Source organism: Anguilla anguilla, chromosome 13 (genome assembly GCF_013347855.1).
Source record: "Anguilla anguilla isolate fAngAng1 chromosome 13, fAngAng1.pri, whole genome shotgun sequence".
Classification (NCBI taxonomy): domain Eukaryota; kingdom Metazoa; phylum Chordata; class Actinopteri; order Anguilliformes; family Anguillidae; genus Anguilla; species Anguilla anguilla.
The window spans coordinates 23,596,676-23,668,764 of record NC_049213.1 but is presented as its reverse complement, the minus strand read 5'-3'; the positions used below and the strand labels follow the sequence as shown (position 1 = coordinate 23,668,764).

The following is a 72,089-nucleotide window of genomic DNA, read 5'->3' as shown; positions in this document are numbered from 1 at the left end:
AGTCATTTTCTTATGTCCGGCTTTTAATTTTGCCTTCGTAACCAGTACATTTCTACACTGGACGAGGCCTTTCATTCCCCTAATGCTTACTAGTAACTGACTTAGCCACAAGAGAATCAGTTCTAGCAGTACTCACAGAGTATTTTCAACAAACAAATCAAATATTCTTATATTTACATGCATTTATGCATTTGCCACAATATACTTCACAGTATAGCCCTAAACTCACACAAAGTAAGCTTTGGGCGACAGAGGCATGGGAAAACTAGGATCTCCCAGGTAGCTTACAGGAAGGTACCTTGTTAGAAACCAGACTCTATAGGCGGGGCCCACCCTCCTCTGGTTGGCTCATGGTGTGGCTGATGGTGACTAACATGATCCAGAAGCTTTTTCATGTTGATCTAAACCAGTTGACGATCGGTTCTGTGCAGTTGGCCAGCCAGGGTTGGGTTGACTTCTTGGGATGGGTGGGGGCAGACAGCAGGCTCAGGAGGTGGCTTGAGACTCATGTCAGACAACCCACTGGTGGGACAGGGAGACAGTCGATAGAATGGTGCCTCATTGACAAAGACATTGACATTTTACAGCTGCTAATGCATACTGGATTTTCAGAAGTGTGGAACTGACCCTTAATCCCGGTCATATATTCATACATTGTCTCTCAAATCTTCTAATTTTATAAATGTATGTTGTTTGTCAAATTTGAAAGATTTCAGCCCTGTGTTAATGCACAGGATTAGCAATAAAATAGCTGCCAATATGACAGAAAAAAACAGTTTTTTAAGGAAAATTCCAGGTTAAAACATTATTAGCAAATGTGTAGCAGTGATGTGTAATTCATTCCAGGGCTTATTATCTGATATTTGTACAGTAATATATTTTAATTTATTGCTATTTCCAATTTTTCACTTGCTGTCCTGTCTGGCTTCCTCCGGATTTACTTTGGTGTGTTATTTTCCTGTATTACCCAGAACTACTTTCACCACCCTCTTTGTGAACTAAAAGGCTTAAAAGCAGAGACACTTTTCTAAAACTGTCTCTGTTAAAAGCAGCGGGCCAGGAAATGACATTCCCTATGAAGCTCACAAGCTCCAGGGGTTACCGGAGGTATTGCCATCTATGGTGCCATAAAGCAAAATTTCCCCATTGAAAAGATTCAAAATTATGAATCTACCCTGGCCAAATTATTTTGGACAGTTCTTTTAAATCGTACCATTTCTACACGCCAAACTACTTACTCTCCAGGTACTTCTTTTTTTCAGAGCCCCCAGAAGAAGATATAAGATTTTATTAATTTCAGTTTGAATAAAGTTGTCTATCTCCTTAAAAATAGTGGATAGTTATCCATGATGACATGCATGACACTTCTCGACTGTAACATACATTAGCTTGTGGCTTATGGCACAGTTAGCTGATAAGCTTGCTAGCAAAACTTTAAATTTCAAAGAGTCTAAACTAAATAGGAAAACAGGAGCTGAGTTGCATTTTGAATCACCAGTTTTAACAAATTATAACAACGTGTAAGTGTTTTAGGCAGGAGTTTCCCTTTAATCGATAAACTATGAACTTCATCATCAGTTAGCCTACATCAAACAGTATTAACTTCATTTCATTTCACAAGGCTCTACTCAATGTAGAACATATTACAGAGTGCATTTCACGGAAACAGTGAATAAAACTTGAAAGGAAGAGTCATGTTGCTTTGTCAAGAACAAATCCGTCACCTGGAGTGATTATGTTTAGAACCAGAGAGAGTCATTTCATTATGCTTAATTTAAGACAGCAATGCCAAAGTGGAACACTTCACAGTTGTACAGAATCAGATTTCATAAAAGTGATTTGCCCTTCAGAAGATAAAAAACCATGAAAAACTGAACATTAAAAATGAAAAATTTCCCTGCAGCATCCTATATGGTAATTAAAGCTAAACCTTTGGAGTAAATCCAATTTGCCTATTTTTGGTGGGCCGTACAGTTGAGACAACTGGAAGAGAACAGCAACAACAGATGCCATTATTCACAAGGTTATCATAACAGATGAAGCAGAGGAAAGCATGTTCCAGAATAGAACACAGTAGTTCCCTCCGCGTTCTTTTGGGTAGGGTAAAGAGGATGCTGAAGAACTTAAGAGTGTGTGATGAGAAGAACGGACCAGTTCAGACTGAAACAGAATTTGTGGGTTTTCAGTGCTGCGTCACTCCTGGATTTGAACACACCCGAGGGTCTCTACTTCCATCACATAATCTGCGGCTGATTCATACATACATGTTTTACTTCTAAATGTATTTTTCAGTAATTGTGCGAAAATAACAGAATAATTTATTGAAAGGGTATTGCAGGGCTAAACATAATTTTGCCCATACTGAAGTTACATGGAGCAGTGATTGCAGAAAAAGGGCAAATAGATGGGGCATGGAAGGGACAAATTTTTCAACTGTCATTTAGTGGGTTACCAGTAAAGGGTTACCAGTAAAGGGGGACCAGGAAATGTGCAATGTAGTTTATGTTTGTTTTTTTGTTTTTTGCCTAAGGTTAAAATCTTTGCAGCAGTTTGTAGTTGTCTAGCTGTTGTAGTGGTTTGTTCAGTCACGTCATGCCCCACAGTCTGGTCTAAATTACAATGAACAACTCAGTCATTTGGCTGATGAGAGATCGTGAGGGCGTGGATGTGAAGCTGCACAGCCTCTTGTTGGTTGAGGAAGAGCAGATTCTCCTGATCTTGGGATGTAAGAACCTGCAGGACCACGTAGTTGCCTTGCCGAAAACACAAGTATGAAATTGAAAACTTTCGCAAGAGAGCACTGTCTGCTAATTTTCTCTAAAGGTACCATGAGTATCAGTTGGAAATTGCCCTGCCATTCTCAGGGTTGTTTGTATCTATTCTGGCTTTTAGGCAAAGGCTTAATTACAGTACTTGAGAAGGAAATGGGCACACATCGCTTGGCCATGGCCTACTGTTGTTCGCTCAAAATAGGTTAGGCTCTGTTTGCGCTTGTCTGTTTATGCAACGCGCACACTGAGTGCAAAACTAGGAGAAGTGCAATCTCAGTGCACAATCAGATATGCAGCATCATAAAAATCAAGTGTAAAAAAACATGACCACATACTGTATATCAGCTATACAGAAATCAGATTTGCTATTTATATCAGGCGTTAGAGTAGAGCATGTATGAGGATGTTCTAGCACTGTCTAAATGGTTCCTTTTTTCAGTCATTATTGTAGCTGTACCATTATTTGTAGATGTGAGCAAAACCAGCCGTTTATCTTACTTGTGAATTCAAAGATAACTTGACATGAAGACCTGTTTTTGAGTTCAAAGATAATTGTACTCAGGCAGCTGAGATGATCAAATATAAACTAATGCAGCAACTTGAAGATGCTCGCTCAAAGTCTATCTTATGAAGACTGATATAATGGATGAAACATTATATTTTACAACTCAAAACATGACATATTTTACTTGTGAATTATGCTCACAAACTATTTTGGCATGGTTGAACAGTTCCTTGATTTGCATCAATACTTTAGTGAGTCATTCATTATTATGGAGCAGATAGCATTCGCAGCTGTTGTGACAGAAGAAGCCTGAACTGTGTTTAGTATTTTTTCTTTGTGGACCTGCACCAAATATTCCTTATGCTGTCTGATGCTCTCCTGTCATTGGTAACAGCAGGCTAAGTGTGCATCATTATGCATATAACAAGTGTGCACATACAGTTAAATGCAAAAGTATTGGGACAATGAAACTATTTTATTTTATCTTTTTTGGCTCTGTACTCCAGCACATTGGATTTGAAATAAATGTTAAAGTTTAGACTGTCAGCTTTAATGTGTGGGTATTTAGATCCATATCAGGTGAATCATGTAGGAGCAAAGGTAATTGGATAAATGAACATAATCTTAAATAAAGTCATCATATTTAGCACTTGATTGCAAATCCTTTGCATTCCATGACTGCCTCAAGCCTGTGACCCATAGGCCTCACCAGATGCTGGGTATCTTCCCTGGTAATGCTCTACCAATTTTTTTGCCTTTAGCCTTGTCTTCAGCAGGTGAAATGCATGATTCAGGGCTGTTGATTGACTGGTGAAAAACTCACTGGTTGCTTTAGCAGTATATCTGGAGTCAGAGCCAGCTGCTGGCCAAAACACTCTATGCAGTGTGTTTAGGACCACAACCATCCTTGGACCACACAATTCAAGTATTACATTTTTCAGGGAACACATTGTGATTGTGCAGTATTGTTATTAACGGTCTATCAACAGAAGTGTAACCAACTCGTGTGCTTCGCGTCTGCTACCGGTTCCGTTGCGTGATAAGTAGATTTTAAGTTTTTACTTGTATTGCGTACAGTAGGGTTTTACGCGGTTGTCGAATCAGCTGTTTGGCGTTATAGAATTGCTTGTAATTGAGGTCACGTGCGTCGGTTAGGAACTAACTTCTTTTGTGAAGCTAATTTTATTGATTTATTGTTTTTAATTGTGTCATTAGTTTCAGGTGCATTTGCACAATAATAGGGCTTTTAGAGCGACGTGGGTATTTTAACTGTGGTTCTCTGGTTAGACACCAGAAGTGTCTCCCTCCTGGCTGGCCTCCCAGCATCAGCCACCAGACCCCTTCAGCTCATCCAGAATGCAGCAGCACGTCTGGTTTACAACCTCCCTCGTGACTCCCACGTCACTCCCCTCCTCATCTCCCTCCACTGGCTACCAGTGCAAGCTCGCATCCGGTTTAAGACAATGGTGCTTGCTTTCCAAGCAGTCAAGGGGTCAGCTCCTGGTTATCTGCAGAAGATGATCAGACCCTACAAGCCGGCCAGATCGCTCCGATCGGCTACTACAGGGCGGCTGATTCCTCCCCCAACACGAGCAGCAACAAGGTCTCGACTCTTTGCAGTTCTGGCCCCACGATGGTGGAACGATCTTCCAGTGGAGGTCAGAACAGCAGAGTGTCAGAGCACCTTCAAACGGAAACTCAAGACGCACCTCTTCTCTGTGTACCTCTCTCCTCTTCCCTAAACCCCCTCCCATAACTATTAAAAAAAAAAAAAAAAAAAAAAAAAAAAATTTTGGTTCAGACTATCTTGTTTCTCCTTAATGTATGCTATCATAGTAAAGGCTTTTTATCTGCATTTTGTTCAATGGACTTAAGTGGACTTGATCCTGAGTTTGGTTACACTGTTGTAAGTCGCTCTGGATAAGAGCGTCAGCTAAATGCCTATAATGTAATGTAATGTAATGTCTATCTGCAGTGATCAGTTCCGCAGTCTTCCGTCACCCACCCATCATAAGGTTTTGCCTTTAAGCTTTCAAACAATTTGACCCTTTTGACCATTTTAACGAGTCAGTTTCTTTCTGGGCATTTTAGCTAGAGACCAAGGGTCTATAACCCTGGTCCAGGAAAGCTGTTGCGTCTGATGGGGTTTTTTTCCCACCTTAGAATCACCATCCAGTTCAGACCCAGGTAGCCAGGTGAGGTAAGTTGAGTTGACCATAAAATAAGTAAAATGCTTTCATTGATAAAGTCATTACTGACAACGAAAACCAGCAAACTCTTCAGCTATCCTGTACACTTTAGGAGTTGCAGAGGCCTACTATTATTACAATTGAACAATACATTATGATTACAAAATTACATAATATTACATCCCTGTTTTTTTTTCTTTTTTAAGCAAGGACAGTTTTTGATGTTACAACAAAACATAATTGAGAAAAGATTTACCTTGTAGAAAGAAAAGACACTTCAGTTCTCATATATGTCATTGGCAAATGAAAAAAAAAATAATTTGCTTTGCCCACAAAGACAATGTAACACGACAGTGTAACACTGAAAGTGGTCAGCAGACTGTCTATTTTTCTTCATTTCTCTGTACGCATGGGTCACACGGATACTGTATGCTCTATCATGTGATTAACCTGTGCTGTCTCCTTTCTGTATGAACTATGTGAGGAAAAAATATCCTAATTGAAGGACAATGAAGTCATCTATTTTCATTAAAAATTAATTTCAAACCACAACAATCTTTATATTCCCAGTGAGATACCTAATACTGCTCTCTGTCACCAAAATGTGCTCTATTCTGACCACACTCTAAGTCATGTGGAAAAATGCAGTGCTATCTTCCTGACAGGGCTAATATTTTCTGAGCCAGCCATTGACTCCCCATGATGAGTTGATGGAGCACCATGATGGCCCTGTCCTCTTCAGTGATTAAGGACTGTTTGGTCTCTTCCTGTGTTCTCTTGTCTCTCTGTAAGAGGACAGCATCTCGGACGCCTTAATTTGATGTGTTTTTATAGCTCACTTGAGAATTTATGGCTGGCGGTTTTCGCCGCTGGCTGATTGTTTTACAGTCCTGAAGATGTATGGCTGTCCAGGGCCCCAGGACTAGCCAGGGAATTCTTTATTTGTACTGACTGGGCAGGAACATAACAGCTGTTCACCAGAGATTACTTGCTCATAACCTTTACCACATGACCCATTACTGTACAATATAAATTACTATCCTTTACCAATCAGAGTGTATTTATGACCCAGCAGGGCCAGAGTATAAACAAAGGATCCACAATATTTTAAATGCTAATTTAGAATAGGACAACCTTTTAGGGTCATTTTGGTTTATTGAGCATACTTTGATCATTTACATGGGGTGCACCTTTTGCAGTTCATGTACTTACTATATGCATTCCAGTAGTTCTAAATGATTTATTTTCCACTGAGCTTCTATGCACCTCATTCACACTCGGACTAATATTGTACATGGTGATGATAACACTTTACATAATTATAACACATTCTCAGAGGTGCCATTTTTATAGCAATTAAGTCAACACATCAATCTATACTACAGATAGAGGCACAGAACCTCTGACAGTTGATACATACAGCCCATTATAACATCTGTTTTGTATAATTTTATACCATACACATGCACACACACACACACACATATATATAGTTAAAAATTACAGTGACACGTTGTCTTTGTTTTCTTGGCTCTGTACTCCAACACATTGGATTTGAAAATATGAGGTTAAAGTGCAGACTGTCAGCTTTAATTTGACGGTATATGCATTCATATCAGGTGAACTGTGTATTTAGTACTTGGTTGCAAATCCTTTGCATTTGATGACTGCCTGTCTGTGACCCTTAGACATCACCAGATGCTGGGTATCTTCACTGGTGATGCTCTGCCTGGCCTGTACTGCAACCATCTTCAGTTCCTGTTTGTTATTGATATGTTTGACAGTTCAAAATGGGGTTTTCTTCACAATTGAAAGTATTCTTTGGTTCTTCCATGGTCAACCACGTTGTTTGCTATTTGCTTTATGCTGTGCAAATGTCGAAGTTGGTCAGCCATGCTGATGGTAGTTGGTGTACAAGATAATTCTGCTTCTTCTGTCTGTAACCCTAGAGACTAATTGAAACACATAAAGAGTTCTGATCTCAGAGCATAGATTTCATGGAACATCTAACATGTGCCTTGTTCCCCAGAGATCTATTCTAATTTAAACTGCAATAAACAGGAGGCACTCAACTCCTGATGTGTGACCATAATGTTTCCTGCCTAGTACAAAGCTACATTCGTCAGTGCCACTGGGTGTTATTGTCCAAATAACTGCACTATTGTCTTACAATGGCTGCCAGGATATTTTCCCTGTTAAATGTCCTCTGAGATGGTAAACTAGGTTTGAGATTCTGCTGGATCTTAAAAAAAAAAAAACATTCTCTTTTTAAAGGTGTCAGGCCACAATTGTTTCATTTGTCAAAACATACAGTTATAGTTGTGTGCAAAAGGCTATATCTTGTAATGTGCTAAACATTGTAAATGGCAAATGCTTAAACAGAATGCAAGGGATCCCTGGTCCATTGCAGTTTAATTTGTCTTTGAACTTTTGACAAATGGTTAAGTTCATCTGAACATTACATTAAGTTTTTAAAACAGAAAAGGGACTGAACTGAACATCTGGCTGCAGAACACTGCAGGTGTGGTTACTGAGAGGACCAATGTCTATGGTCTTCACACTGTGGCCAGCCAAGCCTGCGTACTTTCACTTGATGTACTACAATGCCTCACCACCAGCCTAATGGATCTAATATTCCTGCCCCCTCTGCACACCCAGGAAACATATCCCGAAGGAGCTTTGCGAAATGTAGTGAACCATTGAAATTCCTGATCATTAGAACATTCAAGCCATATCAGAACCTATGCCTTCAACCATTAGGGGCTTGTGATTTCAGGTGAGAGTCTATCCAATCGTTGAATTAAATGTGTAACCTCTTTATAAAGCAATCTTTTGCTACCGGGCATTACAGAAAGTAAAAACTGTAGTTGTCTGAGATTTGATCTGATTAAAAGTCTTTAAATGGATATGGAATATTTAATTCTTTGTAACATGAATGTTTTTCTAGCATAATGTGGCATTAAGAGGGAAAATCGTCCCTCATTAGGCATTAAAAATGAATAACAAGTGGTTATACCGCAAGAATTTTAATTATGGCTGGAAGAATAACCAGCTTACACAGGGGGACTCCAGGACCACATTGGGAACCCCTGTTCTATTAGGACATACAAGCATTCAAATATATCATGGGTACACAACAAAGACCAATATGCTTCACAATTATGCACCGGCATCTGTTCTTAATTATTTAATAGGCGCAAGTATTTATTTGATCTGACATTATTGATAAAGGCTTGGGTAGGGTAAGGTAGAGGAATAGTGGAAAGGACAGGGTAGGCACATAGACCAGGGCAGGGGCAAGAGTGCTTCAGTGTTGTGGTGAAAAAGCAGTCTTCAATTAGTCTTCTCTTATAGATCCTGATGCTGTCTCTACCATTCCCCACGTATCCATATGAGGAAGCAAGAGCCCAAGAGACAGCTGTGTGAGGGGGGTAAGGGTAGTGTACACATGCACTGTTGATCTAGATTACTGCCTCCCTTTGCAAGGAGGCTGCCTGCTTAGCCTCTGTCACAGGAAATAGACAGATAACATGCCTTGGCAGACCATGACAGCATGTGCTGGGAGAATAGTCACTCTGGCAGTGCAGCTTGAGCTACTGTAGCTGACCCAGTATTTCTCAGGAAACAGATTTAGTGGAAAATTAAAAGCAGGGGTACTGTGAGCATTAACTCACAAAAGACCTGATTCGGTCTCTTTCTTTGGAAAATAGGCTGTCTCTTGAGGTCCCCCTGGGTCTTGCCAGATAGCTGTAATTACTGTACAAAAAAATCCCCTTGATACAGTACCCCCCCCCATATTATAGCATTAGGGACAGTGACACAGTTTTCGTTGTTTTGGCTCTGTGCTCCAGAGCACATTGTATTTGAAATACAAAGAATGTTTGAAGTGCAGACTGTCAGCTTTAATTTGAGCGTATCTCGGTGATCTGTCTAGGAATTACCTCCCTTTTTATATAGTATAATATTTCTATATTATATAATATAGTTCCTCACAGACTGACGTATATATATATATATTTTTTTTTTTGGTATATATTTTTGAATAAAATACTTTTCTACACGTTACTGATCTTGTCTGGTGTATTGAAATACTCTCAGAAAGTGCAAACCCCACCTTCTGGTCATATTGGCAGGCTCAATTACACCAGGCAAAATCAAAAGAGCACAGAATTTGAATCTAAGTATTTGAATCCAAAAACATGCTAGGAGGACCAGGAGTCACGATAGGTCCTTGTCCTTCTGGTCTTGCTGAACACATAATGGCAGTTGTTGAAGTGTTTTGTGAGCATTTTTTTATTGGTGGGTTGGGGTTTGTATTCCCATTAGCACTGATTTGCAACAACACACACACACACACATATATAAGTATGTTGCACCACCAGGGCCGTTACTCTTTGAATTCAGTGTGTTTGCATTCCATTTTAATCCTGTGTCCTGATAACACCCACATCTCCACACATTACACTGGGCTAAAGATGGCCAGGATTCAAGAGTTCATATTTGAAGTACTTAATTTTTTTGCTGCGCTCTGTTCAAACTGATATGGTTTTCAGCTACTGTTTTGGAGTGGCCTGACAGAAGTGGAAGCTAGTGTTTGCACATGGGATTTTGCTGTCGAACCAACAGTTTTTATCCTCTAACTGAACAATCATGGCAGATCACAGCATTTTTGCCAGATGTAAATTCTAATTAACAGGCTATATCTAGAATGTAATTTTTCTTCCTTACTTTCATGGATATTAAATGCTGATTAATGTTATTACAAATATCCAGGGGAGGCTGGTTCTGGCTTGCATGTTAACTTTGTATTTACTATTTGACAACCTAAAAATAGAAGGAACCCAATTCATTTCATGACGAGGTTAAGTAGGGTGAACATTTAAAGTAGCATTCAGAGCAGGCAAGCTTTTTAAATTCAGGCCAAACATTTTACCCAGATAGCATACTCAGTTGCATACTGGCTGCCATGGAAATGTGTTCCTTTGAACAATCTTTGACATTCAGTTACACATCCAAATCCACCAGCATTTGACTTGAACAAGTTCATGACAATAGGCAGACATTAATTAATACCCAAGGAAAAAAACTATGCTCTGCTTAATATCAAAAACTCATCAAACCACCGGTCATAGAGTTATCAGTATTGAGGTACAGAGGCCCTCTAGTTTTCCCCATTTTCAACTGCCCGTTGCCAAGACTTGAAACAACTGAATAGGTTTTCAATTTCAAAAAGAACTAAAAGCTTGTAGAGCCTTTTTTGTCCCCCTGGTCTTTTTAAAATGCCTTCCAAGCTTCCGAGTTATTCACAGGGGAAAATAAAACCAGCCAGGGTTGTTTTTAATTCATTCACTTTAATTAATAGTCTAAGCAGCTGCTCCCAAATACTCGACCATGAGTCACTGTTTTCTGTTATTTTCACTAAACAGCCTGAGTTTAACATGAGAAATGTGGCGAAGCATTAGCGCATTCAGTGTGGCACACTTGTTTAGAATAATGTGGCACTGCTCTGTTCCTGCGTGCCGCTTTTCCTGTCTCTAAATTTGCCATACAGATGCCGGACTCTTTCATGTGTAACCACACACCTGTCTCTCTGTGTCTCCGGGCCCCTTTTACCTAGTGTCCTTTCCTTACTTTCTACGAGAGTATCCAGCACCTCATCAATTGCCATCTCCCTGAGGCCTCTTTTGCTAAAATGCATGTTGTGTCAAAAGGTAACAGAAAACAATATGGCCCCTCAACAAAACCAGGGGCAATACATGAATCAATAAAGCAGGAGGGCCTCAGCTTCAAATAATTGCTTCACAGGTTAGGTACAGGGAAAAGCTTCGAATGTGTTGAAATCAACAAGATATCAGTTATGTGTCAAGATTTTTTTTTGCGATGGAAATGCTGGAAAGTAATTATCAAACTACATTTTGTAACATTATACTCATTAGCTTCAAAAAGTAACACTGGGATGTTCAAAATGGCTTTTCTGTGTTTCTAAGGTTGAATGATGTCACCTTTTCTTAACAGTTTTTGTTGCCATCACAACAGCCTCATGTACACACAGTATTTATGTATGGTGCACAGTGTAATAATTTTGCTGCCCGAAAAGACCACATTTGTCAAAACACATTGCTACATACCAAGATGAGAGCGAGTAGCTATAAACATTTATTTTCTTTTCGTTGTCCATGTTTTTGGACCACTAGGGGCACATTACATGTCATGCTGTGGGGTGTATAAAAGTTCAGATGCTCATTTTTGTATTGCTGCATCTAAGCTGGTTGCTTCTTTTCTTTATGCCATTTTTGAGAAGCTAACAGTAATGTACTTTATCACTACTTGCTTTTTCCATCAGTGTAGAAAGTTTATATCCAACTGACATGAAAAAATGTCATACCTCAAAAATGTGCTCTGACACCATCTTAAACTATCTTCACAAGTCCATTATTGGTGAAAAACTGAAGTTTCAACACCAACACTAATAGTTTGCTCTATGCTGCACTTCTGGTTATGGGGAATGCAATGGAAAAGCAATAATGCTGTACTGAACCAGACAGCTTTACAGTATATTGTTACAAGTGCAAGCTGGGTTTCAGATCTACAGTGTAACTATAACTTTGTCCCAGAATGTAAGAAATAAAAATAAATTGATAATAAACCATCAATTAATATTATACTAGTAGAATCATCAAACTAATTAATACATAGAATAAATAATTTATCCAAAGACCTTTATACTGGACATAAAATGTTTGGTAGATCAATTTTTTTAATCCTGGTTTCTATGAGTAAGACAAAATGTTTAATTCCTTCCAGAAATGTGTCCATATCTGTTGTATATTAATTCTGTTAACATATGTATTTAACTTTAAGTATGTTTCGTAATATATTAAATATGCTGTTTTGAGTGTTTTTTATTCTCTTCCATGTGGCTGAAAATAGATTCCTCTCCATTAAAAAGCTGCTTCTTCTCATTTGGCCAATTATTCAGGCCGAGCATGTTCAATCATTATACTGTTTTACACTCATCAGCACACAAATTGGTTGTGAAGACACACTTCATGCTTCTGGAAGCTTCAAGTCCCCTCACTGTAGCCATGCAAATGGTTGTATGCACCCTGACATCTGAGAGAGCAATTTGTCAGGAAGATTTATGCTCTATGTATCAATGAATTCCGGCAATAGTTTTACAGTTATATATTTTACATTTATTAACTATTCAAATATAGTTGGCATAAAGCTATTGATTTGTTTATTTATTCTTATTCCTATTCCTATTCCTAATACTATTACTATTCTTATTATTATTGAATGTTACAGCCTTTGTGGTAGACATTTTTCTTGTCAGTTATTTTATCGCTGCTTCCAGATTCTCCTTTCTCCCCACGGGAGGAAATGCCTTTTTCATCCAGATCTTTATCACCACATTGCATCGAAAGAGACATGATGCCTATTAGGGACATACCGGATAGCACCTGGGACAGGTAATGGGATACATAGCTGAAGGAAAAATATCAGAAGCTAATTTTCTCGCACCACACACTGCATGACCTGAAAGCATTTCACAGGCTCTGCCGAAGACACACTTTGCATCGTGTTTGCATATAACACCGTGAAAAATATGAAACTGGCTCGCATGCCAGCAGTCTAATTACATCCTATTCATTTGAACATTCCCCACAGCTATGCTAGCACGTGGTTATGAAAGAAATGCCATGTTCTGCTCTGCTAGTTCAGGTTTTGGATGCGATTCAGGATGTAGAATTTCTTATGCAGCAAATTTCAGCAGTAAAGTTCAATTCATATTTTTTCAAAAAATGAAAACATTGAGCAATGCAATGCCTTCACAGAGTTCTTTGCTTTTGAGCTGCTGTTTTTGTGCAGACTTGCTGTGAAGCCTAGGTAAGCAGCAAATCACATAGACTCAAAGAAAAGGTCACTGCCTTATGAAACACAACCAAGGTTCATAAGCCCTTGTTTTTGGCAATGTGCTTTTGCTGCAGGCCATATTTGTAAGCCTGAGTAACCAATTGGGCCTGATAATTTAATATCCCCTAGCAGCCAGCATATAAGCAATAAATAGTTTTCTATTTAATGAGGATACATTTAATAACAGCCTTGGTCAATTTCATATAAAGAGAAAAAAAATGGGTTTGTGAAATAATGATTTAGAACAAACTCATTTGAATCCATCCCTTTGTACGCAGTACATCAAAGTGTCTTGGGCAGTTGTTGTTGTACACATCATGCTTCTTCATTCTGTAGCATGCCTTGCAGCACCATGGAAAGAAGAATAGCTGTAGGATTATGGAGGGGACATTGCACTTATAGTCTGATGCTTTCACATTACACACACACACACACACACATGCAGACATGCACACAGAGAGGCGCAGGAGACGTCCTAATGATATGTATTCCCACAAATACAATTATTCAAAGTATACATAGTTTAAAATTCATTTTTCTTAGATTTCCTGCATAAAAACATACAACATTCCATATATTACTACTGCCCACAAATTGGTCTCTCTCATTTTATGTGCTAATGAAGTAACTACAGGACGAAAAAGTGTTTTTATATTTATTTAATTTTATTTGAAACACAACACTGGATAAAAAGTTCCTAATTAGAGGAACGTTGTTCAAACGTTGATTTTATAATATTATTTTGGTTTTTTGTGTATGTTTTAGATTGGCTGAAATACATAATGAAGGATTTTTTTAGATACTTGTAGAAGTTTCAGATGACCCACCAGCATTACAATGGTGGGTATTGGGGCATTCCGGGGTTTGTAGTTTAAATTAAGGAAATACAATTTGAATAACTTCAAAGCAGCTTGTACATGGACATTATCCCTCCAGAGGCTTTACATGTGTATATCACCTGTTTATTCAAAAAATATGTTCAATCTTCAGGAACCATTTCCAATTGTGCATGTAACCTGAAGCTGCTGCATTTACGTTAAGAACCACTGGGACAATATAAAAAACTAATATTTTAGCTTATATTTGTGAGTAAATAAAATAAATACTATAAAATGAATATGTTCATATGCACAGCCTCTGGTAATAAAATAGTCTTATATAAGCAACTTTGGAGTTGACTGAAATACATTGCCTTACGCTGAACCATGAACACCTGAATGTTCCGATACCAACCATTATAATCCGGCATCTTAGAAACTTCTGTAAGAATTTATTGCCAAAAAAAGTCTTAATTTTTTATGATAGAAATATGACATATGAAACATATTCATGACACGAGCCACTAAGAAGAAGTCAAGAAGTCATATTGGCCAACCATCTAATGACTGTTTTCAGTCTTAAATACCTATTTGATATGGGTTGATAAAAAAATGATAATATAATTTAAATTGTTATATTATACAATAAAAAACAAAAACAAATTACATGATGCTGAGCCTAGTACATTCAATAGAATTTTTACATTTAAATTTTTTACATTTTTATCCTGACACCGACTAAATTTCTATACTGCCCACTACAGGATGAATTGGTAAAACACATGTCAAGGTTTTAAATGTAATAAATAAATAAATACATTGGTGTCAGCATTCAATTACTGGATAACATTTGTCTTGCATATGTGTAGTGTATGCTGAGAAACATTCATTACACAGAATATGAATTTTAAAGACTAGGGCCACCAGTTCGTTTCAACTTGTTTTCTTGCATGTACTTCAGTCCTTCTCCAACAAGAGGTCGATAGCCTTTTTTAAAGCCACGTCAAAACAATTATCCTGACTGCTCCACCCCAATCATCTATGTTGATAAAGTAATTTCCACTAATTTAGCACAGACGATGATTGGCAGCAATGTTTACAAGCGACATTTGTGTGTCACATTCGGTCCACATATTTATAACCGTGGACATGTGGCAGTACTTGAGGATACAGGTGATGTTAGTTTTTATTTTTAAGCATTTTAACATTAAAATATTATAGCTATACACAGTATAACATTTCAATTGCACTAACAGTTAAATAAATTAATAAAAATTAATAAAACAGTTTGCACACAAGGTATATTAAAATAGTAATGAAGAAAACTGGATAATGTCATTTACACAGTTCAAATGAAAATTCCAGGTTCTAAAGTCTATTGTTAAATTTGAGCATGGTCAGTTGTTATCCTTTTTTTTCTATCATTGATTGATGATGCTCAATGAAAACATCTATAGGAAAAGATGCATTTTTCTGCAAAGGCAGAGTTGCTTACAATGGAATGTTATTGTGCCTTTTGAATTCACCCTGTGACATTGCAGTGCTCTTTTTTTATGCAAGAATTTGTAATTGCCCAGCTTGGATATATACTTCTTGCCAAAACCTGGAATTATCACTTGTGGGAAGGTTGTGATGCTATCTTGCTCAGGATCAAAAATCCTGACAGCTTTAAGAAATTTGTGAGCTGGTTGACAAAAATGTGACTTATTTTTGTGATGACCAGGGTTAGAATACATTGTAGGCTAAATTAACTGTTAGACCAAAAAAATTTACTGTTAGAGCAAAAAACAAAAATAAAAATTAATTATATTGAAACACTATTAAGGCTGCACATACCAACACATTACTGATTGATTTACTAAGATTGGTTCTAACACCCTCATTCAGTAGGAGACACCCATAAATAAGGGTCAGAAACAAATTGCCATGCTTACATGGCACTAGAAATAGACACTGAGCAACAAAAACCTAGGCAACTTTGAGAAAAAGAAATCATACATTTTCAGATCAGGAAATTGAGGTTATGATCAATGATCAACAGCTTCACAATGCTGTACTGTAGCACTGGAATATACACCAAAACATAAAAAAAGAAAATGAATTGATTTTGCACAACAAAATGTAATGATGACATATTAAGCAGCATACGAAAGAAAAACTTTCTGCACATCTGAAGGTTAAACGGTATTCATAATTCATTATATACACTACAGAATGAAATGCAAAGCAAGATCATTGTTTAAATTCAGAATGGTGTTTTATACAACTGTTTGCTGATGACTGATTAGTCCACAGTGACCTTCATGCAGGGGTGTCATCAGGGACTTTGGACCCCATGAAAAGATCTCATTGTGCTCCACCACCCTAGAAAATCCAGTTCTATTTTTTGAGGGCGCCTGACTATCCGGGCCCTTGGGATCATCCTAACTCCCCCCTCGCAGCATCCTTCCTTCATGTAACTGAAAGGTTGAGAGTTTTAATCCCAGCTGGGGTGCTGACATTGTACCCTTGAGCAAAGTACATAACCTGAATTACTTCAGTAATAATATCCAGCTATATTAATGGATTGTATGTAAAAATTTCGGTCTGGATAAGAATGTCAAAATGCCAAATGCCAAAATGTAAATGTAAGTTCTTCACGTGCATACATATAGGTCATGTGATTATTTGGAACATGCAAAAAGGAGTACATATAGGTCATATAATGATTTGAATGTATAAAATGGAGTACAAATAAGTTATAAGTTATATGATTATTTGGAACTTGTACAATGGAGTACATATAGACCGTATTATTATTTAGAACACATAAAATGGAGCCTTTTCTGTTTCTCTGTTGGATTTTTGTTCACTCCTGGTCTATTTAGCGACACTGCAGCCCTGAGTAGTCGGATGATGCTGTGTAGTGGGTGCTGTCAGGGCAGTAATTAGGATGAATATTGCGAACGCTTCTCTGGCTGGTGGAGAGACAGCTCCTGACAGCCTGAGGCCAACAAGCATGACGACGCCTCCCCCACTCCTTCACCATCTCCAACCCCCCCCCCCATTGCCAGAGGAGTGGCCCAGAGCTGACACTTCTCACCCTCCGACACAGCCCTGCGGATCCATTACATCAGCCTATCACCTGAGATCTCCTGATGTAATGCCAATGCGGTCATTATCGTAGTTTAAAAAAAGGGCGAAAGTGCCTTGTGTGCACACACAGTTCAGTTTACCCAGATGACCTTGCTGCTGGTCAGGGAGTAGTGTGGAGAAGCTTGTTGTGTGGTCACACCTTGTCTGATAGTTTAGTCAGAGGGTTTAATTTAGCATTGGTGTGTCAGAGGCAAACAATACAAAAAAGTCTTAATTAATAAATAAAAATAAATTATGTACAGTATGATTCGGTGTTCAAGACATTAAATGTAATAGCTATATAAATATTTATTTTTAATTACTTTGCAAAACAAATAACTTCTCACATTTCCGCCAAAATTTTTATATCTTAATGTGGAATATGTGGTTGCATTCTGTATGCTCACTGTAATCCTGTAACATGCTTTGTTGATTCCAGAGAGAGCAGAACCTGTGGACCAGCCTTCTTCTAGCCCTGGAGTCCTCCAGCTGAGCCACACAGTCATTGTATCAGAGCACTGCACTTCATATGCAGCTGGTGCAGGCGAACTGCAGGTGCCCAATTGAGTTGCTCTTGTGCAATGAGGTGGGAGGAACCTGACAGCCAACATCCCTGGGAAATGCTATGGGCAATTGTGTATCTCCCCACGGGGCTCCTGGCTGCAGTCAGCACCAGCACAATCAGGATTCAATTCCTGACCATGGGGTACTTCAATGCACCAAGGACTGGTGCTTTTAGATGCACCATTTAAAAAAAATAAAATAAAATATCCCCCCCCCCCATAATTGAAGAATTCTGCTGTATAGTACACAGTGCCCACCTTTTAAATTGATTAACAGTCATATTCTGGGAAATTACCCATACCATCAAAAACACATTTTTTAAATTCCATTTTAGGCATCAAAGTGCCGTGAGCATATCTTGAAGCAAACCCAACATTATTTCTTATCATGTCACTGAATAAAAAATAAATATATAAACTACACACTAAATGTGAACGCGAAACGGGAGTCACGTGCAAAAGGACAGGAAACGCACGTGGTGCACAGTGCTCCGCACAGACAATCAAATACTTGACGGGGTCAATCCAACGCCATATTGAATGGTAAGCACACTAAAGAGAAAATAATGTTATTCTGTTTCAAGTAAACCCAACTAAATTACTGGTGATTGCATGCTACCAATGCAAATGAACATTCCCTTAAGATTGAAACAATATCTGTAAAACTGATTGCATTTCTATGCGACCAACAAACGCCTCCGTTTGAGTATTCTGATAATCTTTCAGCAATCTCAAGGTTAGTTGGCTTGGCACAGATAATTCCCGATCCACTCTTCAAGGGAACGGCACTTCACTCGTACCAGTCTAATGACGATACAGCTATTTTAGCGGAGCTGCAATACTCCAGTAAAAAATAATCAAGGAAATAACGAACCGTGCGCAAATAGTCGTGGCTTTAACTGGAATCAGGTTTGCTGGATATGGCGACCAGCGATCTCGCATTTGCTTCCTACACATGCAGCCTACCTAAAGTCGCATTTGAGCAATCAAGATTCTAAATCTTGTTCTAGTTTTAATTCACCGTCGTATCTGCACTTTATGTCTAAAATGGTGCGGTAGTCAACCTACATCCATTGCGTCAGGCTATCAGCAGAACCTCAGTAAAATACTAGCTCTGGCAGTTTAAAATTGACTTCAACCGCAACAAAAATAAAAAAAACGTAGCCTACGTACGTGCGTGTAATTTGTTCTGTAAAGTATGTGAAATGCAAGTCTGAAAACAAGTTCAGATTTCACTTCAGAGAAGCTCTTCAGATTCTTTCTCTTCATTCAATGTTTGTTGCCATTACATGCCTTACCTTCTAGATGAGTATGAGTAAAATTCTTATTGGAAGTATTAATTCATTGCTTGGTTTGGCAACTTTTCTTTCCCTCAATTATTTGTTACAGCCTTTAAAATGATATGCCCTCGCCACATTGTGTGAAGTAAAGGTCATCAGCTGCATATGAAACTAAATGTGTAAATATGCTCTGAACTTACAACACCAATGTTATGATTTGTTAAATAATCATCAAGTTAAATGTTATTTTGTAGTTTTGTAGTGTGCAGTATTAACAAATGCACACATCTCTCTTGTGCCCTCCTAAGCTGGCATCACTGCCAAAACAATAAGCCAAAAACGAAGATCATTGCCTTTAAGCTTTCTATACTTTCAGTCAAGCAGTTGTGCTCTTCAGAGATTTTCAGTCCAGGAAATAACATTCTGCAGCAAAGTAGCCAATGTGTATTAGTGGGCTTGTACCCCTTTTGATAGGGTTAATAAATCATAATAAATGCCACATCAATCAAAGCATTGGTCCTATTCCAATAACATTTATTTTTTCTTACAAAGGTGTTTGATGCGACTGTGCTGGTATGTCACCATAAACCCCGGGAGAAGGTTTGGCATGCCTGTATTTTTTTTTAAAGCTCCTCTGTGATTCCATATTACATTAAAAGAAGAATGAAAAAACAGCAATTAACAAGAAATAAATAAATAAATCATGCTGACATGATGAAGACATCGCTGTGATTTTTAAATGCTTTTTTTCTAGGACTGAGTGGAGGGGGAGTGGGTTGTGACATTAAGGAAATGCATTTTTAACAGAGCCAGTCTACAGATTGATAGTGTGGTATGTGGAGTGTTTGTCGCTGTGAAATGAGGACACTGCGTTATTCTGTCGCCAGGGGCAACGCTTTAACCTTTTGCGTCAGCTAAAACATGCTAACCATTCAAGTTGTGTTCAATTCATTCCTGATCTCTGCTATTCCCTACTGATCCCTACTGCACCACACATTTGTTGGTTCACAGGAGCTATTAAAATTAGCCATTGTGAAGTATTCCCATTTTTTTTAAATGCTGGAAAACTAGGAATAATAATAATAATAATCCCTTTCTTTCAGCAACAACATCATTAGTAGCAGAATCATGCTCCTCATAATCATCAGTATGATTTTGATCCAGATAATGTAAAGTGCTTTGTAAAATTGGGAGTGTGTACATTAGCAGACACTTTTTCCAGAGGACTATGCAGCTGGCCCAGAGAAGATAGCCTCATTGCAGGTTCCCAGTTCCACCAGATGAGTCGCTGAATAGCGTGTGGCTGATAATGTTTGCCCTGTGGTAGTCCTGTTACACAGTCAGCATTGGCATGATTGAAATTGCATCGGGGTCATAGGCCAAATCAGTGCAGTATATGCACAAGTGCCTCTGGGGATGTGCCACTGAGGAACCGACTAGAAACACTGAAATTAATACACAATCTTTGTTCCACTCTCCTATATCACCCACCCCCCTTTTTAACATTTTTGCAGCTTAGGTTCTTGTTCAAATAGATTGTGTTATTGGTTATATACGCGTTCTACATTTGAATTTTCATTTCATTGAATAAGCCATGGTGAATAAGATAGTTTTCAAGGTGAAAACTCATTTTATGAAAGAGCTATAATAAGGCGATCACGCATAACAATTGGTATTTAGATTTATATATACTGTGTAACTAGGCAGTAGTGAGAATCCAAAAGTATGGTTTAAATATATCATACGGTCTGTTTAAGTGTAGAAGAGAGGAGCATGTAGCATATAGGAAGATAGATTGTGGGCAGTATGGTCTTATAAATGAAAATGTAACTGACTAACTGTAACCGACCTATAACTTTGTCCGGCTAGTACAATCTTTTTAGGCTTAATTTAGGAGTGATTTTGCATTTTCTTCTTTAATGTAAGTTAAGAGTGCACCAAATAATAATTTAAATAAAAATACGTCTTATATGAAGACTCTTGGAGATGGTGAGCTTCAGATTATCTTTAACCAGACCGAGATCTCAGCACCATATTTGATTCTGGGTGGGGGGGGGGGGGGGGGGGGGGGGGTTGGAGGACGACGACACATTGAGTCTTCAGCACAAAAGTGAAAACATGATACTAAGCCATGCGCTGAGATGAGTTACAATGTGGTGTAAAAGAAGATATGAATGCAGTCGACAGGACTGAGTTCCAAGAATCCTGCAACAGTGGACAGGAAAACTTGGTGGTCAGGTGTATCAAATGCTTCTGGGAGTGATGTTGCAAGACCTACATTTCAGAGGAGTAAATGAGAACAGTAATTTTATAGCATGTGTTTGGAAGTGACAGTAGAAAGCAGGAATTGCCTTTTTTACATGATTCCTGTGGAGGGTGAAATCTAATTTTATGAAAGACAGAAAAAAGATTGACATTTCATAATCGTGGGGTTTTTGGAGTTCTATATACTGTGGGACTAGACTGTCACAACAAATCAGGAGCATGAACCATATGAAACAGAATGGAAACTCAGATAGTATGGAGCTTGGGGGCACTTCAGAAGAAATCTCTAGATAAGGTTTATCTGTCAGTCAGTAAGTCTGTCTGTCTGTAATGCACAATGTACAGTGATACAAATTTAATCATGTGATGCATTTTACCCAAAATAGTCAGGAGGCTACTTTGGTATTCTCAACTAGAAAGGTAGATTTACAAATTTTAAGGGAGTAAGGGAGCTGAGTGAATTTTAGTACAAGAAGCATAACAAAGATCTAGGACAGATTAAAGAGAAGTTTCAACGGCAGAGAGTGCAGCCAAAATAGCAAGCGGAAGATAGTCTGTGGAATTAGAGTGGTGAAATCCATGTTAGGAACATGTAATCCATGTTAAGATCAAGTGGAGAAATGAACATAGTTTGGCATCCCAATTAAGGCTTGACATAGGACCCAGGACAGTCATTATTTCTGTTTAAATGATCAAGGTTTATTTTTAAGACGATGTATGCAGCCAAATGTGGGATATGGAAATGTGAGATTTTGTGAACGGAGAACATTTGGCAATATTATTTATTTTAGTTGTAAAAAAAGAGTGCAAGACTAAATGAGACAACTACGCTAAACATTTATAAGACAACGTTGAGCTGCTGTATCAAATTGGTAATAATGAACAAAACTGGAAATGTATTTCATGCATGGAATGAGTATGAGCATGTATTGGATCCATATATTTATTATTGGCAAAAAGTGTGGTAAACAAATAGCAAATAGAAGTTCACTAAAACATTATTATTACTTGAATACAGGGTTGCTCTCATCTTCTGTTTAGAGCAGTAGCTCAGTTCTCCGCTCAGTAGCTGAGATGTCCTGGCAAAATGTTCTCAACCTGACCACCTAGTCATCCTCCAGTTACATTGGCTTTGCAATTTCCTCCTTATCCACCTAACCTAGTGAGTGGTGAGTGTTCTGGTGTAAACTGGCTACACATTGGTGGTGGTTGAGGTGAGTTTTCCTCATTCATCATGAAGCACTCTGAAATCTTGAAAAGTGCTATATGAATGCTATCCGTTATTGTAATCGTAATGGGGCATCTCCCCCTTCGTCCTGGAAGCCATTTTGAAAGAGCACGGGGGGGGGGGACGCAGCCTCCCTTGATGAGGAGCCTGGGCAACAGGGACGCCTGCTGTGTTTGGTGACTAACGCACCGTGGCCAAAGCTCTACCACTCTGTGAGCTAAATGGCCGGGGCAGGAGCACGGGGATCGCTCCCCGTAGTGCGAGTAGAGGGGCTGAGTCTCTGCCTGGCCTCACGCTCCTCATTTCTCCTGCCATGGGAGAAAGCAGGCCCTTCCAGCTGGAAGCCACAGTCCCTGGCTGGCTGGCACAAAGAAGCTTCCTTTCTCAGTATATCAAAGGAAGTAGGTTCTGGGGGAAAAGCGTTCGCCTCAGACTACACTTTCAGCCCAGAATGCTTTGGACACTTCCTACAGAGTGGAGAGAAACAGGGAAATGTTGATGCCGTGCATTGTAAGGTATTCATGTTATTTCTTTTTCATTTTTCATTCTCTCGGCTGTAAAGGTTTTGCAGTTAGAAAACTGTGCAGTACAGTGGAATGAGACCTCAGTTGTCGAAGTACCACGCTCAAATGGAGAGAACATTCCATGTCACAATAAAAATTGATTTTTCAACAAGGACTGCACTTATGTCTATTGTTATTTTTGAGAACATGATCTGAGAATGTAACATTTAGGTTTTAACAAAATCATAATTGGTGTGACTGCCATTTCTGATGGTCCGAAAACCAAAGGAGATCCATGCGTTGTCTCGGTGTCTTCAGATATTTGAATTCAATCCAGTGCAATTTCTGAGTGCGTTAATTTGCTTTTATGAAATTAATGCAGTCAAATAGTTATTATTATTATTACTGCAATATTTTTTGTTTTAATGTGATTTAGAAACTAACATGACAGTTACTGAAGAATAGTAATATGTTCGGCCTTTTCCAGCGTAAGTTCATGCATAGTTCCTGAATAGGTTGATAATAATTATGAATCAAATGGATGAACATGTAAAATTGATTTTTTGGATTGAAGTTAAAGGTGAGGATTTAGTTTTGATCCTTGCCATTTGGTGTTTCTAACAACTTGTCTGCTCTAATCTTGCTCCATTCCAGGACTCAGATTGTACTTCATTGATTTAAAGCAATGCATTTTTGAATTTATATCATGCAGAGCACCATGCAGTCTGGCAGCCTTTGGAATCTTTAAAGGTGTCAAGGTGCCCCGCATTTGGGAAATTATTACCTGGCAGGCCAACCCTGAAACGCTGAGCGACCACAAATGTCCACAGTATGTGAAATGGGCCCAAAGGCGCTGTATCCATAGAGACACTTCAAAGCTCTCGTACGTATTTTCGCTTCTTTTGGCACAAACTGTAAATCACCGCGGAGGAGATGAATGGCAATATGTGGCAGAGGACTACAAAGCCAATAATCCTTTTTTATTGTAGTGGCAATTGATCATGTGCGCGGCTCCCTGTGAGAGCGGGCTGAGAGCGATGACTGGGGGAGATGGCGTTCTGGAGGAGGAGACGCGGGTGGGGGGGTGACCGGGTTTGTTTACACCATCGGAAGTGAACTCAGCGCTCAGCTGGAGATGGTGAAAAGGAAGAGGCGCACAGCTGATTGGTATGTGAAAGGGAAACGGATGTGTGCGCGTTGAGTGCAAAGCCGCTCACATCTGTGGGCTGCTGAAATGGAATGCAGAAATCAGCAACATTCAGAACTTTGGGTTTCTTTTCTTTGCGGGCAATACATATCTGCAGTCACATATTTAACACCTACATTGCACAAATTAATATTATTATTATTATTATTATGAACAATACATTCACAACAATTTGTGAATATTATCCGTTTGTTTGGCAGATGCTACTCGCATATTTGGATGACTTACAAAAAAAAATACACTAGGCTGCGTATTCCTACCTTATTGCCCAGTTGCAGCTCTTCTGGTTGAGTGACCACCTCCAGTCTGTCTGCCTGAGCTGCTGCACTTCTCTGGCAATATAACTGCAGCTCAGCTGGTAGATTGCAGTGAACAGAAGGAGAGGCTGACTACATGTCTTTAGAAGGAATTAATGCTTTTTTTTGCCCGCATTAATGGAGGATGTTGCTGTGATACACAGTTAAAATTGTGCATTCCTCAATTGTATACTACTACTACTACTACTAGTAATAGAAATAAACTAGCTCATCCCCCATAAACATTATGTGGGACAAGCTAAGCAACCAGAAAATACCAAGTGGCATAAGCTGTGATATTGGAGTGAAGTGGGGTGCTGAATTGAGGTGATCGCTTAGCTTGCTAGAGGGCTGCATTAATTGTATTGTTCGGTACCATTGAAAATATAAATTGTCAAAAGTCATAATTTCCATGAAATTGACTTAACCCCCCTCTTTCCCTCAAAAATAGTTACACCTAGATTACTTTGGTCCATTTTGTCTTGATCATTTATATTCTGCCCCAGGAGTCTTGTCATTGGGATTTCAGCTTTAAAAATTGACTTACTTGCATATCCACTTGTTCCGTTTACAGCCAAATACTCAATTCCAAAAGATTGTCATTATTTTGATGTATAGATCCACCTACGGGGAAGGTCTGCTGTAAATGGTCGATGGATACACAAGTAAATGCAAAATGGGCCTGGAACCTTTGAGCAAAATGTTGCCAGTGGGTTAATTGACCTTTTTGGTATTCCAAACAAAATGGTAACTATGCTGAAGTATTGTTGGTGTTTCTAGCTCCCCCTACAGGCTATTGGTTTAGTCGCATGAGTAATACATCTAAAGTAGCTGGTATTATATGGGGTATTGGTCTGGGCATTGGCTCTTTGGCTAATTTTCACATACATCTTGATAATGTTCTCCGGCTCTTATGAGATAACACTGATTAACCCACTGATTATGTCTATGTGTGTGTGTAGCACTGAATAGAAATGATAGCGTGATGACCTACAGAAGTAATTTTAGTTTAGGTATTTCAATAGGTGAAAAATGTGTACGTGAACATGCATGTGCATCCACATGTTTTGCATGAGCATGTGTACTATTGTGTTTGTGTGTGTTAGGTGCATTTGTGTGTCTGTGTGTAATTTGAGTTCTTTGACCCAAACATTTCCTTCAAATTCTTACATGGGTCATATTGACCCAAAACACCTTGGGTCATTTTAGGATAAGTCATTGAACTATGTAGGGTTTAATGACTATTAAGAAATTTCAACTAAGTTCTTGAGAAGGCTGTGTTGTTTTAGTTAGGCTTTTATATTGTATGTATGCGTTTTAGCAATATGTTGTCCAATATTGCTCATATTTGCTCTTGGAATTTGTATAAGGTCTTATATGATCATTGGCATTGTATTCCCCATTTAACTAGCCAGTCTGTATTAGGAACCCATTCAGTCTAACCTGAGAAGCTGAAGATTTGCATGGAATAAAATTATGCTTAGGTAAGCCAGTGTTTGCCAACTACAGAAGGCAAGTTGGCATGCCTTCAATGAGAATATTAGGTTTTTTCAGAAGTTGAACTGCCAAGCTGCATATGAAGTTTGGCATCTTGGGAAGGAGTTCACTGAGGAAGGAGTTCTCACTTCTCAACTACCAACAAAATGAACAATCAACTAAATTATACAAATCAGAACTTAACTGCCAGAATGAGTATTACATTTTATTAAATGAAGAACAGCGAAGAACCACAATGCTCTGAAAAAATGTTGCACCTAACCAAATATTAGGCTGGGTTAAAATGTTAGAGAGTGGAGGAATGGAGGAGCTGAATGCAGTCTTAAAAAGTTGGGTCTTCAGTCTATTTGAGAAGATGGCCAGGTGGTCTGACTGCACTGGAAAGCTCATTTCATGACTAAGGGACTAGAATAGATGGCAGACATAACCAGGAAGTACAGGCTTAAACAGAGAGAGGAGCCCACAAAGGCTGCAAAATGGAGGGCTCTGGCTAGTGTACACATTCTGATTATCTTCTGAACACATGAAAGGACAGCCCCCATGGTAGCTTGGTAAGCTAGCACTAAGGTTTTATATTTGATGCAAGTGGTGATGGGTAACCAGTGGAGGGCAGTGAGGAGGAACGCTGATGAGGGGGGTTGTAGACCAAGCCAAGTTTGTCTGCTTTGTGTCTTTTCAAAAACAGTTCAGGGGAGAAAAAAGCTGATCATCCAAAGCCGTGTGGTTTGATCAGAATTTTATTGAAAAATATATACAAGTATTTTTGTACAGTATTACATGTATTGGAAAATTATTTTAACAAAAAAAGCTTTTGTTATATTTTAAAATGTGTGTGCTTGATTCTCCAAGGATTTGAAATGTTCATTATGTTTTTCATTATTGTTTACTTCTTTCAAAAATTCTGAAATATTGCTGAACTCAATAAAATAACATGTTAAGATGTCTGCTTTGCCCTTTTCATAGCCTGTGCCAAAGAGCAATGCATGCACATAGCTGTGGAGCCAGTGAGGGTCCTGGCAGTCCCTGCCCCAGTCAGACCTCCCATTCTGGAGCCGTTTCCTCTGCCTTCGCCCGGCTCCTGGATTTGACGTGTGCCATGATCGGAAACTAGTGGAGGGAGAAAAACACAGGTGAGGCATGGGCATATATTTGGCGGTTTAATGATAACAGTAGTCCACACACCTGAGTTTGACCAGGAACTGAAGACAATAGATGGTGATAAGATTTTTTAATGCTGTAACACATTTTATGCATTTTACATATGTTCATATTTATCTACACTATAGTACAGTCCTAAGAGAAAGTAATACAAGCTGGGAGAAAATACTTGTCCAGCATGTTTTTCTTGATAGCTGTTCCAGGTAAGGCCATCTGAAAGAGTGCTGCAGGTGGAGGCCAGGGGCACCCTTCTGAAATTCTGCTGATTTCACATTAGTGGCATCTGTTTCTAAATTGGTTTCCTCCCCTCCTCACAACCATGCCCTGAAGGCAGCATAATGCTCTTTTGTAAACGGGGGGAGGTATCCATATTTCCACTGAGAAAAGAGCGATACGATATTTCAAATTAGTTTTGCAGGCCACGGTATTCAGTATACATAATGGCAATTGATAAAATGAAACAAACACACTAATGTTTTTCCTCATTATGTGATGTGAGATGTGGTACGCGCTGTAACAGCTTGATACAAAGAGCAGACACCACCAGCTCCTGTGATTGGTTGTGACTGCTGAATCGTTACTGAACTGCGAAGCAATTATCTGAACAAAACTATCAACATGTGCACCACTAACCAGGGCGCTTAGAAAAGGTCTCTATGCATGAATACCTTCCAGAATATTAATTTCCCCAGAATTCACAATTTCCTTAATGCATACATAAAAGATTTATCTTTCAAATAAATAGATACATAAGTAAATAAATAAATGGCCAACTAGGTACATTACAGGTATAATATTTTTTATTACAGTGTAATTTTATAAGTGTTGCATATGTCAGTAAAAATGCAAGTGCAAAAATACAAATAAATAAAAATATGTTTAATGTTTAATCACTGTTATAATTTGTAACTCCCTTTCTAAAATATTATTTTATTATTTATGGAATACAAAACAAAATATCATATTTTATACATTTTTTTAAAAATTAAGCATGAATACACTCAAATTCACATTTTAACAGGGTATGTATTATGTAATCAATATTATTGGCTTTCTATGACTTTTATATTCATAGAATAATTGGCTTTCCTATCTACCTGCCATACCAGCGTGTGGATACTATATATTCTGTACAGCCAGTAACAATCTCTCTCCATTCACCTGTCACCATTAACACCTGGGCTGGCTAAAGCTGAAATAGCAAGCAAGTTCACTCAAAATGTAAAATGTGACATGGCTGTTACATGGTACTGTAGTGCACGGTCTAGCCAATTGCATAAATTATATAACCCAGTGACTTCATCTCTGCCTCATGCCGTATATTATAGCTTAGCTCCTCCTGGGTCAATTCTTCTGTAGTTCATTTTTGGAGAATAGTCTTCGCAGGGTTTTGCAATAAATCTTCTGCCTGATGATCAATGTTTTTATGAAACCATACACCATACAGCTGCAGTTTCTGTGTTGAAATTAAGCCTTTTCATAAAATGATCACAGAAATGTGACATAATGTAAGGATCAATATATTTAGAATTCAGTGTTTAGTATTTAAAATGGAACCATATTTAAAATTGTATGATCTCTGTGTATAATATTTGGTCACACAATGTACACTTACATTAAATGTATATTTAATGTTAACATACTGTATGTTTGACTTGAATTTAATGTCCAGGCAATATAACACATTTGGGGTTAAATGTTATTTGGAAAGCAGCCAATTGCTGGTAAAATATCATTAAGTGTTGCTTGCGTTTAAAGAGATACAGATCAGGAATATTAAAGCTAATAACTGACTGGGAAGTATAATTTATGGAGGTGCCTCCTGGGTGCAGGGAGGCATACGGCGTTTGTATGTGGGGATGCAATACAGCTTCCATTATGCATCTAAGAATCAAGCTTTAAAAATGGATGAATAAAGAAATCTAACAGCTAGTATGCCGATGAAAGATTAACTCAAAGGACACGCTTTGACATAAAAAGTGCCACACAAATAGCGCTGTTGAAACGGCAAGTGCTTCCATAAAAATGCATGCAATATAAGACAGACGTTTCCAAGGTAACTCTGGGACATTAGCCAATCACAAAACTTGTCGATCTTGACAGTCTGAATACTGTACATTGCTAGGAGCCCATAAAAAACCTCAATTATTTTACATTCTCCTTTTTGCAGGTCTGGAGAGGGAGAATACATTTTTCAGTACAAGAACAGTTTTTGGTAATATTTATAGTTGTTGATAAGCATAGAAATAAGACTTCTAAGATCACTGGTGTCAGTGTTGTATTATTAGTGTATTTTAAATAAACAAAAAGGTATAAAATATGTTTCTTTCACAATGAGAACTTTAGAAACCTGTCTTTTGTGCCCATGATTTTAATGCTTGACATATACAGCATGCAATTAAAAATCTTCCCTGTCTCTGAGTTGTCAGAGAACCATTATATAATTCAGTCAGGTGTTAAGCAGTGATAAGGCCATTTATTTCTCTTTATGGCTGTCTATCTGGAGGATGTAGATAAGGTTTAACCATTGCATGCAGAGGTTACTGGAAGAGGTTGCGTGGGTCGAGGCCTGTGAAGAATTAAATTAGATTTGTCTTTTCCTCCATTAATTTCCATTTGATTTCAAAGCTGAATTACTACTAGAATAGAAAAAGATATTGCAAACAGAACAGACAGTATACACATGGAATATGTTTTTCAAGTTGAGAGGAGCATATGGCATATGGTAATGGCATATTGTGCTTCCGTACAGCTATAATAGTCCAAATATGCAATTGGCTCTTCCTTGAAGACAGCTAAGAGACAACAGTCTTCCGCACACCAAATATTGGTCTGGAATGCACTGTGAGTGCATGCATGCATGCCCTGGAGCCTGGTCAAGCTACAGTAGCAAGGAAACAGATTTACAATTACACAGTATGCACACCCCCGAGCAGAAAAACTCCTGCTAGACTGGGTCTGTCATTATCACTTCAGTGACAGCTTGCGCATGCGGCCTCTACATCACTGCTGTAACAGCCCTGTATATCCTTATATCCTTTGTGCCCTAGTTCAGGCCCTCATTGAACCCACATCTCTATTTCCAGCTCTGAAACCTATCACAGATTACACACTGAACTGAATTCATTTAGCACAAAAGGTGGCGGGAATTGTATGTTTCATAATTTCAGTGGTGCTGCACCGGTGTTACATGAGCACTGAGGACAGAATTGAGAGAGGGTAAGGAAGTCACAAATTAGCTCAAGCAGACAGAAAGAGTATTTAGTCATGGAAACCAAAAATTGTCTATAGTGTAAAATGTTGGCAGTTTCTGCATTCTGAAAATAATAGTAATAATGTGATTCTTATTTTTTCGAGCAATGTATGAATGTTTAAAAACAAAGTCATGTTGTGAATACTGTAAATGACCTTTTACGTTCTAATGAGAATGAATTTGCCTTCTATAATGAGCACATTATTAGACATGATTATCTTCCCAAAAGCCGTCAGTGGCAGAGATTACTGTTATATAAATATGATACTCCAGTAAAATTGGGTGCACTTGATGTGGAAGCTTTTTACTTTACACTGAAAGGACATTACTGTAGGCTACCACAAAGAGAGTTATTGTTGTTCCTATTGATGTTTTCTGTTAACCTCAGATGTATACATTTTCTCATTATGCTTGTGGCTTTTCCTCTGGGATGCAGTGAATGAGGTCAAGCTACTAGATTTTTAAAAAATGTAGTCACAGTCACCAGATCGACACCTTTCACCCCATAGCTTCCAGCTATGCCTCAGGCATAATTTTACTTGCTTTCTCCAATGGTGAGCACATTATATTTCACATTGGTCTATATTAAATCATATATTTTCGGCTAAATTCAGTATGATAGGAACTCAGAATCAACCCTTATGAAAATGGAATGTGCTGCAATATATTATTATATGATTATATATAAAATACATTGTCAAGATCAGAAAAAATATTGGAACACATCACAGTATATCGGGAAGATATACAGAGTATTGCCACTTTCTATGCTATATATACTATAGATTTATTTATACGTACTGTGTAGTGCAATATATAACCTATACTTTTTATTATGTACGTTGCTTTTGATCAAAGCGTCTGTAAAATAAAATGTAATGTAACTGTAATACAGTATATATAAAGGACAAAGACATATTTTTTCTTGATTTGATTTTAGTTTTGTAATCAAACAATTCCCTGGGTATTTTATACACTTTGTTTTCACATTATAGAAATTATAACACTTTTCATATAAAGCCCCCCACCCCCATTTCAGGGCACCATAATATTTGGGACACATTAAAGGTCTAGGAATCTGGAGTCAAACTGTTGTTATATTCCCCAGGAGTGAAAATTGATCACTTCTTAATATATCTTTCAAGTTTGTAATTTTTTTATTGTGACCTGTTCAGCAGATTAGGACAGGGTGCTTTCATTAACATTCATATCTGTAAGACACATTGTGTGTAAACCATTCCTTGTCACTTGGTTAGAGCAGGTTGTCCAATGCAATAACATTAGACCAGCAGACGAAACAAAAGAAAGCTACATAGGCTAGGCTTTATTATTGTATGGTTAAACCTAAACATTCAGTGTGCAATAATGTTATAACACTGAACTACTGTGCACTAACATTACACTCGACAGCAGTCCCAAACTTTGGACATTACATTCCACATATTTAAGCTTCAAAGCTCATTATCACTAGCTAATGTTAGGCCTACTTAACCGATCCATCATGCATCTGTTCTTCAATAATGTGGAGTGTTGCTAGCAGCAACAGTTGGGAGGGAGGTGAAGGGAGGGACGGCACTACACGGAGCTAGATTGTTTTTGTAGATAGTTGGTGAAGTCCTTCTTGCGATGATGGGCGCTACAAATATTGTTGGGGTTATTGCAATATTGCAGTGCCCATGGGTCTCCAGAAATGAAACCAATTTCTTCTGCATCCAGAGGAGGAACAATGGGGAAGCCTGCCTGCACAAATGCGGCAAGAGCATCATTTACATATTACAAGTAGAAAGGATTTCACCGGGCTTAGTGTTTTAGTGATGCACATTTGTACCCAGCTAATCCTGCCGACTGAAATTCTGCCGCGCAACCAAGGGAAAGCAGACCAATCTCGGCACAGGCTTTTTAACGTTTTTTTTTTCTTTCTTTTTTTGATGAATCATTTAAAAATATTTTTGAGTTGTTTATGAATGCAGATTGTATTAGATTTCACTTTCCTGGACCTTTAATGTTATGTAAATGAAAGTATTCATGTTTAGTACTTTTTTGCATATCCTTTGCATGCAGGGACTGCTTCAAGTCTGTGACCCATAGACATCACCCGGTGCTGAGTATCTCTTCTGGTGATCCTCTGCCAGGCCTGTACTGCAGCCATATTTAGCTCCTGCTTGTTTCTGGGGTTAGTTGCCTTACATTTATTCTTCAGCATATGAACACATATTCCATTGGATTCAGATTGGATGAATGACTTGGCCAGTTAAGAATTCTCCTGTTTTTGGCTTTGAAAAACTCCTTTGTTGTTTTAGCAGTATGTTTTCAAACACTGTCTTGCTATAGGATGAAGCGTTGTTCAATGAAGGCATTTGCTTCAACTTGAGCGGATGCTTCTGTACACTTCAGAATTCATTCTGCTGTTGCTATCAGCAGTTACATCACCAATGAAGAAAAGTGAGCCAGTATCTGTGGTAGCCATACATGCCCAGATCATAGCACCCCCACCACCATGTTTCACAGATGATCTTGGGTAGTTCCTTTTAACCTCCACACTTTGCTCTTGCCATCACTCTAATACAAGTGAATCTTGGTATCAGCTGTCCACAAGACCTTTTTTCAGAACTCAGACTCAGTTTTAGGTACTTCTTATCAAATTCTACCCCATTTCCCTTCCATAATATATATAGAAATGGAATGTACTATCTTGCTGCATTATTAGAGAAGTGGTAGCAGTAATTTGGGATGGACCTACTAATAATGAACAAACCACATTGACATGCAAAACTAAGTTTTTATTGCTAAAATATAAATATTACAAATATAACTCCTTACAAATACTGCACATTTTTTACTGTTACAAGAAAGGCAATTCTTTCTTCTTGTATTGCACTACTTATTCTCTTAGCTTGAGTAGTAATCAGGACATTTTCAAAACAGCATGAGGTGCACTTTTTGTCGATTTGGCATATTTAATATCTTCAAAACGTGACACTGTATGAAGGAGTGACTGTATGAAGGAATGATTGGAGTTAAGACAAAGTCTGTTTTACAGCAGTGAAACCATTATACTCATGAAGATTTTAACTTAAAAAAAGACAAAATCAGATGGCATATGTCATATTCTGTGGTTCTATTGCTCAGTTTACCATTTAATTAATTGTAACTTGAAACAGTTTGTGTTACATATCACATTATATACCATTGTATTTATTTTTTCAAATTAAAAAAAAAAAATTATAGATTAAAATAACCTGCCTTGCTCTGATATTTTTAGTGCCCGTAATATTTTAAAGAAATGCAGCATGATATGTTCATGAGAACAAGACCGCTGATTTGGTTATACTAACGCAATTCACCTTAAAACAGGATAAAGAAGTTTCATGCTATCCCAACAAACAGTAAGCAGCATAATCTATAATTCTTTATTTATTTTTTCAGATAACATATATGGCAATCATGCTTTTTTCATATAACACCATCTAGAGACATTTATTATATTTTTTACATAGAATATTGTACATTAGGCCCATGAAACAGTTAGAAATATACAAAACAATATTTTGTAACTAGACATAGTATCTATTATTATTATTAGTATTATTAATTTTTTACATTTCAGAAAGATATGTGCTTAAGTTTCTGAGATCAACATATTATTGCAGAAAACAGCAAATAATATAAGATTTTTTTCAACATTTAGACATAAACTTCAAAGGTCATACGGACATTCACAGTTACATGTTTTACACAGTACAGTTTTACAACATCGTTTAAGAGAGAAAACTGCAGTATGGTAACTTTATACAAAATTCACGGAACGCTTATTCATTGCACATTTTAGTTATATATCTTTGCAGAGAAAAATGACTACTGTAACCAGATCCCTGTCACTTGTAGCTGCCATAGAAGCAAACTAACATTTTCCTTATTTAAATACAATGGCAATAGTTTGTGGAATTAAAGCTTTGTGCTTTTAACTGGTGAAGTAAATAAACAGGGAAAAAAAACAGTTAACTCTCTCATATAGGCCTACATATATATTTATCTATATATCTATATTTATTGCCAAACAACTCCATTATTAATCTGCTTTCTATAAAAATTAAAAATCAAAATATAGTCTTAGTATAATTGGCCTGTCATTGTTCACAAAGTTTGCTGGTTCATCTAAGGTATTTCTAGCATAAGCTGAAGTATTGGACACCTGCACAGTCATACAGACGGGACTATGGCTTAGACTAATTTGATTGGTTACTGGCTGAAGGCCTTCACAGCTCTCAACTCTGTTAGTTTCTGGAGAAATTTTGGTCACTTCCACCATTGTTCCTGAGGAGTGGCACTCTAATGAAATAAGCAGGATTATACTGTATTTATATATTTATATTGTGGATTGTCACTGCTCGAATGTTGCTTTTGTGATAAGACTTTGTACCCTGTGCTTCGCAGTGACACGGTGAGCCGCTAGAATTAATCTGGTCAGGTCTGGAATGCCGCACAGCATAGCTAAATGCTTTCATATAAGTATGATTTTGGTCCTTCTCACTAACTTTTACGTAGAAAACCTACTAAAAAAATTCTTTAAAAAAAAATTCAATTACATACAAAGTTTTTTTTCTTTTTTAGAAAACAAACATGAAATTGTAACAGTCTCTCTCGATGTTAATCTGGTTTTGTGACAGGTACATTATCACCCCAAAGGGTCCTATAATTTCAAATTCACACTGGCCTTGTGCTTGGTCACCCAGGAATGAATGGAAAAAACAACAAATTGTTTGCGATGCAAACTGCAGTTGGAATAGTGTGCTAGTCTGGCTACAAAACATCACAATGAAATTTGGCCTTGCCTGTTGCACATTCCCGTAATGATCATTGCTTAAAATTATTCAATTCCATTTTGCAATTTTTACATTGCATTAGCTTGCTTTAATACATGAACTTCATCTTTCTGTATTTCTTTAGAATACAATCAAACTTAATCTATTCTATTATTTTCACAATAATATTTTTAATAGTTTAATTACATGTAAATATTTGAAAAGTTAGCACAGTAGTGTTGAATCACGTTGGGCCTCCAAATTCAAATTATATTTCAAATTACAGTGGTTCTGTGGTTATAATTCAACATTTTAGAAAGACTAACATTTTGCATATGAAATACAAACTATCACTAGGACATTGCTGGGTAGTTTGTCTTTTTTTTTTCTTTTTCTTTTTTTCAAATGAAAAATAAAACTCAAACAATTGTAATCAGGTTGGTCACATTTTGCCCCTGGAGGTAGGTGATTATATATTAGACATGGAAGTCCTTGGTCATGTTCAACCGTGATTACAATTTCTGCATGAAAGTTGGCCTATGGAACAGGGTTTAGATATAAGCCTCCTCGTTGGCAGGGTTGGGATTCTCAGTCTGCTGCTCTGGTCCATTCTCCTGGGTTTTGACAATTGCTGTAGGCTGAATCATTATCCGAAGACGCTAGAGAAACAGACACAAAGTGCAGGGGTTCAATTTCTGTCCATTCCTGTTATCATCCTACATAGATTTCAATATTTGGAGACAGATTGCGGTCTGAAACTCTGTCAGACATTAACTACGCTGGCAAAGTACAGAGCATTCAGCACGTGGCTTTTCTCAGATTTATCCTCTAATGACCACAGACTTCGTGAGAAATGGTCATTTAAAGAAAACATCAACAAACACAAGGCTACTGAACTATCCCAGTCTCTCTAATCAACTTGCAATGCCATGCCTTACTCACAGGTAATAGGAAATAATATGACTGTGCTTAGTGCTTTTAACATGACCATATTTCCAATGGAGAGTTTTGGGAGTGGAGGTTTTACCTCTTTGTAGGAGCCCTTTAGTGTGAGGAACATGTAAACCATGTATCCGGGAATGAGGATCATAGAGGACAAGGCCATGCACCAGCCCACTCCCTGCCCCCATTTTGGGAACACATAGTTGTTCAAGGTTAGGGGAACCATTTGAACTGCACTGAACAGGAACACACCCTAAGGCAAAGAAAGCTTTGTGTTACCACACAGAAATGGTGTTGGGATAGGAAAGCATTGTATATACAGTCTTCTGACAGCGAATGAAATACAGACACAAACACATGCTCACGCATACGCACTCATGAACATTATAAACAGCGTAATAAATTATTGTTATTTACTGGGGCCTTCACACCATCAAAAAGGAAACTTCCTTTGCCAAACTAACAGTCCCATTCTGACAGTAAGTGTGTATTGACCCAGTTACCATGCTGTACTGACCTGAATTACACTAGATCATCACTGGGAACTTGACTGCCTTCAGAACACTCGTCTGGGATGTAGCCCATGGCTTTTTAAATCAAACTCTCCAAAGGCAGCTTAACTATTAACTGCGCCCAGCTGTTCAGGGTTGTGGGCCAGGGTTGGGGTCAGTTCCATTTTCAATTTTGTAAATTCACAAAGTCAATTGAAATTTAATGAGTTAAAGAGCCTTTAATCTTCTATGAGGATTTTTCAAAATCTGCATCTTTTCAAATTTATTTTGTGTATTGACGGAATTGGAAATCGAATTCACCTCAACCCAGCTGTGAGAATATATGAAAATGTATGTAGGTATAATGTTTCTGATTTTTCAAAATTTTTCATTTTTGTTGTTGTGAAATTGCTTGCTGGCTGGTCACTGTCTGCATATATCACCAATATTACAGATTTAGATTTTTTTTTAAATATTTTGTAAATCCTTTGGTGCTAACAACATGTATCTCTTGGATGAACATCTTCAAGAGATACAGCTGGTGAGCCAGTAAGCAGATTTTAACTATTTTTGTTAAATGTGTGACAGATTTTTCTTTGTTTGCAATTTATAGGCAATATTGTTATACGAACAGAATGACTACTTAAGAAAACAACTTGAACTGCATTACAGGGAACCTTATAATTCTAACTCTCTAAATGTATCAAAAAAGGCTAAGTCATGTGCTTGACTTCTGCTTTAATCAGTGCATTGAACTCCCAGATGTGACATGTGAAGTCAATGTGGAAGCAAGTAAAACACGTAAACACAGTGAAAGGAGTCAGTGAGTGTGAGAGAGGGAGGGAGAGAGAGGGGGGGGGGGGGGAAGAATATACAGTACTCACAGCCACAATTAGAGGAGTGAAGAAAACCCAACACAGTTTCCACCACAGGCAGGGCTTGTATCCAATCATCTCCTGGATATTGTCATAGAACTTGTTAACACCTGCCAGAAAAAAGTTCCTTCATTACGAATGTAAAAACACCTGGTTCTCTTTATTTTACTATTGATAAGCATAGTGTTACAGGCATTAGCTGACTTCCCTTTGAAAATGAAGAATGTATATCAAGCATCTGTTTTTCCACAAGTAATCCTTGCTTAAATTACTAGAAATGTTATTCAGCAATTCATATTTATATTTATAATTTAACATTTTATATATTTCAGTATATTTGGCCTGTATACATAACAGGAGAGTACAGTAACATACTGGACATATTCCCCCAGAATAGATTTGCACTGTATAGAACCCTGGAATTTGTTTGCATGGATACAAGTCAAGGGTTCACTTAAGATTTGGTTCCATTTTAGAATATGCTGTATATAAAATAATAAGAGTGATTATTATTATTATTATTATTATTATTATTATTATTATTATTATTATTATTATTATCATCCCTGCACATTTAAAAGCAGTCTGTGATCCGCATCTCCAAACTACATAGAAATTACAATCATCCTAGTATTGGCTTCCATAACATACAGTTCATAAATATGCGTTGACATCACCATGGACATTTGATGCATTTGTAATGATAATGTGTTCATTTTTTTCTGATTTAATCTCTAGGAGTGGATAATAACTGTTCTATGGATTATGCAGATAATGATTGAGGATCCATTAGCAGCGTTGCATACCGTAGAACCACGATATGGAGACGCACTCGAAGAACACAAGGAAAAGCAAGCACATTCCACTGGCTGAGTAGTAGTCAAAGAGTTTGAACACGTAGATCCCTCCCTGGGGACAAGACAGACATCAGATTATATTATCAAGATGGGTCAAACACAGTTAAAGTGTATTAGTGGAGGGGTCATGGGTGGGCACAGAGTACTTAACCTGAATTGATACAGTAGCAATCCTGCTCTGTAAATGGGATATGGAATCCCATCGATGTCAAACTGTATGAATCGTAAACCATCCTGAAAAGGGGGGCATCTGCTAGGAACGTAAACGGTGCCACGCACTGCACACAAATTGTGAAGCATGCCGGAAATGGTGCCACCGTTCCCTGTGATATTCTCAAAGGAAGAGCCTGGGAGCAGCTTTGCGTCCGCTCGATTCTCCGTGGTCCCATAATGCACAGCTGGTGGCGCTTCATGCTATCTTCCACTATGGCCTCTCCGATGATATGCTAAATATCAGAAGTCATTTTCCACGGGACATCGATTTGGTGAAAGCCTGTGGCCTGAGTGGGCCGTGCTCAGTGTTCACGGCGGCAGCAGTGACTGCATTAACCAAATCTTCTGAGCACTTCCATTGCAGATTAAAAAAGCAAAAATGCTTAAATGTGCCATCCCTGTCCCTCTTCAGAGAGAGTAATAAATATGCTTGAATAAAGGACGCTGATGCATTAGGAAAGCATGCAGTCAGTGACCCTAAAAGACATTTGACTGCCATTTTAACGGGTGCATATACTGTATATAGTTAATTGTAGGGGTAGTAATAATGCCAGCTGCCAGCCTTACTGGGGAGTGGCTGTGCACTGCAGCCAGTGATGCATATCAGGGCACATCAGACACATAGATTAGCAGAGCGATGTACTTGATACAGTTTGAGGCATCTCTTTTGACATTTGTTCAGTAAGCTCTGCTGCCGCATCATAGATCCCAGGGCATGATGGGAGGATATACAAGCGGCATCAATTATCCCCCTGGATTCAGTTTGTCTTTAACTCTCAAATAAATGGGTGAGATTGATTTTCTTTTTTCTTCATCTACGCAATTTGGAAATCATTAATGCTGGAGATCTTGCAATCCCCAGCATTAATGTAAAACATAATGTTCACATTGTGGGAAAAACACATAACTCAGCATTTATTTGTAAGTAAAGGTTAAATACAAATGTTGATTGAATCCAGGCTGTTTTTGCTGCATTCAGCACATAATGCAAATACTATGCAGTACACTAATATTGAGGTTAGCAAAAACAAAACAAGAAAAATAAGCTATATACCTGTGTGATGTTGGACAGACCAATTATGTATGACACCAGACAGACGCCGGCGATGAAGATCTCTCTTCTTCCCCTTAGCAGCTGGGGAAACTCATCCACTAAAGCAGTGATGAACCCTTCCACGGTGCAGAACTGTAAGCCAGAATGCAGGGACATTAGAAAGACAACGCTGTAGAGGGACAATCAGAGGCTTCATGGTTCAGGGCCTGAAATACAGTATCACATTTCATAAATTGTAGCTTGTGATCTTGTTATGTGTTTGTATATTTGTCATATTTATGATCTTATGAGATCAAATGAACAAGGGTAGCTGTTAAATGATAGGCAAGCCTAAATTAAGTGGGAGAATGGGGATACATTCATAAAGTTTCTACAGTCATTCTTTCCATCGAAAGACTCTTCACAATATGCCATCAAATGTATCAGTTAAAATAAAATTCAGGTGCGGTGACAGTCATAAATGGCCACTTATTGCTTTGATCATGATGATGATGATTATTATTATTCATTTTTCTAGGTGCACATGATAATTTAGATATTTTGAGTTACAAACAGCAGAGCATAATGTGCCCGGTATGTCACATAGAGCCAGATCAAATAAAGAAGAGGCATGGCATGTGAAGTTTGGTAGGTTGTGTTTTACCTGACTGTCAATTCCAAGCATAAGTAACATGGAGAAGAAGAGAATTGCCCAGAGTGGAGATATGGGCAACTGCGTCACAGCCTCAGGGTAGGCCAAGAAAGCCAATCCTGGACCTGAACAGGAGGAATACTAAGCGTTAAATTTGTATCTCATTGTTTTCTTTTTTTTAAAATTCATTGTTAGGTTCAGGGAATGAGTTACCACATTTCTGTTCAGTTCATATTCAGTTTTGTGCTGTGGTAAATTACAGCAGTTGCAATCAGACAGATGACAAAATTACCTGAGGCTGCCACATCAGCGATGGCCCTCTTTGTTACATGGGCCATGAAACCGACAATGGAGAAAATGACGAACCCAGCGAACATGCTGGTGAAGGAATTGATGCAGCACACAATGATGGAGTCTCTGTGGAAAGAGCACAGCAAGAATGGCTTTTGTTAAAACCAATATTGATTTGTTATTTTTATCTGTTTCCTTGCTAAGTTCTCGAAAAGGGATAAGTAATCCATATTGTATTCTACTGCAGTGAAAATAATGTGTGGCCAACGACTAGCATTTACTCTCACCTTTGGAATTTAGCATTTATATTGACCCATATATCTATATTTTATACTAATGAGCCAATGGAAGAGAGATGGAGAGGGAGAGAACTGCAACACATAACAGGCCTTGTTGCCACCTATTGCTGTGACTGGTTCTGGTTGCCTTAGTGCCCTAATCTCATGAAAAACAGACTTCAGCAAAAAAAAAAAAGCAACAGACAGCTGTCTTAATAATTTAACCCTTACATACCTGTAAACATTGTTATTGAAAGTGTTGTAGCTCCCAAGTGCAATCAATGACCCAAGACCCAAACCGTATGAGAAGAAGATCTGAGTCGCTGCATCCAGCCAGACCTGATAAAGAGAAGATGGCCAGTGATTAAGTTTAAAAAAATAAGAAAAAAAGCATATGTCTTTTAAGGAATTGTGAAGGTTCATGTAAAATATACCTCTGATTCCTTAAGTTTGCTGAATTCAGGAGTGATGTAAAACAGTATTCCGTCTATGGCTCCAGGAAGGGTTACTCCACGTATGAACAAAATAAAAAGCATAAAATAGGGGTACGTGGCTGAGAAGTAAACAACCTAAAAAATAAAACGCATCAAAATTGAGCATTTATACCACAGAAAGAAAATGTGTTCATTGGCTTAACTTGCTGTTAAACTGTCACTTCAGCACTGTCCTTGTATATGTTTTAATACCAAATTAGAATTGATAGGCTATTTCCAAGAATGGAATTTAATCAGAGGAGTGAAATTGCTGAATTGATTTGGAACAGGGCCATGTCACTGCCAGTCACTGCACAGCTCTCTAGACAACATTAAAATGCAAAAAGGACAATTGGATACAGTATCCCACTAAATACAAATAGGCCAGAAATTTTTTCTAGTTTTGCATTTTTTTGTATCAAATAATGGTGAGCGATATAGTTAAATAAGAGATTTCAAAGGTTAATTCCAATACTAGATAATTACACATCACGACATTGCTGATACTCAAAAATCTTTTTTAAATATTTGTTTGTGCTGTGAGTGTAATCATGATCATATAACAGTAACTTGTATTATCATTATTGCTTGTAATAGACCATTAATTAAAAACGGCTTTTTTGGTAACTGCAACACTTTTTATATATAACATCTAGACTTGTGTTAACCCTCATTTGGTATTACATTTCTCCTTAAAACTTACCTTTCCGGTCCAACTAACACCTTTCCAGATACAAAAGTAGACCAGGACCCATGCAATAGCCAATGTTATTGCTAGTGGCAATCGGATCTGGCCTGGCTTTTCCAGACCATCAGTCATCTGGTGCATGTTGCGTCTATGAGATTGAATGAACAAGAATTACATTTTTGTAATTCAAAATTAACTTGTGCAATTACGCATTGCATACGCATTTTATGTATACATAATTTGAAGGCACGGTCATCATCTTCAAATGTGTGGTATAATTTTTTTTAACACAGGAAAAAAAAAAATTCAACATCTTACTCCCAGAATTCCACAACTGCGCTGGTGAGATTGGTGGTATTTACAATGCTGTAGTTTGTATAGCATCTATCTGTATTCCAAGGATTGTTACATGTTTTCCATGGAAGATCCTGCAAAACAGAGGTGATGATGATTGTACCATCCAATACTTCTTGTGCAGTGTTGTGCATTTTTGCTGTGCAGTGATACATTTTTGCTTTTTTAAAGTACCATTTTCTTTACCCTGTTTGATATATATGGTAGCCCACATATCGTTCTAAAAAAAGCATGTGAAATGTCATACTCACTGTGGTAAAGGAGTTGTACAGGTAATAGATGGCCCAAGAAATTATTACAATGTAGTAGATGTTAAGCCAGAAAGAAAGAACTGCAGCAGCCAGGCCAACCCCTAAGGTATGAAAATTATTGTATGTAAGTATAAGGAAATATAGTCAAAGGTATTAATTGGTGTCACAGTAAAGCAAAACGACAACTATTCAGAATATAATAAATTATAAAACGTATAAACGATTACAGGAAAAAAAAACAATCATTTTCTTTTTAGTAACTAATAAGACTTTACCGTGTACAGGTCTGACTTATCTGTTAAAACCTTTACAAAGAAGATACCCACTTGTCCTAGACATAGCCAGCATTAATATGAACTAATGCGATTAAGTAAGGGACATGAAATAGACCCTCAAAGCTGACGGTGATGATATGCTGAAGCCAAAATAGCTTGGATGAAATACCTTTGAACATAGGAGCGAGTTTCCAGACTCCAAGACCACCAATCGATGTGTATTGACCGAGGGAACATTCGAGCAGAAACAAGGGAACTCCCGCAAATATGAGGGTCAAAAAATAGGGAATCAAGAACGCCCCTGGACAGAAATTAAGAGGTGAAAAAAGATGCAATATTGAAGAAAAAAATCATTTTCACACAAGTAACATCTACATTATGAGTAATCCAGCGATAAACAACATTTGGAATTAAAGAACTAAACTTTAAATTCACCATTTCTGCGTGCGCACATTCGCACGCAAATTCGAAGGAAAAAACCCTAGGACACACTTCTGCCATTGAGACAAATTTAAATTCTGCTCATGTACAATTTTACGGACTGAAGAGACGAGTTACGACTTTCGAAACTCCTTTTGCTTAAAGTAATGGAAAAAGCCAACGATTCGTCTTTACCTCCACCATTTTTCCCACAAAGGTAAGGAAATCTCCACACATTTCCCAGTCCAATTGCGTACCCAACACATGACAGAAGAAAGTCAAATTTTCCGCCCCACGTTTCTCTGTCCGGAATTTCCTTTTTTTTCTTCTGGACTTTCACAACCAAGGTTTTGGGTTTGTCGTTGGTAGTAGGGGCTTCGTTCACTTCTGTCAAAACGTGTCCATCCGAAGCTTTTGTACCATTTGTCGCCATGTCTCTGGGTTTCGCAGAGGTCCTGGCAGGCGGACGGGAGATTTCAGCACCAGTCCACGTAGACAGCAGTTTCGCGGTTCTTTACCCAAGCTTGGGACCAAATTGTTGGGGTAAAAATGGTGGGAGCGGATATAATTTTCCGGTTAGGAATGATGTTAACCTGAAACAAAAAACCAGAGTAATTTATCAAGACCTAATTGGTCCGATAAAAAAATAAATAAATAAATTTAAAAAATAGAACAATTCAAGCAACGCCAAATTTAAACATCGCCAAATTACACACATTTAACCTTATTAAATTGTCCAAGGGGTTCACTTTTAGCATCTAAAACATGTTTTTACGAAGTTCTTTAATCATTCGACAATCGGTCATCCGTTCATTTAATAAAATGATTTCGTATGTAGGCGTGCTGTGGCCGAGTTTTTCTCTTAGGAAAGGTAACTTAAAATAAAACTTGAAATTATGTTTCTTATAGCAACCGGATTAAGGATTTATTTATTTTTCATTGGTATTTGACTGCAGTTAATCAAACTACACATATATTTGCAAGTTTTCTAAAGCGTGAGCGTCTTGTTGATTTAATACATAATACCACTTCAAATATATGTTATCGAGAACAGGCATTTTCGTTAGAAATAAATACAAAATGTACTCTGCTAGCCCATTAATTATGTGTGCTGCGCTGATTTACTGATAAAGTTCATCGAAATTGCATAAATCCGTTTAATGGGTATATTTTCTGAATACCCACTTTAATTAAACACGTCTCACGTTCTGTCTATATCCAATTAAAATGAGTTATGTATCAGCAAACTTTAAAGTCTGTGTTCAGAATCGCATGACGCACACGGTGCCAGCTTGGATACATTGGGTACGGTGCGGTTCTGTACGGGGTTGCTTTAATTGTTGCATTTATTTAAACATGCCCAGCGACTGGTGGCTATGAATATCATTTAAGGTCATCTTTTCACAGATTTTGATATATACGTGAACTGACAACATTCAGTGCAAGCACTGAAACGCAATCTCGAAAACAAAAGGATGCCGTGAGCGCGAAGCTTTACGCGTCTGGGTGTTCTATTCTTTTTTGTTGCACAAATGTATCTTGTCACATTAAACGAATGAAAAAAATGCGTAGTTGAAGCGAATGCATACACGAATACCGAAAAGTATTCCATATTTCATTTTGGAACCTAGATTTACCCAATCCAACAATCTATTCCATATAGAAATCCATGTCTAATTACTGCCCTCGTTGCGCAGTGCACTCGACAGTTACTACGACTACGGTAACTATACTATTTCCCAAGCAGGATCTGCGGTTATCGGTGCTGTAAAATATTCTTACTTTCACAGTTAGTAGTCTATCAAAAAGGTTCTACTCACCAAAACTGTTATGCCTGCCAGAATGTGCAGATGGAAGCATCTGTAGATTCCTCTTGAAGTTACGCACTTGCAATTTTACCGGAACGAACAAAAGAAAGTTATTTCCATTAAAAAATAGAACAAAACTGCTATCCTGGGGGAAAGGCAGGCAAATGCCTTGTTGCGTGGTGCTGTCCAGAAGAGTGTGGTGCTGAAGGAGGGGGGAAACAACACGAGAAAGGAGCAGCTTTGCCTTGTGCCACCGTCTAACGTCAACAACCAGAGACGTTACATGTAGCACAAATCCCCGCTCTCATCTACATAGCGTCAATGTCATCTGAATGTCGACCCTCCCCGTGTACAACATTTCCACCACTGAGATCGCAGCGGGTTTGAGACTGGAGTGTCTTCTTGTCTCAAGGCTGTTATATGGTTTGTGTGTGTTTTTTTTTTTTTTTTTTTTTTTTACCTATTTGGGATTCTTTTTTCTGCGATTGATAGTGGCTACTCACAGTCAGATGATACGTTATGTAATATGACTTAACATTATATTAAGCCTGACTGTTCGAAGATTATAAAGTTACCCCACTAACCCCAACCCCCTCCTTCTTTGAGGAAAGTAAATACGAAGCTCCCTCGACTTCAGTGCAGTGGATTTAAACATAATATTTGAAGATCTGAAATTCGCGGGAATCAATTTCTTTTGTATAGAGTATAACGAGGTCGTACAGACACACGGGGGGGGGGGGGGGGGGGGGGGGGGTTGAGAAAATACCTTGCTATTATACTCCAAAATGTATCACTGTCGTGCAGTCTGTTCTGGCAGCTGGGTCTCGCGAAGCTTTGGGAAGGATATTTACAGTAGCCTCTTTAGCGGTTTTCATATTCATCTGTTGTTTTTTCCTTGTTACTCCTTATTTTTTGCATTTTCCAATGCTGCAGAGAACTGAAAATTTGGTAACCGGTATACATCTATCATTTTCTCGGCCACCCTACCCCCCGTTGCTACAAAAAAAAAAGAAAAAAAAGCACTCCACTCCTCCACTCCCCCTCTTACCATTTTACCCCTTCTCCTCCACCACCCCACCCCCATCAATTCAGTTTCTAAAAACCGAGGGCGACGAAACAAACGAAAAAACAAATAGCAGAAAATGTATTTTGGTATGAAAACCCAAACTGTAATATGCTGCATTAAAAATCAACAATTCCAAACTGCCAGATTCTGACGATGATGACAATGACAATGCCACTCCCCCCCCCCCCCCCCCCCACCTCGGTTTCTGGCAAAATGTGATAAGGAAACCCGTCAATAAGTGGAGTCTGGGGGTGTGAGATAAATTGAAAACTGCTCTTATAATCTTCTTATGCTTGCTGTCTCCAGAAATAAAATGCCCTTGTGAAAGAACTTAAATGAACAGAGTTAATGCAGACTTTAACTCCCATATTGAGATAAATTAATAGTCTCTCACCAAGGGATTACACTGGACGGGTATGTATATTGGGGTTTGATGTGAAAGAAAATTAACGGAGGTGCTAAAGATGAGCAGCCAAAATTCGCCGGAATGTTCGAATTTTATTTTCCAATGTCCTGTATCAGAGTCAGAACATCTCCAAAATGTAAATACGAATCACGATTATTAGCCTCGTGGTAGTCAATTATACCGCGACACTGACACAAAAGCATTCTTCAATTTCTGTTTCCTTGACAAACCCGAATTTACAAAGGTTTCATATATAAGAGGTAAATATTCATAATTGTGGCATAGGATACGTTAATAAATGAACTAGATTGCGCGCATTTCAGATTATAAAAACTTTCGCCCAACTAACAAGAGCATGGCATTTTTATTACTGTAATGTTTCCTTTCGTCTTCTTAACTTAGATGGGCACTCACCAAAGTATGCGATAAATCGTTAAACTATCGCCATAAACCTTATGAAATATGATTAGATATGCTCTCTCTCTCTCTCTCTCTCTCTCTCTCTCTCTCTCTCTCTCTCTCTCTCTCTCTCTCTCTCCATTCCACCACATCACAGGGTGTAGTAATTAGATTTTCAGTGTTTGTGGGTAACAGGCCAAGGGGATGATAAAGTAAAAGTTTTCATAGCAGGGATCCATTGAAGACAGGCTTAAATACTGGCAGATGGTGAGCCAATGAGGGGTGAACTAACCTACTAAATGATAGAAAATGAAATTTAGCATTTAAAGTCCCATCTGGTTTATTTTGCCTCTGGGGATGGGGTATCACACATGCCACACGTTCACGGACCTGTAGTGAGAACTCAAGCGTTTGGCGGTAGGTTGTGGCACACTTGATTACTTAACTGAACAAGCGTGCCAGCTAATGATTGCTTAAGGTGCTATAGCAATACCACAGTACCCTTCTCACTTATCAATGGTCTTTCAATGTCCAGAAAACTGTCTGCTAGACGAGACAGAATTCAGCACAAATATGGGTAAACATTCAGAGTACTGTGTAAAACAAAATCATTGATGATTATTATTATGTTTATGCTGGTCCAGATTTGTATTCTTTGGTTTTGATGTCCAAGCATTTTACTATTTAGTTTTTCATAATTCGTAACCACAGAATACAAAATTACAAGACAAAGTCTATATTGATCGTGCCACAAAGAAAGTCCTTACTAATACAGTAGACTAAACTATTAAGGCATTTATCAAAGAGATCATTTTTCTTATTAATGGCAGGCCTGCAAGAAAGTCACGTCGTTGAAACTAGTGCCTGGATCTATATGCAATTCATAAAACAATGCATATAATACTATAAGTATAGTGTGTGCATTTTTTGGTCTGGACTCAAACCTGAGCCAGCTACCACTGCTTCCCAGAATGCCTCGCTTCTTGCTGTTGTGTGTTCCCTCGTATCTAAACCACTTCCTCGCATGTAGGTCACTGGGAGTAGTAGTGTTATGTGCAGCATTGTGCGAAAAGCTCCAGACTTATTTCTTTTAAACTGGACATTGTTCTGCGTTGTTGATTTCATGTCCATATACAGTATACTCCAAGGGTGATTGGAGATGCAGAGCAGTAAAGGTGCCAAGGCAGTACAAAACTGCTCTTTCTTCTTTCTAGTCCACAGAAAACAGAGCTTCGTGTGTCAGAACTATTTATGTTCATTTGTAGGGCGGTCAGGTAGGCAGCCGACAGCCCTCCAGAAGGAGCTCAATACTGAGTTTCCGCTTTTCTATGGAGCTGGAGACAGGCTGGTGTGTCTGTTGCCAGGTGACAGACAAAGGTCCGCGGGATCCCTTCAGTGGAGGAAAACAGAAAGCAAAGGCAAAACAAACAGGTGCCTCTTCTCACAAAACCAAAATAGTTTCAGTGATAAAAAAACAACAAAAAAAGCATTTTAAAAAGCCAAACTCCTATCTCAAACATATGATTAATTAGCCCACAGAACTGTTGTAATATACAGTGGCGAGGGCCAGTTCTACTTTAATTGGGCCAGGGGGTTAGGGGGAGGGGGGATATACACAAATGAGGTCTTAGTCTGTGTATGTCGCAACCTCAAGCACTACCTCGACGTGCAGTATGTATTGCGTTGTTATACGTGTAAAATACAACTGCTGGTTCTTTATACATAGTATACAAAAACCTTTTTAAAGTACATTTTATTCTTAAAATACCAATGTTCTAGTTTGCAAGTTTGACTAAAGGTAGCAAATTAAAACCTTATATGTGATATCAACTTACTTCTTACCAGTCTCACAATGGCAGAATGGCATGGACAAAAGCTTCAATATTGAGTGGACCTCATTATGATTTTAGCTAGCTATCAGTATTACATGTTAACCAAATCACAGTGAGGTTCTGGTTTGGTTGGTGCAAATACAGTGTCATATGACATAATGTCATAGCTACACATCTGGTGAATTCCATTTACACATTGCCACAGTAAAGTAATGGTTAGGTTAATTCCAATGTAACCTAATAACTTTATGATATCATAGGTTTGTAGTACTGTATGTGTAGGTCTGTGCAAAAAGAATATTTGAAGATTTCATAAATTTTGAATTCTTGCAGGATAGTGACTAGAGAATATTTCACATTTGCCTCAGCGAGTAAATATTCTTGAGTGGCAGAGGCAGAGTCAGAGAATCGTTTGAAAATGACATGGAAATAAGTCACTAGTCTTCTCAAGATGGGTGATACTTATAAAAACCTAGATTTTTATTGACAATCTAGTTTCTACTGTTACATTCAACATAAATAATTTATGAGGATGTTCTCGGTTGTAACTTCTTGGGGGGAAGAAAAACAAAAAACAAAAACATTTTTTGAATGAACTCTAAATGCAGTTGAAACAATTGGAAAATTTGGAGTATTCAGGGTCTGTAAAATGAATTTAATTAGAAGGACATTTGTAACTTTGACTTGGAAATCAATACAGATGTTAGTTTTTCCTTCTCTTGCTCTTGAGTTCAGCAATCACCAGAATGAGCTAATGCACTGGTTTTTTAAAGGAAAAAAACACATGAATTCATTTATCTAGTTACTGTTGATTTCAGTCCAGGCTAGTGTCAGTTCACTAACTACATGGACATGGGATTCAGAAAAGCCTCCTTAGAAGACAGAACACAGAGTACAGTGATTCAGATTACAAACTGCATGCTGCTCACGCTTGGAACTATAGTCTGTATGGCTAGGCTAAAGAAAACTCATGCTCGACTGTGGTATGTTTTGTGATATAAAGTTTAATCTTTTTGCTTTCTGTGAAGTATGGAGGTGGAGGTGTTTTGCTTTCCTGCTGTCATAATAATTGATGGAAATTTTGATTTAAATAGATTTCAGTTTAGCAAATATCTATGTCTGTTTTTTGTTTCGGTTACTGTAAAATGTATTTGTATAGTGTTTTTCCCACGGTTCTGCAGAAACTGGTGTCATGGGCTATGCATGGCAAATTGTGGTCACTCATTCACTCACTCACGGACGACCTTTGAGGGAGGTTTCGTGGGACGCATGCGCAGGTGGCGCTTCATTTAGTAGGACGCATGTGCAGGTGGTATGGCATGAGATTTTTAAGCACAGCTTTATCGCCTAATGTTACTTTAGCTAACCCTAACATGTTAGCGTTTCGCCTACTGTACGGATCGCCTACTTTAGTTAACCTAGTTAGCGCGTACGGATGCTGTCCTGCACGCATGAGTAGGATCTAAGGACACACAGCTACAACCACCGATACAGATGTATGGACACACGGAGGACAACAAATTACATTACAGAGGTGAGGACATGCCATAGCTAGCTAGCTATATAGTATGGAGGGCAAAACAGAGCTTTAGAATGTCGCCAGCAGTGTATGCGCGTGAGCTTGACAACACATTTCTCATAGAAAAAGTAGTTTGTAGCCTTCTTTTGTTCATTACAGTCGTGGTAGAAGTGACAAGAAGTAAGTGGTACTGTGCTGTTAGCCTTTATTGATCGCCGTACAAGGTTAATGTAAAGTAGCTAGCAGAATCTGACAGGACTAACCCATAAAAATGTACTGTGAATGGTACTTGCTCCATCGAACGGTAAATATGAAAAACATTCGATTCTAGTCAGCAGCACCAAAATTTTCTGTCACACCCTCAATAAACGGCAAAAGTCCCAGTAGATGAAATTTCATCTTTTCAAGTTATATATTTTCTGAAATGTTATCGATTCCGCTTGGCCACAGTGAGTGAAACTAGGCGATCTAAACGTATAGTTCCTATTTAAATTACGTCAAAAGGATTCAGTTTTGTTGTTTGCTACCTAAACTTCACAGCACAGTCACTGCCGTTATCATGATTGTAGCATGAAGTGTCTCCTTTCAAAATCCATTTAAACCATTCACAAATGACCTGGGACTTTGAAGTTATAAGGCGGGATGTATAAAGTCTCCAGTGAAAATATTGACCTGGCTATCAGTCAGAATTCTGAGAGAACCAACTGCCATATATGAGCGCGTAAAATCAACCAAAAAATATAGTTCGCCAAATTGCGCCGTGGGTCTGGACGATTTCATGCTTGTTTTTTCTACAGAGGCATTATCATAATGACACTTCAGAATGAAATCAGACGTGAACAGTACATTAACAACCATTTAAATGGACCAGCCGTGTTTTGTTTTATAAGGAAGTCTATGCTAAATGTTTTGTTCTTTATTATTTAAAAGTTTTTAATTAATGAAAGCTTTTTAAGTGGGTTCCAAACTGATCCAAGTGCAATGTGTATGTTTATGTAAATGTATTTGCTTATGTAAGTTTGTTGTAGAACACTTTTATTCATATTTGGTTAAATTTCCTTCACATCCTGACAGATATCAGTAAGTTAAAAGGTCTAAGAAAAAAATTTGGTCTCTCTGACTACCCCATGCTCTGAAATCAGCCACTCTAAAATTCACCGCGGCTGGATCTTTACAACCAATTAGGGCAGCTCTCTGTCCTGCCTGCCTGTCAATCATGTTGCATATTGACGCAGAACAGGCAGGGTGGGTGGGGCTACACAGATAAGAGCTGAGCAGGGTTAACTTTACTGCAGAGATAGTGCTAAAGATATAAGTTTATCTTTTTGACATATTACATTTATTACAAATTACATTTATTATCAACATTTATTACATATCACAAGGAAATGTCCAAGCTCATTACAACATTTCCAAAAGTAAGATGTATTAGACTGCTCATTATGTTTGTATAAACTGATACATAAAGGAAGGTGTAATGATTGGTACTTGTTTAACACAAATTATAATTATTTCCTTATTTTTGTCTGCATCTGTGTTAAACAAGTAACATTGCACCTTCCTTTATGTATTAGTTCATACCAACATAATTGAGCAGTCTAAGGTATCTTACGTTTTTTTGTATACTTTATTACTTTAATATATTTAATTACTGATGATTGCAGAATGTCATTGCCACTCATGGTCAAGAAGGTAACTGTTTTGAATACATTTTTCAGCTGATAATTGCTCAGCGAAATAATAGAAGAAAGGGCACAGAAAGAAGTAAAATAACTAAACTGCACAGTGTTTTCATAATTTGTGCCAGTACTGTATATGCAAGTTACGTGCATTAAGTGCATTAGTTATCTCAGCCCAGGCTAAAATAGCATCATCTGGTAGTGCTTAATATCAAAGAGACCGATAACAACAAGCCATATTATTGTTTTGTCTGGAGGGTATAACGTTAGGTAGCCTAAAAATAAAATTAATATCTGGGTCATGAATAATAATCATGGAGAAAGTTGCCTGCATTGTATCCAAGTGGCAACTGCCCTCCTCAACGGCTTACACTTTACAAGGAAATCACTCAGTTCAATTTGGTATAAGTAAAAAAATACCAACATTTAGTATCCATGCCCAGTGCACCCATGCGCTGTGCCTATTTGCCATGCAACATTGATTCTGTAAAATAGAGCCCCTAATGTTAATTATTAATAAAAGCAAAGGTGTTTCATTTAAAAATGAGAAGTTTAAGTTAGTTTCATGCACGAACACATTATTCAACACCAAACTTTTACCATGCCGAATGTTTCTGTGACACACCCCCCTATTATGATACCCAACCTGTGTTGAAGCAATCAGGTGAAAAATATTCTGTTTGCAGGAGACAAAACTAGCTACTCCACTTGTGCCAAGGTATGTTTTCACTTGCATTGTCACCAAAATAGGGCCATGTATCTTTCATATTTTCCATAAGTGTTGCTGTAGAATAATATTAAGGTCTAGCATTTTAACAGTATTGTATTTTTATGCACACAATAGGCTTCATTTAATCAAATTGTGAACTGTGGATTTGTTTGTATATTGTTTGACAGAAATAGTTGCTAGCCTCAGTTACGTCTGTTTCATCAAACTCCTTACATTATCAGGCTCCAAAATAACTGTAGAGGTCTTCCTTACCAGGTCTTTCTTACCAGGCTCTTTGTGATTTCTGAGATCACCAGTTTTCTCTTTCTTATTAATGTTCCAAACAGTTACTTTCTGACCTATGTCTCTGACTGCTTTTTCTTATTTCATAATGGCTTCTTTGAGTTTCATTTGTACAACTCTAGTCCTCATGTGGACAAATGCCTAGAATCTAGACTAGATACTGAAAGCTCTTGTATAGCTGCACTAAGGACACAATTGAACCCACCTGACTAACCAGAAACACCTGTGAAGCCATTTGTTTAAAATGTTATGGTGCCCTGAAATGGGGGGACCATGTATAAAAAGTGCTGTAAATTCTACATTGAGAAACCAAGGACTAGCGGTGTCATAAATATTTTAGCTCAGTTTTGTTTATGTTAAAATTGATAAGTATGGTACTTTTTATGAAAATGTGTGTATGCATCCTTTCAATCAAATTAGGTCATCTTGGTCATTTGGTGTGATCAATCTCATGGTGTAATCAATCACAATGGCATGGATTCATTCAACATTTGTCTTTCATTTTGACTTACAAATGCACAGAAGAGGTAGAAGTGTTCTCCACAGACACAGTTTTGTGAATTTATTTGGGTGGTTCTTGAAGTGACATAGCAGACAAAATGTAACACTTGCACTTAGCCAAAAATTAAAGGCCAGGCTAACGTCTCATGAAAGGTACAAATGGCTCAAGGATCCATTGTCCAATCATTCCTGGTAAAGTGTTGGAGGCAGCATGAGTAAATCACATGTTAACACTAATGTGGTAAGACGTTGTATCTTAATCTGTCTTCTCTTCTTCTAATGCACCTCAAATCAGAAGATTTCAAATAGTCGGACTTCTTGGTCAAAATTTTTTAACTTCTAAAATGATCACTGGGCATTCATTTTACAGATTTTTTGCAGAAGACAAATTACACAGCTTTCTGCAGTCCATACAAAATAATAAAATAATCAGTCTATTTCCTTGCAAACATGACAGTAATTGAAATAATATGAGTCCATGTTTCAATAAACAGCTCCTGGCATGTTGAACCGATCTGTGGTGTGGGATGCCTGTTACTTGAGGAGACTCAAAATGGCTGTCTGTGTCAGCAGTGTCACATGCTGATGAAGACTGAATCACACTGGGTCTAGCTGTTGACGTAATGCAGTGTGCTGTATTGGAAAAGGTCTGGTAAACATGTCTGTTGCCATCTTCTGCATGCAAGATACTGACATAGTCACCTGTCACTATCCCTTTCCTGATTAAAACATGCTGTGAACACTTGTATCAAAATATGGTATATATGCAGTAGGCACTGTATATTGAAGTGCATTTCTTTTTTTTTTCATTGTGACATCAGTAATGTTAATTACCTGTGTGTTTTTGGATTTGGTGTTGTAATGCTGAGGGCATATCTTAAAGGCTTTGACATCCATGTCTGTGCCTTTTTTCTGACATCCTTTTATTTTTCCTCATGAATAAACTGATTAACATGGCAATGAGTCATTAATATGCTAATTACAAACAATCTACATATTTTATTCATAACTGTGCCATAGACTCATTTGTCTCCAGATTACAAAGGCAAAGCAAGGATAAATCACTTCCATTTTGATGTTGTATAATGTAACATTATGATTGCAATTTATTTACGCAGTCTCCAGTATAGTAAAAGAACAGAAATGCCCAAACTGATTTTGAATATGTGCTGTTTTTACTAAAATATGTATGTTTTGACAGTGTTTACATAACAGTGAGAAGGCATATTTCAGCACAAAAAAGGCTCTGTCAAATATCTTGAAGAATTCCTGCTAAATTGATTTAATGTAGGCACACAGTCTGCAATGATATTTGCACATTTTCAAATACTCAAAGATTTGCACTGTGCTGCCTCCCTGAAATGACCTAGATGTTGTTAAATCTGATGCATCAGCAGTTTGTCAGGTTGCATGCTGTAGATGGTGTTAAGCAAACATAGCAAAACGTAGACAGATCTGAGAGATGAAAGAGGGATGGTGAAGGAGGTGTACTGCAGCCCACTGGCTGATAGATATCAGCAACTTGAAAGAAACAAAAAAAGTCTGGAGGCCGCTGCAGGGAATACACATTGTGCCATATACTGTAGCACTGTCTGAGGATGAATTTAGCCAGAATAATTCAATAGGAAATATGTGCATAGGGTCTTCTCTAAGGCACTCCAGTCTGTTTCCATCTAGCACAGTATGCTATACCGTCTCCTCAAATCCTGTAAAATCATTGTTCTATGAAGTTGATGTGCTTTTAATTAGTTTTGTTGATTAGTCCACATTTGTTTCCAAAATGTTTATTAAAATTTGTAAAATTATTGCTTTGTAATACAAATATGAACTGAGGAAGGCTTGCTAGGATATTTTCCTTCATCATTGAAAAATTGCCCCTTCTAAAACAACAACAAGATCCCACGTGAATACTTTTGCAATTAACCCAGTACACAATGAGAGATGGTTGAAGTTCAGTATTTTATTTTCATCAAATGTTGTGCCCATGTACTGTAATGAAGATAAGATGGGTGAACAGTGATTGATATTACTCTTGCAATTAATGGTAATTTGAGGAACTTCCCCACAAAACTAATCATAATGAAGGATTTTCAAGTTAATAAATCAACATCAGTTGACATTGGGGACTGCAGTGTCATTTAATTATTCTTAATTGTACTGGATATTTCATGTTGCTTGCCCATGGTAGCATCCATCAGAGTGAAAGGTGGTCAGAGAGTGTCAGAACTAGGCCTCTAGTGATAAAAATCAGTATGGTTGGGTAATTAGTGTCCAATTCATGGTCTGATGAGTGGATCCCTACTGCTACATGCCATGTGGTCAACCCATGATCTATTTTCCGAAACCTTCCCTGAGTCCCTTATTTGAGATGTTGCTAAGGATGACCACCATGCCTTTACCTTTTTCTCTCATAAATAAAAACATAGAGCTGATTCTATAGACACACAAGCACTCTATAAATGGGCAATGCTGTTTTACCTGTGGGTGTGTTCTACCCGATTCCCCCACTCAGTGTGATTGAGATAGACGGAACTGAATATATTTGGATATTTGGAGTTAATGGCTTTCTGGGGATCCTGAATTGATAGGAGCCTGCACTGCACTATGGGTCACATGTGGGATCTGCAAATGACTGAAATTTCCACTATTTACCAAAACATTAAAAGGAACTCATATTTTTGCAAGTGTTTAATAATTTTATTTCATGTTATCCATAAAGATTCAAGATTAACTTTATTGTCCCACAAAGTGGAAAATTTGGCTTGGGCTTTCACCCATGCTGCAGCCGTAAAAGACAAACATTCCACATACAAAAAACATACAAAGATGTTAGTGAATAAAAACATACAGCAAGTTTCCTAAAAGCACCTATAGATAAACAGAAAAACAAACACATCAATAAAAGCAAAGATCTGTACAAATCCCTTTAATAAGAACAAAGATGCTACAGTATCCATCCTGGCCTCGTCCTTTTCTTATCTGCTGCTATTTAAAAGTTTTATTGACACAGGGATAAATTAATTTTGAAATCTACTGAATCTGCAACAAGGGACTCGGAACCTCCTCCCAGAGGGCAGTAGCTGATACTCAGCATGTAGAACTTTGGATGGGTCAGTAACTATCCTATTGGCTTGCCTCAGGGTAGCCTGTTCGTAAGTAGACTGCAAGAATGGATGCTGTCTTTCCCCTATAATCTTCTATGCAGTCTGCATCAATCGGACCAGTTTGGACTTCAGTTGCACGAAAAGGTTACCAAACCAAGCTGTGATGCCGTATCTGATAAGGCTCTCTAAGACTGCCTGATAAAAGACTAACATAAATTGAAGATAAAGATTTTTGTCTGCTCACCATAGTTCAGCTGCTCAATGATTTGGCATGTTTTGGTAAACAAAAATAAAATATTTCTTGTTGAGAGTTCCAAATCTGATAGGTAGCATTTGTGCTACTACTCTTCTGCAATTTCCCTGAAAAATGTTGATTTACTCCTCCAGATAATGTGACGGTTGACTGAATTGTCATGTTTGTATGAAGAAACTTTGCAAAATAAAATGGTATACTGCATCTGATGGACAGCATATTTTTTTGTCTTCCTGAAATATTCAGAAAACATAATTCTACTAGGTGATAGGCCAAAGAAAGAATAAATAAATATTGTAGCTATAATATTTGTAGATTTGTTGCTAGGCAACAGATCAGTCGGTCTCGGTCTCTTTGCTCCTGTGGGATGGTTCTATGGCAGCTGCTAGAAAAGGCTTCATTAAGTTTTGTAAAACTCCATTAAGTACTCAGATTAGGGTTCTAAGGTTAATTCTGATTCATTTAACCCCTAAAAATGCCTCTTATTATTCTGCTTCAAAGTGGGCCTTTACATCTATGGTTTGGTCTATGCCATAATGCATGAAAGCGATTGACATTTTTCTCTTTGTTTACAGATGCAGTTTAGGAACAATTTCTAATAGCATTTCATATTTTTATGGAGTCTGCGTCCTTAATCACAGCTTAAGAAATGGGGTTTGGCCTTTAATGTGCCTTTAAAATATCAATGCAATCATGAGACATCACTGTTGTCTTTATCAGTCCAAATATTGTTTCCTTGCATGGCATATACATGTATTTTTTATTTATTTTTTTTTTATTTTGGCTGTTCCCGTTTGGGGTCGCCAAAGCGGATCATCCTGATCTGCATATTTTGATTTGGCATATGTTTTACGCCGGATGCCCTTCCTGATGTAGCCCTCCCATTTATCTGGGCTTCGGACCGGCACTACGAATGCACTGACTTACGCATTCCCAGTGGCTGGGTTTTGGGGCATTGGCCGGGATACGAACCCGGGCCGCCGGCATGGCAGGCGGGACCTCTACCACTGGGCCACCAATGCCCCCATGGCATATACATGTATATTGCTTCCAAATATTATTTCACTGTTTTGCCTCAAATACTGTAATGCTGGTTAGTTATGATAAGTTGTAAGTATGGTATTCAAGTTGTTATCATGAAATGTTTGTGGACATTAATGTATAATGGAGGATGATGTCATTTTCTTATATGAAGATATATATGAAGATGTATTATTTTCATAAATATAAACATCACAGCAATCAAGGACAGGGTATTCATGCACCTTTAAGAAGAAAAAATCACTAAAATTGTCAGGAATCAGGTCTCATTTCTATCCAATGTTCAGTTTCAAACAAACCAAATGAAATGGTACATTTGACAAGCTGTGTGGACCTGACCAATTCCATGCAAAAAATCAAGTAAATTGCATGCAATCTACTTCAGCCTATTCCCTGAATATTTATAAAACATCATCTATGCCTTGTGTCTGATTAAACCTTTCAGACTTCCATACTACCATTATACTCAAATAAACTGATTACATTATCTTTGCAAAATGCTTCCTGGAAAACCATATATTTGTGGCGTTAATTTTGTGTAAGTTAGCTTTAACCTTCAAACAAATTTTATGGTAACACAAGAATTTAGTTGCTTGTACCAATGCATTTCTTAAACCCAAACTAATGGGTGTTTTACCAAAACCATATTATTATTATTATTATTGACACTTTGATACTCTTATGCCATACTCCTAATGGCATGCACTCATGTTAAAATGTGACATAAAAACAAGTGAGTCGACACTACAAATATAAATCATAACAGATCAGTGCAAGGAAACATTTCAGCTGTTTTATTTTCTCAGTAACCTCAAGATCTCCATTACGCCTCTTATCAATCTCAAATCCCTCTGTTTCTCCTGAAAGAACTGTTATGGCAGGAGTGAGTTTGATTTGAGAAAAATTGCAATGAAAGTGCCTAAGAAAAGTTTTGTTTATTAACAGCACGGGTAGTGTTTCCTATCTTACCTGAAATCTTACAGGACCTAAAAAGAGAAATGGATGAGAAAACATAATTGAAAATAGGCATGATGTGCTGTGCAGTTTTGAGGCATACTTAAAATATTCCATCTGAGGTCAAATTACATTTTGTGATGTATGTGGAGTTCAACTCACAATAAAAGTTTAGTAAATGGTTTCTTGGGACTTCTCTAGATTGAGATATACTGTATATTTTGGTCTTGGAGATCGATATGAATCATTAAGGAGATCTCAGTGCCATCTGGCTATCCTGTCCTGGTCAGGAGTATTTTGTAAATAGAAGTCATAGAGCAAACTAAGTTTATTGCTCCTGTCCACGAATACATTTGCTAAAACTTTCTCAGCTTGGGCCAGCTCTTGAATTTCATCAGTGGACTCTGCCACGGCTGTGTAGTCAAGAGGAATATATGGTGTATTAAAGTTCAATGCAGGGGAGACTGCTCTTATCAGCAACTTACACGGTGAGCATGCACCAGAGGAATTAAATACAGTCAGCCCAGCCTCCATACACATATATACACATGCACGCACGCACACACACACACACACACGCACATACAAATCAGATAAATTCAACTTGTGTTTCTTAGACCACTGGAGGCTTTCACCCCTTGAAGGGTCTGCACATCCTGAATGTCACAATTATGGAGAACTTTCAATCGTCGTTATTTTTAAATCCTGGTATCAATATCACAATTTCTGTCCTGGCATGGCATCTTCAACAGATATTCAGATATTTAGCTTTTTTTCTTCATTTTATTGTTGGGGCATTTTTGCAGTGCTTCTCTTCTCTTCTGTTAAGTTATATGTATCCTTTCTGAATGGTATAAACAGTACTATATAATTTCTGTAGTATTAATGTTTTTCTGAATAATAAATATACTATTGTTCCCTAACTACCACTCTTGTGTGCAGCCATTTTTCACTGAGTGTTTTCAGAGGACAGAAGACAATCATTAAAATAAAAAATAAAAATCTGTTTCATGTAATCTCAAACAGTAGTTCTAATAACTAATTGCACATCCTTTTAGAGACAGAAATGGCATCATCAGAAGAAAGCTATCACAACCGTGTAACTCCAGGAATATCCATTTGAGTGCACTGTCATGTGAACAAAAATGGGCACAATTATCTGTAAGATTTTCACATAAAAACATGGACCAGTAAAGGTGTTAAAATCCTTCAAAATATCATTATACCAACCCATATGTAGACCATTGTTTTAAGTGGAGACAATTGACAGTTAAAATAGTATTCAGCAGCCAGAAAGCCCCACTGTATGCATGTACACTTATTCCTTATTGCTTTATAGGCTGTTCCATTAGCCTTGCGGCACAGTTCACTTCATCCAGAGGGAATATGTCCACTTTTCACCTCTTACATTGTGCTCTGGATTCTGGTTCTGCTTTGTGAACCACGTTTATCACTGCCTCATTATGATTACCTAAGCAGGTGTTTGACGTTTCCCCTTATATACGTTTGGGCAGGCTAATTAGGCATGTAATGATTCCATTTTAAACCTCCCCCTTCAAACTTAACCCACTGGGAGAGAGGCCTCTGAGAGTGGGGAGACTGCCTGATGGAGAGAGCACTGGGGTGCAAGGCTGTCCAGAAGTAAACGGATCATTTCAAAAGGATGAATGTAGGAATTTATATTTTTGGCAACCGTACTGTACTTGTATACTGATATTCCGTTACTTATGCAGATCTTCTCAGGTTTGGAAACCAAACCCTACATAGCTCATAAAGCCACTTCTTTTTTATATTGTTAGATATGAAAATGTGTTTTCTCTTGATTTTCTGAGAGTTTTCCCCCTCCACCAGCAATGACATTGTACTTGATGTTCTTTCACATTGTATCTTACCTGTGCCTGATAGACATATTGAAAGTGGTATTTTTGTTTACACCATTTGCCTAAAAGAAACATATCTTAGTACAGGAGTACAGTACCTATTACAAGTTGCTGATGAAGGCAAGCTGAGCAGAACGGGTTGACTTACAAATGGATGGATGATTGACTTTTCTTGTAATTGGAGAGAAAAGATGATCTGACATGCCTCTAAATGTTATTTCAGTTAAGCTAGAACATTCTCCTTCAGAATTGTATGTACATTAAACAATGTGCTGAACAGTTTTAAGGCTTTGGAGGAATAAATGATTATTAAGCCTGATCATTAACTGATACAGATTTTGAGATCTTTATTGATTTATTTTTTGCAATGGGAACAAACTATTATTGAGTGTACACATTGCATGGAAAGATTCCAATGAAGCTGCATTTATAACATATTGCACTGGTAATTGGTTTACTGTAGATGTAGAGTCTGTTCTGAGTACTGTAACAAATGGAAGGCTCTTAGCAACTGTTTTCTGACATGGGAAACTCAAATCAACTCTAATCGTCAACAATTTCTGTGATTTTATTTATTTATATATTTTTGTAATAATCTCTGGGATTTAACTAGTTGTTCAATCCCTGGCATGTGGTTGAGAGGGAATCAATAGAGCCCTTTTCATGCGTGTACTGGTTTTGTGCAAAGCAGGTGTCTGCAATCTTCTCTCTCCATACTGTTCTCCTAATCCCCTCTTCACCCTCATCACTATGGAAACCGCCTGGATGGCTAGCTGGCTGACTTGTGCCACCATTTACTGTACATATCAGGCATGGCGGACTGCTAAATTACAGGAAATAGCTAAAAATTGCACGCTGATTGAAAATGAACTGCTCACAGTAATGGAAGTGATTGTGATTTGCCATCTAGCTTTTTAAAACTGTATTATCATTTCTGGTAATGCAAATGTTGTTTCTCATGGTGCCACAACTGCAGTTTTAGAAGCTGGTTAAAGGGTGCACTTTCCACACAGACACACACATATATAATGAGCTCCATAATGTTTGGGACAAAGCCTTTTTTTCTTTTGTACTGTACTGTGCTGTACAATTTTAGATTCGTAAACAAACAAATGTGGAGCAAGTACAGATTTTCAACTTTTATTAAAGGGTATATTTATACATTTTGGTTTCACACTCTAGAAATTCCAGCACTTTCTATACTGAACCCCTCCCCTCTCCCCCATTTCAGGGCACCATAATGTTTGGGACATATTAACGCTATGTAAATGAAAGTAGTCATGTTTAGGCTTTGTTGCATATACTTCGAATGCAGTGACTGCTTGAATGGTAAATGGACTGCATTTATATAGCGCTTTTATCTATATATCCAATTGATGCCTCTCATTCACCCATTCATACACACACTCACACGCCAATGGTGAAAGGCTGCCATGCAAGGCGCCAATCAGCTCATTGGGAGCAATTAGGGGTTAGGTGTCTTGCTCAGGGACACTTTGACACTCCCAGGGCAGGGGATCAAACCGACAACCAGACAACCGCTCTTACCTCCTGAGCTATGACCCATATACATCACCAGGTGCTGAGTATCTTCTCTGGTGATGCTCTGCCAGGCCTGTACTTCAGGGGCTACCTGCTGGATAACATAAGTAATTTTCTTCTTTTTTTCAGTATCGTCAACATATGCTATGAGAATACCAAAATCGAAAATGTTTCTCTGTACTTTTTGACATTTTCCTACTTTGTTTAGCATTCAACCACGAAAGGCATTCATTTCAATTATGGACTATGTTTGGGATCATTGTCTTCCTGTAGGATGAAGTACCATCCAATGAGTTGGGAGACATTGATTTGACCTTGAGCAAATAAGATGCTTCTGTACACTGTGGAAATCATCCTGCTGCTGAGGTTTGCAGTCACATCATCATTAAAGACTAGTGAGCCAGTTCCAGTGGCAGCCATGCATGCCCAAGCCATAACACTACCTCCAACATGTTTCAAAGATTTGGAATAAGTGTGAATAAGTGTTAATTCACAATTATTCACATAATTGTGAATTAACACTAGAAAATTAATCTCTTCGTATGTAAAGCCTCTGGAAACATAACATTTAAATTGTTTAGGAATTACTTAAGTGTAAAGTGTAGTTTTTGCTTTTGACCACAAACCCCCCCAAATTATCCTGATCAATGAAATACATACGCTAAAACCAAAATAATATCAAAAAACCTCTGAAAAGGAACTATCCCTTTAAAAAGAAATGTTGATTTGAGCAGAATATGGTAAAGTTAATCCAAATTGTACTGTTAAAAATTTGTGGCTGCAGAAGTTTGAAAAAGCATTTGAAACATTCCTGTGGGAAAAACATCACGTAGCCTACTTAGAGTACATCTCCATACTGTGGTTCAAAGTGATATAGAAACTATTGGCTGCTCATTAACTTTTTCAATGACAAGATGTCTGAATCCCAAAAGAGAAATGTGGTAAAAGAGTTGATCTTTTACTTAATTTTTCCAGTCCTGCCTGCTTCTGCAAGATATTTAAAAGAAAATACATGTAACATGACATACAGCACATAACAACATCAAAACATATTGGCCAATGAGGACTATGTCTTTTGTATCGATGTAAGGTGCTGTGAATTGTGTTGCCTGGACTTTCAGTTTGATGTTTTCTTGTGCTCCCTTGGTAACTTCTTACCTTAAAGATAAAGGCAAGAATTCTTTAAGTCCCTTCAAAAATGCAATTTGGCAGACTATTTTTGTGACTACTGAACTCGACAAACGGTGAAGGAAAAAATATAAACAAGCACTTTTATATATTTAGAAGTAAATAGATGAATAAAGGTTGATATAAGTGTTGAATAAATCCAAGCCTTAGGCTTGATGTTTATTCAGCATTGCCACATACCCCTGGGTTATTTTGCACACAAGTATACTGTAAGAATACTTACATGCAAAACAGAGTATTCTTAAAATGTGGTATATTTTTACAACCACTTGGAGGCTGTATTTCCTCTCCATCTTGCGAAGCTATTTAGATGCTCATGAGGTGAAGCTAAAATCACAGCATCCTTCAGTATGCTTAATACATGAAGGAAGATACTTTACTTTGAGCTTTTCTGGAAGAGAAAATGGTGGATGAATAAGTGCCATAGATTATTTTTGATTTTGGGTCAGAAACGATGGCTATTATGTTAACAAGGCAAAAATACATCTGCAAACTGAGAAAGGTTGAAAAGATATTCACTGGAAGCACTTCAGATTTGTCCTATCATTGGAACAGATGTCACTTTTTGTGAGGCATGAGAATGATATCAGTGCAAATCCTTCTCAAGCTCAGCCCACAATCAGAGGCATTCACTGTGCATTAGAGCATGCCAGTTGTGTTTGTTTCGCTGAAAAGACTGACAAGGAGGCCTGCTAAATATTTTTGGCAATGTGCAGCCACTCAGTGCAATTAAATGTTTTACGTCTGCTCACAGAACGCTGCCCATGTCTTCCATTTGTGCCGACGTGATAGGCTGGAAATGGCCTCGTCCTGCTGTCTTATTCATGTTTTGTGTGATGTGTGTGTATATATGTATATGGACATGATTTTTCATCTTATTCCTGTCTCATGAAGGCCAGATCAGAAAAACTCGTTTTTCATAACAGAATTATCTTGTATTTTCTTTTTACCCACTTTCTCTAAACATGGATATAATATGACTGATGCTGGTGTGATTGTTGATGATTCCACAATTCTCAATGTGTACCATCCATCTAAAAATGACAACAGCACGACAGTTTAATGACTGCAATAAAAAAGTTTGTTACTGTGTATTGGTTAGTTTGTTATTTGTATTTCTTTAAATTAGCCCAAATGTAACGAATGCTTAATTAATTGGAATTTAATATTTCTTTTTGTGTATTTCGAAGTACTGAGAAAAGACCAGAGCACTAGCAGATTACAATAATTGAACAAATTTGCAGGGTCAATTACAGCTTTCTGCTATCAATCAAAGCTGTGAGCTAAGGCAATTGTAGCCTTCAGCATCACAATTTGCTGCTCCAAGAGATCACAAGATCCAGCTGCTTAACTGTGCTTCTAATTAGATAGACCTTGTAACACAGAAAAATACAATCGGGCACATCCATCACATGTCACCTTCAACACTAAAACTAAATGCATCTCATCATGGATCCTACCACTGCTGCGAGGGAAGATGGAATGGGATGTGTGCAGCCATCATGTTAATAGTCAAGCAGCCATGGTTAACTGCCTTGCAGGCTTTAAAGAAAGCCGCATTTGGGAGAGCAATAATGGCTTACTGATTCACAGAAGGATGTCATCACTCTGCATTGATTTTCAATGTGTTGTGTCTTTCTTAAGATGTTATGTTAAGGGAGCAAATGTAGAGCAGCATTCAGCATGAGAAAATGGGCAGCGCAGTGCTCAGTGGTTAGCACTGTTACCTTGCAAGAAGGAGCTTCCGGATTCGAGTGGTCTAGCTGCTAGTGGATAGGTAGAAAGCATATTCTGATGTAATCCACAGTCACTGCCTTTAACATGCTCAGGGCTAAGTACATAGGCTGGTAAATTATAACTCATGGTCATTTTGCCGAGTAATCACAGTCAGTCCGCCGCTTTCCCAGCTTGTTCCCAGGCCGGCTGATGGGCCCACTGCAACCACCTCTTGACCCTGAAACCATGCTTCTGTAATGGCTGCGTCTTCCATGGAGGGTAGGCCCAGCATCAGGTCCATGGGCAGCTGACCATGGTAGAAAGGGGTGAAGTTAGTGGTGGAATGGATTTGGCTATTGTACATCAAGATGAAATCACCAATGTGGTCAGGTCTGTGAACACGAGATTTATTCGACATAGAATTATAGTCCAAAATGCTTCTGCTATTATCAATCTTCATTAAAAGCAAATCTGGCTTTCTTAAGAACTAATGCCTACCCAGCCCCAAACCTCACTGCATCAGCTTAAGTGCTATACAAAGGGTGAAATGGGACAGGACTTCTAACATCACCCAACACATGACGGGTGACTCGAAGCACAGCATTAAATGACAAGAGAGGAAGAGGCCAATCACCCACCACCTGAACCAGGCGCGTAGGAACTGTAAACAGCCGGGGGGAGCACTGATGAGTGTAAATGTTTGCAGAACAGCTTTGAAATAAGTGAATTCTAATGACTTTTGAAAGGACGATGACATGAGGGGGTGAGTGAGAAGAGGAAATATGTTGTTTATGTTACAGGCTCACACCGTTATGAATAAGGCTGGGCGTTTGTCATAGAAAATTGTGAGTTAAATCAGGGAGCAGTCATGGGAAAGTTGTTGAAAATCACAAAAAATCTGAAAAAAGGCAGAAATCACAGATCAAGTGCTTTAAAAAAACATGAATTTATTAAATTAACCAAAATATCTCATGCAAAGCAGTGGGAAATGATTGAAATGACATGCAAAACTATTTACAGTAGCCAAACAAGTGCTTGAAGTTTAAAAAAAAAAATGAGCAGGCAGTTACCTACAAAAACATATTTCCACACATACTTCCTTAAGTCATTGACCTGGACTGGATATAGGGTAATACTCTCAATGTACTTTTGCAGTGATGTGGTCATACTAAGAGTTCCTTTGAGTCCACGAGTCCACAAGTCCAGAGAATGGCATTCAGCCAATGTTCCACATGCAAACTCGAGACAGTTGCATGGACCTATATTGTCTATGCCTATATATGTTCTTAAACTAGTAACCTCTTTACATGTACTTCCACTACTCCCCAGCACTGCTTAATAATAATGCATGCCAGACATCAAAATAAATTTTCAAAGATGTACAAATATATTTTTATTTGATGTAGAATAACATAATTTTCTCTACAAATTTCTCTCTCGTTTACCTAATCAGAATAACATTTTTTTGTGACCCAACCTGCATATCACTGGTGTATAGGCAACAGCTAAAGAGAATATTCTTTAGTTTTCAGGTGCACTGGATTCTATTATGGTTTTGTGGTGATAAATAGCTGGGGTTAGCACCAGAAACACCCCAGAGCCAAAGACAATTAGTCAAGCGCATGTACCTGGAAACCAGTTGATTTGTGCTGCACAATTCACTACAAAGCACCAGATATCAAATGCCCAAGTAAGAGACCGTGATGGCTCTTTCTGTGGAACACGAGAAGTGAATTTCCTCTCCTGGGACTTGTATCCTTAACAGGGTTGAGTTTTCTTGGAGAAAATTGAATTAGGATGCATCAGTCTCCAAAGAATTGCAGAGGCATTTACTCCATTTTTAAATGGAGAAGAATATGTATGATCAGTCAGAGTAATCATTCTTTTTGACATCACACGGGAGTTAGCTATCATAGACCTCATGTCACTATGCAAATTGTTCATACCTTTTCAAGCTAGATCACTGGAGCCTACAGAACTGTAACACATGCAGAATCTGCAGATAATGAACATGAGTCTATTTATAATTCAGTTTAGTGAACTTTAAGTTTAATCCCATTATTTGTCCTGATATATGCCCCCTAATGTCTTGGTCAGTTTGAAAATATTTGTGACAGAAGGCTTTGACAACACAAAAAAACCCAAGACATTTGTAACAGTGTTATGAAAGGAAAAGTTATTTTTAACAATATAAGGGTAGTTATTTTCTTACATGGAAAAGTCATTTGTAGGAATAATATAGTTCAATGGAAAATTAAATGATTCGCCTCCTTGAAACAGCACTTCAGATTTGATCAACATTTTTGGGACCTGTCTCTGGGAAGATTTTAAATGAATGTTCACATTTTTCTCTTTCCTTGAATACCACCTTTGTTGCCCAGCTCAATGCCCCACCCCCTCACCCCTGGGAGAATTTCAAGATTAGTAATGGCCCAGTAATGCTATAGATTGCCCTGTCACTGATGTCATTCCATGAGAGAAGAAGCATGTTAGTCGGCGTTAAGAACAAAACACAAATTGCCAAATCGCTTGTACAGTACCAAGCCCATTCGTGTCATCTTCCACTGAATCCTCTATATGTTAGGCTTCAGCTCTGAGTTAATACAAAAAAAATAATTCCATCAGCTTGATTATGTTAGGACTGTGTCAATAAGATGAATAGCATAGTCTGCTAATTATGCATACTCCATACAATATGCATAATTAGCAGACTACGCTATGCTATGTATTACACGACACTGCTACTCACACACAATGAAAAGTAAATACATATTATTTTGGCTCAAAAATGAGTTCTTTTTAAAATGTCCAATTATATTTATTGCGGCTCTGTTGTTACGTAAACCCCTGAAAATGCTGGTGATGTGAACTCTATGTGGAGTAAAAGAAATGATTCTGGAAATTATCTAAACCAGATCTGGCTATGTAAATATTAGTGATTTATCTTATCAGTCTTATCTATATGCATACCTTCAAAGGGATGCAGTAGTCTAATCAAATGTGCTGGAGACTTTTTTTTTTTTTTTTGTTAAGATAAAACATAATTCCCATATCCATTCCAGTCTTTTGATGTCAGACCAAAAACATTCTCTACAGGGATATGCTAAGCACTCAATTTGTTAAAGCTGGAATGTGGGAAATTAAAATTTTGTCTTTGAGATGTTAACCTTCTTTATTCAGTGTCATGTAGCACAGAACACATTTTAATCTGAGCATTGTTGGGCAGCGAAAATTCCCTCCTTTGAATAGCCAGGCACGATGAGGTGTATCATATATGAAATAAGATTTATTTCTGCAGAAAGAGTCCGGCACCTACATGCAACAAGGTGGATAAGGCCAAACTGAAGACAGCAGGGGCAGTCCCTGCTTTTATAAACAAAAAGTGTTTTAACAATAGAGCATAAAGTAATATTTAACAAAGGAAATGATTGGCTGTGTCCATTCATATAAAAAAGTAAACGATTGGTTATGTCTAGTCTAACATGAAATACTACATAAGCACCTGGTGGCTGCTTAGTCTAAACAGGCTTTAAATCATAAATAATTTTTTAATCTATCAATTGCTTTCGGAGACCTGGGCAACATGGTGTCATAGCCGGTTCCACCTTATCGGGATGGCAGAGGGAGAATGAGGTGAAAGGCCAAGCCTCCCAGTTCAGGATGGCAGGGGGAGAATGAGGAGGAAGGCCAGACTCACCAGTTTGGACTTCTAGAAATGCACATGAGACAGAGAGAAAAGAAACACACACGTGCATAGACACACTTATAGGCTGCAGGCTTCTTGGCTATATTTCAAACTTGTTGTTGTCCTTGGGAGGTTCGGTGCCTGGAGACGGAGAGGCCCTGCTGCAAGGCTGTGTATGTACCCTTGACTGATTTGCTCATCTTGTCAGTATTGTGGTAGAAATAACCACAACACACAGAATTGCCGCCGCAAACGCGACATGCAAACAAACAGAAAGCACAGAAGGATCAGTGTGTTATGTGTGAAGGAATCGCCCATTGGGCCAGGGAGTGCCCAAATCGATTCAAAAAGTCTGATGGAGCAGTCGGAGCCAGACATCTGTGAGAGCTAACAATAGAACCTTTTAGCCAGTAAATAGCGAGTAATTAAAAAACAGAACAGTTCAAAAAGTGATATCAGTATCCAAAGAGAGGCATTTTGATACTGCAACACATCTGTGGGGGCGCACACGAAAATGGAAAACTCTCCTCCCTTCAACATGTAAACACTATCTGCTGAATATCTGGGTATCTGCAGTACAAAAATGCTAAATCATTTAGCTTTGTATTATATATAAATATGTAATTTATATTTTTCCAAATGAAATCCACCAGACCAGTGTGTCCATAACACCTGTCAGTATATATAATTGCATTGCACCTTATTATAAAATACTGTCACTATGCTACAAAGAGCAGCAATGAGAATGCCCTGCAAATATGTTTGTTTTCTCCAAACCAAATAATAGCACACGGTGTGAATATATGGAACACTGCTGAAGCTGAAGACCTTGATTCCTGGATTCAAGGGGGTAAGGTGCAATGCGCATTTGGCAAACTTCAGTGAAAGTGATTTAATGAGGCCATGGAAAGCCAGCTCCAGGGCAAAGACAGGTGTTTACCCAAAAGTAGAGCAGGAGCAACGGACAATGGCCACGAAACACCGTCAAGCATTTGCTCAAATGACCTGCGGATAAACTATTGCCATGCAAGCCTATTAAGTAAGGCTTCCTGCATTGCTGAATGTTCATGTCCATTATGCAACATCAGAGTTTCCTACTCTACACTATTCAGCATGGGACAGACAGACACTTTCTACAGTAAGCAAAGTGGAACTAATTGAAGCATCAAACCCAGGCATCTAGAGATGACTATCATCACTTTGATTGCCAATGTTTGTTTGGCTATATCTCTGAAGAGATAGATGCCAAAAGCTGTTCTGTTCAACAGAGACTGCTGTCTTTTTGTGTTTTTGGACTGTCTGGTCATATGAGATAAGTGCACTGCTTGCTTGTAAGCAACCAGCCCTTGGTTTTGAATTTTTCTCACGTGCATTGCCTCACACAATTAAATGAGTCACCTATCCATTCTGTTTATGGTGTTGAAAAGGAAATAAAAACAATTAGTTGTTAAACTTTAACAAGGAGAAGTCTTAAATGGTATACACCTGGATTAAATGGAAATTTTATTAACCTTCACTAGTTTGCTTTTCTGTAAGCATATGATGCATACATTTGTGAAAATTCTAAACTTTAAAGTGTGTTGAGCAGTAGTTGTATGACCATCTATGTGGATTGCTTTAGAATCATACTTGTGTATTAATGGAAGAAAGTGGCATTTACACATAGCCAGCCCCCAATGCAGCCTGCCAGTGTAAGAGCAGCACCCATGGGCGTTGTGGATGTTAGCAAGTCATCAGTATAGCTCTCAAGGACAATGAATCACTGAAGAGACAGCTTTCTTCAAAAATGCCGTGAACCCTCTTGGTTTCAGATAAGGAAGAGGGACACTCACGGAAGGCTGAGGCATTGAGGAGTTCCCAAAGGGACAGGCAAGGTCGGCTCAGACAGATACACATTAATTCTATGCTGATGGGTACATATAGTGTTAGTCTTCATTGAAATGTATATGTCTGATTCTAGTAAACAGACGAACTGTACAATCCCTTGGGGTCTTTCTAGTAACATTTAGGCACAGATTTAACTTAACTCCTGCAATGCTTTGTACTTGACTTTCGCAGTTACAGTTTCACTGGTCTTCAGCAGACTTAATTGAAAAATATTGAGTAAAATTGGGGAAAATACTTCTTTTTTTGTACTGGAGATTTATGAGAAAGCTCCAGAGGTTTTAATGTTGTATTATTTATTTGGTTCCGAGCCTGTGATAATGTGACATTAATTAATGTGTCTGGATAAGCAGAGAACCAGCATCATTACTTCCCAAATGAAAAATATTGAGCTTCTTAATAGTGCTCAGGTAACTACATATTATACAACAAGCAATGAGGTGTTAAGGCCTGCATTACAGTCATAAGATACCAATGCAAAGATCTATGAAGTTTCCTCCTCAATTTGACTTTGCAGAATCAAGACAATTAAAAACATCTTCCAATTTCGTGATTTCCGAACACTACCATACACATGTGTATCTGGGATTATTTGCTTATAAAGGGGAAAGGCAGTGTTATTCCAGAGAAACATATTTTTATTTCTGGTTCCCCTTCTTCTGACTGGCTAATGAATCTCACTATATATATTTTTTACTTTTGTCTGTTTTATGCCCAATACTTATCTGTAATGGGCATAAAACAGATCCAAGCCGTACACCTACATAGTTTCCTCCTCTGTAGCATTAAAAAGATTTGATCTTTAAATGATCAAAATAATACTTAATTGAACTAAATTTAGCCAGCATAACCATACTACATCAGAAGTCCAACATTATTTCTTTTTTAAAGACTTTCAGAGTAACCTGCCAGTTTTGATAGCCAATAGAGAAGAGACAGTACTATCCAACTTTTTTAAATTATTAATTTAGTATTCTTATTTTAACACTGTGACTCTACATTATCATTTTACATGAGAAAATACAGCATTACAAAATCATATATTCAAATCCAGCTACATAAAAATAAAAAATTGCACACTGATTCCAGGTAGTATCCCACTTGTCCGTGAATACAGATGAGCAGTAGTGTTTTTACCACAGTTATATTTAATTTATGAAT

General features: G+C 37.9%; 1 protein-coding gene and 2 long non-coding RNA genes across 3 annotated transcripts; 2 read left to right on the top strand and 1 right to left on the bottom strand.

Moving 5' to 3' along the window:
* Positions 1-18,344: 18,344 nt before the first annotated feature.
* LOC118211206 lies at positions 18,345-54,799 on the top strand. Its single transcript, XR_004761971.1, has 3 exons — positions 18,345-18,420; positions 27,117-27,283; positions 54,176-54,799. It is a non-coding gene; the product is annotated as an uncharacterized LOC118211206 (long non-coding RNA).
* Positions 22,865-24,217, top strand: LOC118211207. The gene is made up of 3 exons (XR_004761972.1): positions 22,865-23,165; positions 23,866-24,036; positions 24,143-24,217. It is a non-coding gene; the product is annotated as an uncharacterized LOC118211207 (long non-coding RNA).
* On the bottom strand, positions 33,956-45,690 carry slc6a1b (solute carrier family 6 member 1b). The gene is made up of 15 exons (XM_035388191.1): positions 45,280-45,690; positions 43,655-44,052; positions 43,209-43,340; positions 42,765-42,865; positions 42,478-42,587; positions 42,175-42,307; positions 41,433-41,567; positions 41,234-41,337; positions 40,722-40,846; positions 40,442-40,554; positions 39,799-39,930; positions 38,481-38,583; positions 37,684-37,784; positions 36,394-36,561; positions 33,956-36,025 (listed from the first exon to the last, which is right to left on the bottom strand). Exons 2-15 carry the CDS (start codon positions 43,890-43,892, stop codon positions 35,918-35,920), a joined length of 1,803 nt encoding a protein of 600 aa, XP_035244082.1. The 5' UTR covers positions 43,893-44,052; positions 45,280-45,690; the 3' UTR covers positions 33,956-35,917.
* Positions 54,800-72,089: the final 17,290 nt, after the last annotated feature.

Excerpts from the sequence above, each read along its gene's own strand:
- slc6a1b (XM_035388191.1), bottom strand. The coding sequence starts at position 43,892 with ATGGCGACAAATGGTACAAAAGCTTCGGATGGACACGTTTTGACAGAA. Across the intron at positions 42,308-42,477 it reads GCAGTTGTGGAATTCTGGGA|ACGCAACATGCACCAGATGA; the intron begins GTAAGATGTTGA and ends TCAATCTCATAG. Across the intron at positions 38,584-39,798 it reads GTCTGTCCAACATCACACAG|GGAGGGATCTACGTGTTCAA; the intron begins GTATATAGCTTA and ends TCTTGTCCCCAG.